This window comes from Homarus americanus, unplaced genomic scaffold (assembly GCF_018991925.1).
Source record: "Homarus americanus isolate GMGI-L3 unplaced genomic scaffold, GMGI_Hamer_2.0 scaffold19117, whole genome shotgun sequence".
NCBI lineage: Eukaryota > Metazoa > Arthropoda > Malacostraca > Decapoda > Nephropidae > Homarus > Homarus americanus.
Genome location: NW_024754704.1, coordinates 2,470,082 through 2,541,285, shown reverse-complemented (window position 1 = coordinate 2,541,285; position 71,204 = coordinate 2,470,082). Strand labels below are relative to the sequence as shown.

The following is a 71,204-nucleotide window of genomic DNA, read 5'->3' as shown; positions in this document are numbered from 1 at the left end:
CAGTCTTTGTATCTTTTCAGTGGAGGTAACATCTTGCTTGAGACTCACTTCAACTAAATGCCTTTTTTTCTGTTTTTGCAAGCAAATTATTGGTCATTTTGAAATTTATTTTACATATTGACAATATATAATGCAGTGCAGTGTTGATTTAAAGAAAATAATCTTGAATTGCACCAAGAGAACTGAAATTTCATGGGTGAAATGGCACCATGGGGTGACTTCTCTTCCACCCCAATGCCTTCTCTTCTCCACCCCCATTCTAATTCCCATCATCATCCAGGAGCCTTCTACATACACACCTCAAAGTAAGTGTACTTTTCTACCTTTTTTGCTGAATTTAGGCAATTTTCGGTGAGCTGGAACCAATTACCCAAAAACCCATTGAAACAATGGTTTCGGTTAAAGAGCAACCTTCTAGAACGGATTGTGCTCGTTAACTGAGGGACCACTGTATACTTTTTCTCTTGGAATTTAAGCCATTATGCTTACCATTTTGGCCCAAAATCTCAATATAGGAACAGTAATCCTGAGCATGCTGAGTCTGAATCTATGGCCCACAAATTGATTGTGGGTATTAGTGGGCGTATTGAAACTCGGAAATTTGCAATGAAATTTTTTCAGAGCTAATTACTAGCTAACTACCGGTATGGGTTTCTGAGGTGATTACACATTACACAAAATTGATTACACATGAATCTTCATTGCTATCATCACTATACTATAACTTTCTTGTGAGCAAATTCTTGGAAAAGGTAATACATACTGTACATACCTGGAACTTCCCTAAGAAGATAAATTACACTTACCAGCCTCATGCATATCCAACAGAGAATTGCTAAGAGCTGATCTCTTTAAAGTAGAATCAGCTTTAAAGAGTTCCATTTTTTTCATTGGCAGTCAGTAATTCCATATCAGCTACACCAGTCACGGTTCTTGGCCATAGAACTGGGTCTTGATGCTCTTAAAGATGCCTTGTCTCTCCAGCTCCCCTTCAATTCTAAGAGTTTCCATCTCATCCATTTCACACACATTTTCCTTCAAATCTTCACAAAATTTGGTATGATCATGTTCACTGCGTGCATTGAAAATTATCAGTACTATATTGTCCACACGGTGTTGAATAAAATTTACATTATTAATTCAGGTGTAGGTTATTTTAGCTTCTCTTATTAAATTTTGGTAGAGAAAGGTAACATTCAACATTGTAATTTCATTTCCTATACCAATCCAAATGATATTTAAACAGACTATTACTGTACAGTACATACGTGGCACTTCCTTGATGGAAACAGCAAGACCGGCAAGAGGGAAGCTCTGCCTAAATGTATATGTTACAGAACTTTTCTTTTTGGAGAAAATCTTGGTTACTTCCGGAAGGTCATTGAAAAGGAAGACTTCTCACTGGTGAACTCCAACCCTCTCTTTCTTTGTCATATCGGGAATCTCATACAATCGACAATAACATACAAGTCGACGATGAGGTAGAGCCAAATTGGGCTTTTTGCCTAGTCTGTTGCACCTGTTAAAGATAAACCATTGTAATTTTATCCTCATCTTCACATTGGACATGCAACTACAGTAATAAACTTTACGAATATAAATTATATAGTTTTACATACACTGCAAAACATATACACTTCAAATAGTACTGTTTGGAGCACTATCAAATACAACATTTGAACAATTACCTTTAGAACTTGAGTAACGTGATCATGACCAGGTCAAAACTCTTGCGCTTTAATACGCTGATACATTCCCTCCAACATCTCACGTTCAATATCATAACTGTCATCAATACCTGTTAGGAACACAAGAGTTTTGTAAAAATAAACAACATAAATGTGTTAAACTCATATGACAAGCATTCCCGTATGCATCAGTAGATACTTGTCATGTTTATGTGCCAAAGCACCCACTCCTGTTAACCATTAACCAATGGTCTTGTAAATAACCGGCAACATTAATAGTACAATAACAATACAAGATGGTAATGAAAGCTGTTGGTTTAGATTTTAGGCAAAATGATTAAGAAACAGTAAAATATCTTCACTGACTTTCAATCACCAAATGAGCAAATATTAAAGAATTATTAGTTTCATGAACCACACATACCCCTCCACATTCATGAGGTAACCCTTGCTTGAGAGGAAGATGCTTCCCCACACATTTTTTTTTTACGGGGATTAGTCCACCTGGGCACAGGTCGCTGACCCACATCAGGGCTTGGGGGCGAAAATGTAATAATAATAATAATAATAATAATAATAATAATAATAATAATAATAATAATAATAATAATAATAATAATAATAAAAATAATTATAATAATGATAATTGTAACAATAATAGTAATAATAAGGAACCATAAAGAAATACAAAAGTGAAAGATCAAAAGTGATAAACAATATATGTATGTTGTGTTGTCATTAGTAAGAGAAACAATTGAGACCCTGCAATTGTGTGTAAATGAGGCAGAAAGTCAGATCATCAACCTGGGACTTGGTCACATATGGCAGCAGGGTCTACCATTAGACAACACATTATGCTTCCAATATCTTCCCAGGCGGTAGTACCTCCCTGTTTGGTAGCTTCCTACTACCTATAAATGATTACAGTTAGCAACTGTTACAGAAATCCAAATTAATTTACAGAATAATGAAGTCCACAGAAATCCAATAATTCATATAAATCAACTTGAACCATGCAAATAATATTGGTATACAGCTCCTACCCGACTTACAACCTACTCGACTTACAACCACCCGCACTTACGACCTGCCTCTGCCGTACCAAAATTTTGTCTAATTACATATTTTCAAGTCCCAACGTCAGTACAGATAAAATTTTTGTTTGTAATTCACTTTAAAATGGCTGGCAAGGTTAAAAGTGTGAGTTTTGTGGTGCTAAGAAAGAGACACCCATTTTAGATTTCCTATGTATTATTTAAGCATTTTCGACTTATGGCCTGGATTTGGGTCCCTAACCCCGTCGTAAGTCGGGGAGGAGCTGTAGTAATATCCCCATTAGCCGGATTCTTTGATCCCCGAAACTCTCCATTACCCAGCATTACAAGAAACTCCAAGAAAAATGTCTATTCTGGGCATTCGAATTAGTTTCTGATCAATTTTCCGGACCCTCTCTTCTCCACAGTCTTCACCTGCCACTAGTGACTTCAAAAGGGGGAGAAAAGTTAATTTTTTGGACAAACTCAGAAATGGTAGGAGTTATGTCGCATGTAGTCATGCATACAGAGTAAATGAATCTACAGTGCACTACATCAAGAAAAGTGAAAAGGAAATTAGACAGGCAATGGTTAATTGTGCACCAGTTACTGTTAAATCTCCCAGCATGGAAAGTGTATTAATAAAGATGGAGAAAGCTAAACATATGGATAGAAGACTTGAATTGCTTCATATTCCTGTAGATAATATAATTATCCATGTGAGAGCTGAAGGAGACAAGGAAGGGAAGCACTCTTTTCTGGCTAGCAAGGAGTGATTTGGTAATTTTAAGAGGAGATTCGCCCTTTATAACTTAAGGGTAATGGACGAATCAGCGTCAGCTGATCATGTGACTGCACAGATGTGTCCCAAGGAATTTGTAAAATTAATTAATGACAATGGATATTTGCCAGAGCAAGTCCTCAATGCAGACGAAACGATTGTGGTACAATAAAATGCCGAGTAGGACAAACATATCCAAGGAGGAGAGACAGGTGTCAGTATTTTAGGTAGAAAAGGACAGTGTCTCACTGTTGTTGTGTGGTAACACAGCTGGCCATATGATAAAGCCTATGGTTATTTACAGGACAAAGGGAATGATAAAATTCATCGCCATACCTGGAAATCTCTCAATCCCGGAACTGCTCTGCCCCAATTAATCCGGTTAATGGGGATATTACTGTACTTATCTAAACAGACTTATATACTGTATTTACTGTACCTATCTACATATCTGAAAAAAGCACTGTTAGTACTAGTGTATATGTACAGAAAAAAATATTAATGCTAAATAGCTTTCATTTGACTTGCCTCTTAAGTTCTTAATAAAATCTAGTTTCATTCTTTCTTCTTGTTTCATAGATGCAGTGTGAAGATCTATATTTAGCATGATGATGGCAAACCCCAACACAAATATAGTTTCAGGATCTCTTAATTTAGCCACGATGTCCCTATTACACTGACAGTAACGTTGAGCAAATACTTGCATAAGACGCTCAACCTTTTGCGCTTCCCCAGGCATGCAGAAATGTGTTTGGGACTTCCTAAGAGCAACATCTACTTGCATACCAGACAGGTCAATGTCATGTGCAAAACACCTGGAAATAAATAAAATTTGAAATTAATGGCCTTCAAGCTGGATGTACATCTGTACATGTTTCTCCTATGATCAATTGATATATGATAACTTACTGTATAATGAAATGAGTAGTACAGTAATGTTTGTAAACAATATAATGTAACTTTCAAATCCTGCATAAATATAATGTACCATATATTATATAACATGTATTGATACAGTACAGTATTGTAATTTTCTACTATTTGTGACAATAAAATAATTGAAGTTGTACTTTTGTTTTAATTTCCATTTTGCATTATATATACTTAATACTGACCTTAGGCTTAGGCTCACCTCACTCCTTCGCATATTAGACCCGCCCCAACGGGTCACCCGCAGTTACCATCAAGAAGTTGAACAGAGAGCATCATCTGCGCATTTGTCATTTGGGACCCCGTCCGAACCCACTGATCTGAAAATGTAAGTACTGTACTAATAATCTTAACTTTCCAATTTTAATCCTGTTGTAATTTAATTTTAAATTTTATATTATCTTCTTATCCTAACATTACCTATCGTATTAATCAATGTTCTCCCGCTATACTGCCAGACTGGGGTCACTAATCCTAAGGGGGAATACTTAAATCTACGTGTAATCTTAATTTCTAAGGGTCGCTGCCACCAGACCCCCTCTGGACAGCATGTAGCTCGTTAGGTAGCGTGCAGAGTGGACTAGGCATTGGGTTAGGCTTTTCATTGACCAGATCGATAAGGGGAAAGAAGGGTGAAACCACAACCTGTCTTAGTCCTTTCAAATGTTCCTTCTACTCACTTCAGTTCATTTTTGGTACAACCTAACCACAGTTCTTCTTGTCGATGGTCTAGGCACATGGGTAGTGTAATTCTGATATCAGGGTCACTTGGGCAGAAATAAAGGTAACTACTGTGGGAGAAATGAATACTCCTAAAATTCTCAAAGAACAAGTTTATTAATATAAAATCAAAGGGGAAAATAGATGTTATTAACATATAACTACCAGGCTCAACTCCTGGGCCTATTGCAGACTCTGTATTCCTTATTTATTTATTTTCTTATTTACTCAACAGCAATTACTCAGATATTACACTCTTACCGTGCACACAATAACTGGTGTCACCTTACATTACATCGCAGGACCAGTTCCTTGTCCTTACTCCCAATACACCAATACTGATACAAACACCGACATGGGTCCACCACCCAACATGGGGTAATTATGAACAAACACATACAACCACACTGTGGACCATAACTCCAAGGCCTGTCCTAGGGTATAGCACTGGCGCCTCTAACAACTACTGTTGTGGTCTGTTACACTCCGACACGAGGTGGGTCTGGGGTCCTCGGCCCACGAGGTAGAGTGGAGCTGATAAATCATGCCAAATCAGCACCATCACTCCTATATTGACCACTGCTGGGTATCCACCTGCTCCGAGCGACCGGTGGGTTTCAATTAAGCCCACCCTCGATCTGGGAAGGAAGGTGAAAGATGATACAGGAGGTTTTTTTTGGGGGGAAGCATGGTGGGTCACAAACAAATCTTCAGTCTCGCCACGTCAGATATTTACGTTATATTACTTCTTACACTAGGTGAATGACAATTCCACTGTTAAGCATGAACACTGATGAAGACTGATATTCACTACAATAGACTGAATCAAACTGAATGGTTATAAACACAGAACATACCTGGGAAGGAAAGTGAAAGATGATACGGGAGGTTTATTCCTCCCGCCTCGCACTGGTTTATATACCCCTGAGTTGCCAGCGATCGCTGCTCAACGCAATGACAGAAATTACGAACAATCTAACTGTTATTCATTCAAGGATGACCCTCAGTTGACAAAGGTCTGGCGAATTTCTAAAGTTGATTTACAGACTAATTCAAGGTTGCATTTGCCAGTAGAGAGTGCAATAAATGTAGTGACAACTGTGTTCGAAGGCGGGACTTACTGGGAGTGATCCTGAGGGTAAAACAGATGGGAAAAACATGTCTCTCCTGAGATTCTACAAGCGCGGTGGATTTGAATGTTATGTAGCGTAATATGAATTAAAATGGGTTTTTAGGAATGACAATGATGTGCGCAGTACACAGCACATATTTTTCGATAAAAACATTCCCACTGCATTTATTCGGCTTTCATCCTAATATCATAAATTAAGTACATACCCGGGTTTATGTAATTTTTATTAGTTAGTTCTATCCTTAATTTACACATGGCGAAGTGAGGCCCAATGGACATGTTTATCAAGCCGAGACATCCGGTTGCTGAACACAAGTACAGTAATTCTGAATCAGATGACGGCGATGTAAATGAAACTGAAGTATTGCCGGCAAAAAGAATGCGTGCTAGCTTTACTCGGAAATATGACTCCTCATACCTCAAGAGGCATTTAAATACAAAACATAAAGAAATGGGTTCAAAGTCGAAAGAGTTCTTTGAAAGAAAGCATGTTGATTTAAAAGACACAATCGGTGAGACGCTAGTGTTAGGCTGTCTTAAAGATGTCTGCATGGAAATGCTGGGCGAGCCGGCGGCAAGGAAAGTGGCTCAGGTGCCACTTTCAAATGACACTATAGTTCGACGAATTCACGATCTAGCTCAAGATAAGGAAGATCAGCTCACAGGACAGATTAAATTAGCAAAGTACTTTTCTTTGCAGCTTCATGAATGTACAGACGTTGCTAATATGGCAATTCTGCTGGTGTATGTGCGCTTTGAACATGAGGGTGATTTGAAGGAAGAGTTTTCTCTGCTTCACTACCAACAAAAACAACTACCGGGTAATAGACAATGCAGCGATGCTCAACCCTAGCCACCTCCTTATCATGGGGGACTTTAACTATGGCGACATCGACTGGAGAAAACGAGTTCACGCCAAATGGCTTAAATAACCCCTCTTTTTGTAGAAACTCTGAGAGATAATTTTCTCTTCCAACATGTTAAAAGACCCGATGCATTACAGAGGGGAGTAAACACCCAAGCCACTGGACCTCATCATAACAAACGAGGAGGGTATGGTGGCTAAACTAGAACATCTAGCCCCAGTTGGCACCAGCCACCATGTAATATTGTCATTCAGATTTAACTGTTACTTAGTTCACAACAAAACCAGGCCAAGGTGTAAATATTACAAGGGAAATTACGATGAGATGAGGGAGGAGAATAGGGGTATCCACTGGCCCGATTCACTAAGGTATAAGAACGCAGACACTACACTGAAAATCATAGCTAGTAAGTGAAACATTTGATCGAGAAATCTATTCCCAAGACCAAACCCAGTGCCTATAGGAATACAAGGAGACCCCTACAAATGAACCATGCAGCGGTTCGACAAATTTAAGAAGAAACCCCAGAAATTCAAGACTTGGGTTAGGTCAAACGATGAGCAGAACAGGAGGATGTATGCAAGAGCCAGGACTCAAGCAAAGTCGGAGTGTAGAATGTAGAAGGGCAGAAAAGGAGTTCCAGAGGCTGGTTGCAATCGAGGTCAAGTCAAACCCAAAGGCATTTTACCGCTATGTAAAGTCGAAATTAAAAACGAAAGTAGGAGTATCAGACCCTAGGTTTGATAATGGTAGTTACGCAGATCCTGACCAGGACAAAGCGAAGATATTGAACAGTTTTTTTTTCCTCGGTGTTCACAAGAGAGGATGCGATTAATCTTCCTGCGTTTGTGGACAGACAGTTCGACACAGCACTAACCCACATTGTGGTCACAGAAGAGGTTATAAGAAATAAATTGTCAAAGCCAAAGGTCCACAAGAGTCCCGGCCCTGGCAAGATGCATCCCAGAGAGTTGTGCAACGAGTTTGCTGAGCCCCTGAAGATCCTGTTCTGTAAATGCCTCGATGAGCAAAAAGCCCCCAGTGACTGGAAAATGGCTTATGTGAACCCTATCTTCAAGACGGGCAATCGTCACACCACAAGTAAATATAGACCAGTGAGTCTGACCAACATAGTATGTAAAGTATTTGAGAGCATTATAAGAGATGCCGCGATGGAACTTCTATTATGAAACAACCTGTTTTATGCTGGGGCGCTCCTGCTTAACACAATTACTCAAGGTACAGTACTGGATATTTGGACCCAAATTCTGGAACGGTGGTAATACAGTATCGACAATACATACCTAGATTTTGCCAAGGCTTCCGACAGTGTACCCCCATGAAAGGCTGGAAATTTAAACTGGAAGGGTACGGGATTCAGGGAAATGTCCTAGTATCGATCGGAGACTTTCTCCATGACCACAAGGAGAGTGTGGTGATTAATGGCACGAAATCATCATCTGTACCCGTCACAAGAGGGGGACCACAGGGCAGTGTATTGGGCCTGCTGTTGTTTGTTTGTTTCGTAAATGACATGCCTGACACTGTACATTCCTCCATACAAATGTTTGCGGATGATGCTAAGTTATTTCGGGAAATTAAGAACCAAGCAGACTGAAGAGCTGCAGAAGGATCTCTGTGAGCTTCAAGAATGGTCAAAGAAATGGCTGCTAAGATTAAATGTCACGAAGTATAAGAGGCTGCACCTGGGACATACCAACGGTAAGGAGGCGTATCATATGTCCCAACGAGATGAATAAACTGCATTAATTGAGACAATGTGAAAAGGACCTAGGTGTGTATGTTGACAATGAACTGGAATTCTCGGGCCATTGTGAGGTGAATCAGGCAACTAAATTATTAGGTCTCATAAGAAGGTTGTTCAGATATCTAGACGGTCAGTCCTCATAACGATCTTCAAGAGTGAAGTGCTTCCCCGTCTGGTGTACTGTCACCCCGTTTGCTCCCCGAGATATGCTAGGGAAAGTCAGTTGATTGAAAATGTCCAAAGGAGGGCCACCAGACTGGTGCCTGCACTACGGCACCTCAGCTACCCTGAGAGATTAAATCTCCTGAAACTGCTTAGCTTATACTACAGACAGGCAAGTGGAGACCTAATTGAGGTGTATAAGCATCTCAAAGGGCACTACTCAGTCGAGTGCACTTACCTGGAGCTGGCTGACACTCACCCCACAAGGGGTCACAGCTCAAGGTTGAAGAAGGGGCAAGCCCAGAAAACTGAGGGGTAACTTTTTCGGAGTGAGAGTTGTGAACTCTTGGAACAATCTGCCAGAGCGTGTTGTGACGGAACCGAGTGTCAGCTCTTTCAAGACCAGACTTGACCAACACTGGAGCAGGTTCAGATAAATTCAGGAGCCGGTGCATGCCCAGTACTTGCCACAGTGCGTAACAGAGACGTGACTGATCGCCCAAGCGGGTAACGAGCCAAACAGTGATGAGAGTAAAAGTAAAAGTTAATATCATCCAAACAACATCTGAAAATGTTATGCAATTCCATGAATTCCTTCTGGTGCTAACCGCATCCTTGTGACATTACCATATTGTGTACTTTTGAAAAAGAGCCCTGGTTTATGAATTTTACTCGCATCTATTCTAATTGCTTTTCAAAATATTCTTTAAACTTGTGTCATGCTTACTAAATATATCTACTTACCTTTCTTGTCCTTTAAGAAGTAAAGAAACCTCAGATCTTTATTGTTGTTTTTATTTGTGCCGCACACAACACACCGGTGAAGCCTGTACCTTCTCGCCATGTTTGTGTCACTCATGTCAGTCATCATGCCTAGCATCCAAGTCAAAACAAACAGCCGACACAACTTTTCCCATTTAATCAGTGCCATCTAGTGACCAGGAGCACGCACTACGGGAATCCACATTAAGTAGCTTTAAGACCAAAGTCTTAAATAGTCTTTGTTTAAGACGCTCTTCCTCCTATATTCTTTTTCCTTGGGTCTGTGGGTTACATATTGCCTAATTTGCTTTAATTTTTTTGTTAATCTTGCTTTGAATTGGTAATATTTTAAGGTTTATTAAGAGTCACACAGTAACTAATATATAAACTTAATTAGTATTATATTTATAATTATATTCATTTATAATATCCTTATTTTAGATTGAACAACACTATAAACGCTGTTCCATGATCCAGTGTTGGTATGCACAGCACTCCCCAGTGAGCATTCACATTTACCCAAGTCTGTTTATACAGTGGAGCAGTTCCTTTTACTTAACTGATTATTTCCAAGATTGCTAATGATAATCAACAGTTCCCCATTCAAAATAAAAATATATTAATAGTTCGTAGTTTGAAAGTTTTTTTTTTAACGGAGAATAGCCCATCCGGGTACAGGTCATCGACCCACAACGGGGCCGGGGGGAGGGGGGGAAATAAGAGTGAAAAGAAATTAAAAATAGAAAAGAAAAAAGATTATATTAATCTACAGTACGCCACGAAGATGTCGAATGCTCTTTTTGCAGCGAGACAGAGTATGGAAACAGAAGAAGGCAGAGCATTCTACAGTTTGGCTGTGTGAGGAAAGAAGGGTGTACTATAACGGGTTATTCTACTGTAGTGTGACCGACATCCACACAGAATCGGTGGGCACCGCGGGCAAGAGGAATGTTACGAGCCCATGACCTTGACGGCGGTACACAGATGCTAAATCCACCGAAAATTGCCTGTTAAATTACCTGTGAGAGAGAGAGTGTGAAGCTACATTGCGGCGAAGAGAAAGGGAAGAGAGATTATCAACTAAAGGAGAGTTAATAAGACAAAATGCCTTTGATTCCACCCTATCTAACTGATGAACAGAAGATATGAGAATAGTACTCCAAGTTAGGACGAATGAATCCCTTATAAACTTGACGAACTGCTCAGAAGTGAAGTAGCTACGGCATCTGTACAGCATTCCCAGGTTTCGGGAGGCAGCTTTAGCAATGTCGTGGATGTGTGGCTTCCGAAGGTATATCTCCCTACACGAGGGTTCGCTCTGCCAATATTCACAGATTCTATTCTTACACCACTTTCTCACTTTACAAAACCCATGGTACCTTAAGATAATGTACTAAGTTTATACCTCATTCACATCTTAATGTGATAGGTACTAAATTACAGTAGTAAGGTCATAATTTACTGTAGTTAAGTATTTTTTTGTTTTTGTGTCTGAACTGATTTCATTTGTTTTAGGAATAAATTGGGGTTTTTCTTGTAGTTAGGTATTGAACTACAATAGTTAAGTATTAATTTACAGTTGCTAACTGCACACCTTACTTCCATGCGTGACAAGAAATAAAATAATTCTAAATGGATATCCCTTAGAATATTTATATGCAAGCAAAGGACAGTAATTATCATAAGTAGGAGTATAGAATAAATGAACAGTACGTATCACATTATATATGAAATTATTCCATAAAATTGACTGAAACAATAATCTATTTGACTTGACAAGAACTGGAGGACCAGTTAAGGCATAAACAAATTATAGAGAACAAAATACAGTACAGAACAGGAATGTGATTTTATAATCTCCATTTAGAGAGGAATAAGCAGTCCAGTACACTTTTGTTCTCTTTTACCATGTCTTTCAGTGTTCTCTTTTGTGTTTCAGTCAAGCAAGTTGGTTTCTCTCTTGAGAAAAAAAACGCTTTACAACCACCACTCACACTTCAGTATTAAAATTTGGCGCCACAGATCAAGCTGATTTGTTTACGTTTATCTTGCCGAGGCCTGCCAACTCTCCCGAGTTGCGGCATTACGTTTACTAAATGGTAACCCAAATGTACACGCTGCTAATGGAGTTTGACGAATCCATTTGCCAGGTTACTAAAACTTAACTCGACATTTGGAATTGCTCTACGGACTTGTTGCCCAGAGTGCTTTGAAAAAGTGGCCGATTGACTGCACGCGGCTTTGTGCAAAACTAGCGCCTGACCCCAGTTACTGTAGATAGTTTAATGACAGAGGTCACGATTTCATCATGACTTAACACTTGGTGTATAATGGGTGTGCGAACAGTGGAACAATGCAGCCTAGAAAATATGAAACTGTATTTACGTTAATGTGATGGACGATGGCAGACGAGATCACCAGAGATGCTTGTTGTGATAGTAAGTGACTATCAACAGGACCACCCTGCACCTAACAAAAAAAAAAGGGGGGGGGGGCTATAGACACCACCGTCCTGCAGCTAATTAAAAATAGCTACATACACAATCGTACCTGCAGCTAACTCAAGAAAAGGCTGTAGACGCGACCGTCCTGCAGCTAACTCAAAAAAGCTATAGACACGACCGTCCTGCAGCTAATTAAAAATGGCTATCTACACGATCGCCCTGCAGCTAACTCAAAAAAGGCTATATACAGGACCGTTTTCTTTTTTTAGTTCGGGCAATCTCGCGAGATTTGGCGTAATTTCGGAACTAAAAACTTTTTTGCACCAAACTTCGTGTCAATGTGACAGGACCTAACATGACATGCCCTGATATGAAATGACAAGAAATGTCCTGATGTCATGACTTAAGCAATAAAATACACAGTTTAGAGAAGGCAACTCCTCTATAGTTGGCATTAGAGAGCATTAACAGACACAGTTATGTTTTACTGTTCCTTTGGTCGAAAAAAAAAGGCTACAGTTGTACAATTTCCACCAAACCACATACTCACACATAAACCTCACAGGCATGATGCTTCTCACCCTTCACCACTACGATGATTACCTACACAGACTTTTTAATTATTATCGTACAAGTGCAGTTCCCCCGACAGGTAAATATACAGTCGCTTGCCGTAGTGGTTCAGCGGTACTCTTCACTTATGGGGTGCAAATAAATATACAACTCTGAAACTAGATAATTGTCAACATCGTAACGTTGGCATCAAAAGGGTGAGACAATTTCCTGCATGGAGAGTAAAAGTGATGGTGGCTTCCTCCCCCCTCAAGGTTGGTTGATGATAAATAATGCTGATCATGTTCCAGGAGATGGTTGTTCCCACGGCAAGGCCATGGTACCACGCCTCTCTTTCTCTCTCTCCACACACGCCCGGTACAACCACACAAATATACACGCCGACACTAACACACCCCAGCACTATACACCACACACACACACACACACGCCCGGCCCTACCACACCCACACACGCCGGCACTACCACACATTCACACGCGCTTGACACTACCACATACACACGCCAGCACTACCATACACACACACACACACACACACACACACAAAAGAGGGCATGCAAGATTATTCTCTCCCCTTCCTACTCCACATATCAAGAAGCGCTCAACACACTGACCCTCTCGGTTCTCTCTGATAATCACACAAACAAACAAACAAACACACACTCACACACACGACGGCACTACCACACACTCACACGACGGCACTACCACACTCACACGCTTGGCACTACCACACGCACACGCCCGTACTACCACAAACGCTTGGCATTACCACACATTCACACACGCCGGCACTACCCCACACACACACACACACGCCGGCGCTAACACACACACTCACACAGACACCAACACACACTCACACGCTTGGCACTACCCCCCACACGCAGGCACTAACACACACACACGCCGGTACCACCACACACACACACACGCCAGCACTACCACACACGCACGCACGCCGGCGCTACCACACCACCGGCACTACCACACACACACTTGGCACTACCCTCCACACAACCCGGCACTCCCCACACACACACACACACACACACACACGCTTAAGTCACGAACACACACACACACGCTTGGCACTACCACACACACACACACACACACTCTGGCGCCACCACACACACACACACACACACACACGCCTGGAAGCGCTACCACACACACACACACGCTTGGCACTACCACACACTCACAAAACACACGCTTGGCACTACCACACACTCCACAAACACACGCTTGGCACTACCACACACTCACAACTCACAAACATACGCTTACAGCTACCACACACACGCTGGCAATACCACACACTCACAAAACACACGCCTGGCACTACCACACACACGTTTGGCAATTACCACACACACACACGCACACGCCTGGCACTACCCCCCCCCCATTAATACACACACGCGATTGGCACAACCAAACACACGTTTAGCACTACCACACTCCCTCGACCCCAGTAAAAGCTGGACCACGTGGTAATAATTCAGCCATTCGTATTTTTTATCGATTCGTTTGAATAAAGCGAACGAAGGTATATTACTCTGTAGCCTTGTTCAGATCTTCACATTTTATCGACTTTGGTCCAATTTTGTTCTTTGTTTTCTTACTAGAAATTAAGCACTTTAGTGTTACAAAATCCTTTAACCCTAACTTAACGTAACCTAAGGCTTAGTTAATTAGTGTACAACACTATCTACCTATTATCAATGTACACACACACAGTCAATGCAATGCTTTGTTAGGACATGTCCTTAAAAACAGGTGTAGTACCAGAATCCTGGAGGATAGCGAATGTAATACCGATTTTCAAGAAGGGGGATAGATCACTATCCTCTAACTACCGTCCAATCAGTCTAACATCAATTGTAGGCAAATTACTGGAAGCAATCATTTCAAACTCTATTCGAAACCACCTGGAGAAGCACAAATTGATCAATGATTCCCAGCATGGCTTCACAAGCGGGCGTTCATGTCTAACTAATCTATTAACAATCTTTTCATCAGTTTTCGAATCGGTGGACGTGGGGCACAATGATGATGTGGTATATCTCGACTTTAGCAAAGCCTTCGACAGAGTCCCCCACGAAAGACTAATAAGAAAGGTAGAAGCACATGGCATTAAGGGTAATATTCTAAAATGGATTAGGGCGTGGTTACAGGACAGGAAACAGCGAGTGAGCATTAACGGCACTAAATCCCATTGGAGCAACGTCACTAGTGGAGTTCCCCAAGGCTCAGTACTTGGACCATTATTATTTATTATATACATAAACGACATAGATATCGGCAAAGACAGCAACATAAGTAAATTTGCTGATGACACTAAAATAGGACGTGTAATTAAATCTGACGAGGACTCCGCAAAACTACAGGAAGATCTAAACAAATTTTTCGAATGTTCTGAAAAATGGCAGATGAAATTCACTGCGGACAAATGTAAAGTACTCAGTTTAGGAGACGTAAACAGGAAAACCAGTTACCAGATGAACAACGATGCCATGGAGAAATCCGACTGCGGGAGAGATTTAGGAGTAATGATAAGTAGGAATCTTAAGTTAAGTAAACAATGTGTTCTTGCTCGTAACAAGGCTAATAAAGTACTTGGGTTCATACAAAGGAGTGGCGGTTACAAGACTAGCGGGGTCATCTTACGATTAAATCTTGCGCTTGTGAGACCTCACCTGGATTACGCAGTGCAGTTCTGGTCACAGTATTACAGAATGGATATAAAATCCTTGGAAAGAATCCAGAGAAGAATGACAAGACTAATCCCAGGCATTAGGAACCTTGAGTACAGAGACAGGTTAAAGCATCTTAATTTGAACTCCCTCGAGAGACGTAGAGCGACATGATAGAGGTGTATAAATGGAAGTCAGGGCTAAACAAAGGGGACATTACAAAGGTACTCAAACTATCCAACCAGGAGCGAACTCGTAACAATGATTTTAAATTAGACAAATTTAGATTTAGGCGCGAAATTGGTAAACACTGGTTTGGAAACAGAGTAGTGGTTGAGTGGAACAAGTTACCAAACATCATCATTAACTCGAATACACTGGATAGCTTCAAACATAGGTTGGATGCTTATATGAGCAATAGGGGTTGGGTGTAAATGGGACTGCCCAGTATGGGCCAATAGGCCCGCTGCAGTTTCCTCCATTCTTATGTTCATTTGAGGGATAATAAGCATTGCATTGACTGGGATAATGCCTCCTCATTATTTCCTTGTAATTCAATTGACAGTAGGAACATTATAGAATTGTCTCATTAAACATACCGAATCCGTCAACATGAATTTGAGTAATGGTGTATACAAACTGGATAATTTCGTAATTAAGAAGATTTGTAACCAGGTGAGAAGGTTGGGTCAACTTACCCTCTGACCTGACTACCGACTGCTGCGGTGTTTTTTGAAGATTAGTATGGTCATTACCTAATACCTGACCATTGTGGACTTGATCTCACCCTCCTCTGTATATACATACCTTGTTATGTACTTCCCCTTAGTCTGTACTCACCCCTGAAGATGTGTTATTTTCCCTCAGTGCCATTTTCTGTAAGTTATATTACGTTGGGTTGGGTTCTTGTTTTTTGTTTGTATTTATTATAGAACTTCTCATTTGGGAGAAAATAAACTGGCATCAATAACGGTACGTGAACACAAGAGGTCACTCAGGAAATGACCTATTTCACCCTCTGTCATTATAACACTTAAGCCCTATCATTACTAAGACTTATATTATCTCATTTCGCGTGAATTGTCGGTGACGGCGCTGGTCTGAAAATTCAAAACAAACGGAGGGTGAAGTGACATGGCCAGTCACTGTTTGAGATTACAAGATACATCTTTTAAAATAAAAGCCATTGTGTATAACTGACCGAGTTTAAACATAACGCCACTGAAAAAATGAGCGTTGTAACGATTAATTATTTTGTGGGGTACGTTATGTTTGGGTTCACACTCAGGATGGATGGAGAAAGGAAACTCACAATGTGCTCTCTGTATACATGTTATATTAGATGTACAATGCAGCTTGGTGCTGGGAAGTGGCAGCGTGGTTACAAGCGTGATGCAGAGAGAGCTGGTTGGTGAGGATGCTCAGAGGAGGACAGCTTGTGGGTCGCCATGATCGCCGGCGGGAGCGAGGACCGCCAAGCAGCGGCGGAGGAGGAGGTGTAGCTTGCTGCGGCTGTAGCTAGAAGAGAGAGGTCACCACGAGGTCAGGTCTTAAATAGCGGGGGTACGCGTGGCTTAGTAGTTGACCTCCGTGATGTATGGCGGCGCTGGTTGACCCAGACCACGAGGCATACACTGGGGAATTCCCGGGGTTGACTACTGAGCAACAAACAGCGTTTGTAGGGGAGAAATCCACTACAATTTAACTTTACTCTAAATTTATTTACAAAATGTATTGCTGAACGTGACATTTCACTCGTCACTTTTAAGACAAGCTCAACACTGCAGTGAAAAAATTCTTAGCAAGTTTTGTCCACTGTGATAATGTCTGGTGGGGTTTTATATAATGGGATTTTATAGGCGGCTGATACGATCGGTCACAATGTTTACATGATGACGTCAAGCAACACTAGCTCCCAGCAGCCAACCACAACACACCTGGAGTGGTAACTTTTTTCTCGAATTTTTCGGCTTTCACAGTCTTTCTAATCGCAGCTTAAATTATGTAATGTAACCTGGTTCGTGTTCATTGCTAGCAATATGATTAAATGGTAATAATACTATTATAATATTTACTTAAGGCTGTGTTTACAGTAAAGCAGTACGGACCTTAATGTAAATAAGCCACGAATGGACTTCCTGTTTACTTTTACAGGTATGCCTGAATTACTGTCGTTAACGTTATGTACTGATTGTATACATGCTGAACCAATTTGAACTTGTATGAACAATTTTACAGGCTGTCAAAATATTCACTTAAGTCTGTGTTAACAGCAAACGGGGGTAAACAGAGACTTTGTTGTGCTATTCTTGGTGATAAGACTTGGTGTTTACCATTATTTGCACACTCACACAGTCTATGAATATGATGAATAATGAAATCTTGCATGACTCCTTAACTGAATGTCTATACACTTTTTCTATCTAGTGTCACTTAAGGTGATTATAACAGTAAGAACCACCCTGGCGGTGATGACAGTGAATAACTACAGAACGGAAATGTACCTTACCCTTTATGTCCCATGTGGTCTAGTGGCTAGGATACCTGGCTTTCACCCAGGAGGCCCGGGTTCGATTCCCGGCATGGGAAAAATATTTTGTTAAGACTGTTGTTGACTACTAGATTTAGAATCACGATCCAAATAAATGTAGCGATACATGTGACTACCGCAAGCCTGGTAATCTACACTGATGATAATGAGTCAAATGAGCCCCTGTTATTATAGGCCCCAACAAAGCGCAGTCTTTAAGATCAGCGCCCAATATTCAATGGATACTAGTATTAGCATTCATGATCAGCACCCAATCTTTATGGGGCTCTAGTTCCTATAGTCCCAAACCAAGCCTACTTTTCCCGATTGGCAATCAATCTAATCTTGCTTCATGACTCGCACTTTAGATCATCATGGGACCCTAGTTACAATATGCCCCTATTCCAACTGAATCTCAATTTAAAGGATTTAAGTCTTAATGGCCACCAATTCTAATGGGCTCTAATCCTAATGGTTTGGTTAGGTTGGGGTCTATTAGTACTAGGGATCATTTACCGCACTAATCACGCAAGGTCAAGCAAGTATCAGAAGTTTTACTTTTTAATAACGACACTGCAGGCAAATGGGCGAATGTTCGTCAGACGTACAGCTTCTAAAGGTGTATCACTGAGGAGACGAGGAGAGTGGGAGAGAGAAACTTTTTTTGTAATTATTGTTTCTTTCCTTCTCTCCTCTTTCTGCTTTTGTTTTTAATTCCTCATCTTCTCTTTACTTGTCTCTTTCCAAATCATTCCCTTTTGTTTTAATTCTCTTTGTTTCGCTCTTTCTTACTTGGGAATCACCACCTCGGTTTATTCTAGTTGTTGGTGTTATTACTAAGCTCTTTAAGCGCTAACAACGTTTAAAAAAAATAGATAAAACTCTTTTCCTAATATCCTAAAGAGAATAAATTATCTATAAATAAGCGAGCATATTATTGGTTGATAGAGCAATCTGCAGCCAATTACAACTCTCCTTACATAATTTGCTGAGTGGTTACCAAAATGGCCACCCAAACCGAAAGTTGAGGAGTTACATCGGTCTCATGTTTTATTATTATTATTATTATTATTACCCCTCTCGCTACCCTTAGGAGAAAATCTTATAAATTATTAAAGGTGATTCATTAGTACGGACTCACGGGCGAGACAAGGGAGGGAGGTTGGTAGAGTGGAGGGCATGTCGTGCTAAACCAATTTAGGTAGTCTGAAACGGCATGGGCGGTAAAGGAAACAGAGGTGTTATTTTTATCTCGACCATGACATACTTAACCTAACGAACAGATTTAACCCAGCTAATCTCAGTATCTAACCCAACCTAATCCAAATTAACCAATTCTAACTAACTTAAGTACCTAACATGACTTAACCAACCTAATATAACTTTACTTAAGCGAACTAACCAAAGTACTTAACCTAATCCAACCTACCTGACTTTAACTGACTTAGCCTAACCAAATAACCCAACTACTTAACTTAACCCAACCTAACTAACCGAATTCACTAACCTAACTTAAATAACCTACGTGAGTCAGGGAGGAGATGAGTCAAGGAGGAATGAGTCAGGGAGGAATGAGTCAGGGAGGAATGAGTCAGGGAAGAATGAGTCAGTAGGGGATGAGTCATATTTCCGAGTCAGGGGAAGGAGGTGAGTACAGGGAAGGGTGAATCAAGACGAGTGAGTCAGAGCGTGGCAAGTCAAGACAAGGTCACGACTCGACCTTGACGGCTGGAAATGGGGGGGGTGTGTGCTATGTTGGTGAGTGAGTGAATAAGGAAGGGAAGGAGAGAGGGAGGGGGAGACGTGAAAGAAAGAGATGAAAGGAGGTAAACAAAATTGTAAATAAAGAAACTGAGAGGGGGGGGGAGGAGAGGAGGAAGGGAAACACACACACACACACACACACACACACACACACACACACACACACACACACTTATCATTATCACACCCATTGCTACATCACCCCCGCACCCCGTGTTATAGATTGAAAGCAAAATAGATAGGAATTTCCTCTTTTCTGATATCATATTTTTTATAACGACAATCACACACACACACCTGGGAATTGCTTTTGGTCACGATTACCAGGAAATCACCAGAGGCCAGAGAACCGAGGTGACATTCTCTTGTAATAATAACTTGTATTATGATGCATACAGAGGGGGGTGGAGGAGGGAGAGGAATGAGGGGGAAGGAAGTAGGTGGGGGTGAGTGAAGAGATGAATACAGAAAAAGGGGGGTTGGGGGAGATGATTGTCTCTCTCTTCTTTTTTCCTTTGTTCTGTTTCTCCTCCAGACACAAAATAGTCTCTCCGTCGCTATATAAAGCTAGCCAGAACTAACTCACATATACCTCAACAAAAACACATCCCATCTATATTAATTCGGCCATTAGTAGGTCAGGACAGGCTTCTTAAATATACGCCCCCCCACTTACTTTCCATGTTGTAAACGTTTAAAGATACGTTTATTTCAACCACCTTAACTCATGTTGTAAACGTTTAAAGATACGTTTATTTCAACCCCCTTAACTCATGTTGTAAACGTTTAAAGATACGTTTATTTCACCCCTTAACTCATGTTGTAAACGTTTAAAGATACGTTTATTTCACCTTAACTCATATTTGTAAACGTTTAAAGATACGTTTATTTCAACCACCTTAACTCATGTTGTAAACGTTTAAAGATACGTTTATTTCAACCCCCTTAACTCATGTTGTAAACGTTTAAAGATACGTTTATTTCACCCCCCTTAACTCATGTTGTAAACGTTTAAAGATACGTTTATTTCACCCCCCTTAACTCGTGTTGTAAACGTCTCTACCTGGCACAAAGACGAATTCTCCAAGGTTGTTTCATCCTCCTTCTCCCTCCCTCCCTCCCTCCCCCGTGAGACCGCATCGAACCGCCCAAATGACTTGCTGGGTTGAGATTACAAGACTAAAGCCTATAAGCCCGTATAGTTAAGAGATATACAGGTCATTATAAGCTCCGTCTCAAATAGGGATTCGTGAAGGTCCGTACAATATATATTTTTCATCTCACAGGTAGTTACGTCACAGGCAGTTACGTGAAAAGGCAACTAATTACCTTACTTATAAACAATATTGTACATAGGATTATCAAAAGGTACGCGTAGGTTACTGATGTCACTCCCACCGTAACTGTTATTGTTTAAAAATCAACTGTAACTCGTTTATCTGAACCACGAAAAAATCGACAACCAAACGACGGAATGTTTTATAATATGTCCTTGTTACCTGTCGAGTCGTCTTAATCCTTTTTCACCTGTCTGTTTATTTACTCATTTATCAGTTTGTCTCCTGTCAATCCATCTCATTATTTTCATTCACATGTTCACCTGTCTATCTATCAACGTGTCCGTATCTCCTTCCCTCTATTCTCTTATGCAACTGTCCACAAAATGAACAAAACAACCTCATTACACCTGAGGCAGTAGTTAATATCGAAAAGCCTTGGGTCCTCAGGTTTGACCTTGCGCGAGGAAGGATTTAGGGTCCGGAATTCTCAAGAGTTTCTTACTAATGAATTTATTCCCTTAACTGGAAGTGTTCGGACGCATCAACAGTACTTACCACCCCCACCCACCTGTTATGACACAAGGATGGCTGGGTTAAACATGACGTCGCAATTGTACCAACATAATATCGTGACTATAAGTGTTTTATTTAGCGCAAGTCTTGGCCAGATATTTCACTTAAAAGTCTAGGAGTAACTTGAAGGAGTACTGTAGGAGAACGATGTGCATTGATGCTAGGGTACGGTGTGTGTGTGTGTGTGGGGAAGGAGCTATGTTTATGTGTGAGGGGATGCTAGGTGTTTGTGTGTGGGGGAAGCTTGTGTGTGTGTGTGGGTGGGGGAAGCTTGTGTGGGTGGGGAAGCTTGTGGGGGGGGGGGTGAAAGCTTGTACGTGTAAGGGAAGCTTGTGTGTGTGGGATAAGCTTTTGTGTGTGTGTGTGTTTCATTAAGTTATATCAACCTTTATGTTAATCTCATTGTACTGTTTCCTGGACATACTAATCCTGTACTGTACCTGGTGTGGGATAACCTACCACCCACCTTAATATGTCTGTGTTATTGTAAGTGAGAATTCTATGTCTTCCTCAACCATAATATCGAGCTGCAGGTATTAGTTTGTCTGTACTAATATCAACATTTGTCTGAGGTCTGGAGAAAAACCCTGTCTGTTAGTGTCCGTTTGGAATGTGTCTAATTACGCCCATCTTTCCTTAACTATTCCTACCTATTATAGTTTTTTTTTATTACCAATGAAAAAAAAATGGATGTCTGACAAAATCCCATCAAAACATAACCCTACATAGTATCAGACAAACAGAAAAACACTGAAGTCAGGGTAATTGTTTTGTCTGTGTTGGAATTTTATCATGTGGAAAATTATATGGTAGTATTTTCCTGCACCTACATAAAATACCTGCTGTCACTCAAGAATTCGCTTAACCTTGGAAGGACACTAAAAATAAATAACCATAATACTTCAAGAAGATTCTACATTATTCGTAAATAATTTAGAATGGATATCTTTATAATCATTAATATTTGGCGTTGGCTGCTTCATCTATAAGCCTAGCATAAGTAAACTATTCAAAAACATTTGTTCTACCACCTCTTCGTAAGTCTTTGTTTTCGTGGGCGGATTCGAGGACAAAGTTTTGGATTGGCCCGTCAACGTTCCCTACTCACAAAAACACATCAGTACCGGAAGCCTGGCAACACGTTAGAGCAATCATCTTCGCTATGTAAGGTTTTTTTTTTCTTAAATAGTCAGATAAAACAAGAGGCTACATAAGGATTTTTTTTAGTCATACTGTAACTATAGCTACAGTACGAATTGTGGTCATCCATACTAGGCTTCTCTTTCACCTAACATTTAAATCACTAAATTAGTTAACTAGTTTTCTAGGTTAAGAAATTAGGTGTCAGTAATAAACATGAAAATAAACATCAAACATAATTCCTTACGCCAATCAACTAGCTGTTAAACCAAACATTTCGTTGTCTCCAGCGACTAGTACATTAAATAAAAAAAATTAGGCAGACACATTGATCATTCTTGTAACTGTCCGATGAACCAGGCAACTTAGTCTGTTGCGTCATGCTGTCAATCTGAAAACCATGAACACTGAACTTAACGTAAAAAAAAAAAAAAAGCCGAGTTTCTGAAGGTCGCTCCACAATCGTTAGTCAAGTCTCGAAAAGTTTGAAGTTACATAAACGTACCAATCCCACTTTCACCTCCGCATGCCTCAGTATGATTATTCAGAAGCTTGTCCATGCATTTATTTACATATTAAAGTGGTTACATCCTCGGCGAGAATGTGTTTGGTTCCCGAGACACGCCGAGCACACCGTTACACCTGTGTTTAATTCTGAATATCTTTGTTTTGATTTCCTAGTAATCATGGTCGCTATTGTTCCATAATTATTGAACTCTTTACATCGACTTCAGTATTTGTATTGTTATAATGAAACATCTAAGCTGTCATTATCCAGCACTGTTACACTTGTAAACACTCCCGGTACTGGCCAGCATTGTCAAGGAAAGGGACCATTGTTTTTACAGCCGAGCCTAACCTAAGCAACACCTGTTTAGCATAAAAAAAAACAGAATTGGGCGGAAAAAATAGCCAGTCAGTTCTAACAGTGAACAGAAATCTCAATAGATAAAGTTTAAGTCCTAATTCACTGTTACACCAGATTAGATTTGCTTATGATAAGTTCGATTGGATCAGATTAGATTGGGTTAGGTTTGGTGAAATTGAAAGTTAGGTTTTAGGTTAAATTCGATGAGTTTTTGTTAGGTTAATTGTTTTGCTAATATAGGATATGGGTGTCAGGTTAGATTCGAATTGATAATCTTTGGTTTGATTAGGCTGATTAAAACTGGTTAAATTAGCTTAGATATGACACAATTTAGCGCTACATCCGTGATAGTGGTGCAGCTGCAGAGGCGTCACGCTTGGGTAGACTTTACACCCTGGGGTAGGATGTTAGGATGGCGCCATGCCCGCCCAGCATGTTGCCAGAGGCCCATAGCAAGGATGCTCTGCCGGGCGTGGTCATCCAGAAGAAAGTGCGGGGCCACGCCGCTTCTCCACGCCGTGGCCTTAGCGGCGGCTACGATTGTGACTGACTTCAACGCGGAAGTAGAATATTAAGAAAGATAAGATACTTAATTAAAACGAACAAGTTATGACGTAAATGACAACAAGGAACAGGTGCAAAGTTTACATTTGCCTCACTAATGAGGCTGCGGTGTATATGGCAAGATTTTAAATAGACTAAGCTATCCCTGTAACCTTTCTCTGACTTCCACAAACTACTGTAACAACACCAAAATGTAATCTTTTGGTGTAAATCCTGAACCAAAAATCCTGCAAGAAATTTGACGATAAACTTCCCAGTAATAAAGTACAGCACACACTGGCAGAAAACCTTTGTTGTAAATGTCACACACCCCCGCATCTTTGGTATAAAAAATGATGGTATTTTTACCTGGGAAGAGGATTCAGATGAGCAACTGAAAAAGTGTAAGAAGACAGAGGAGAGCAACTGGTGAGCGAGGGCGGGGCGGCCTCACTGGAGGTACTACGACCTTGTGGGCCATCACCACTTACATACACACCTTTACTCAGGCACAAGCAAATATTCGCACGTCGTTAGTGCTCTACCAGAGATAAGTACGTCAGAAAATGTTTTGTTAATATTTAAATGTTGATCCTGCAGCAACTCCGCTAGTAAACAACACAAACAGGGCAGGTAAAGCTTCATGGCAACATCAAATTAAAGATGATCTGGTCTCCTTGACTGGCAACCATCCACACCCAACACACGGCTCAGGCCACTCCCCGACCTTTTAACTCGACATTCTCCGTTACACCTGTCATAAATTTAGAAGATTATACAAGATTTCAAGGTAAGAAGTGTCAATGATGATCACGATGTAGAAGAACACGAGTGTTCAGGCCTTGAGGGCTTCTTGGAGATGACCTAAAAGGTGAAGTGTAAACTGGGTGCGGTCATGTTGTGTCGACCTTCCCCAATCTTCCCTGGACAAGGATACAGGTCGCCACGCCCCTACCTTGCCGTCCTACACAGACCGTCCCTCACTAAATTTGCATCAGCTTTCTCATCCTTCACTGTTTGCAGTCCCCTGGCGTCTGTTACATAATAAAGTTTTCTCTGCCAAGTCGGCCGACCTCCACGCAAGACACTGACAGACCCATTAATTACCTTTATAGTCTGAATCTTTTGAAATAACTTCGCCAAATTGCGTTGCTCTTATTTTGCTTAAGTACAAAAATACAATTAAAACAATCATGGATGTTCAGAGGCAAATTACTGTATTAATTTTATAAGAGGACATTACTACAGGCCTGGTGGTCCGTGCTTAAGAAAAGTCTCCTCAATGCCACCTTTTGTGCGTCAACTGTATAAAGATGATTCTTTTCTGTCTTATCTACGATTAGTTTCATTATTCATTACTAAGACAGACGAGGGCAGGTGGCTAGATCAGGCTAGGTGATATTGACCCACATTTCCTCAGACTACATAATTTTCATGGCCAGGGCAACACATGTCCCTGGGTGTACTATAGGATGGTGCAGGTCAGTCAGTCCGTCGGTGTCTACGCTTGGCTTGGTGAAGACATATTTGGCGATTGTGTCACCAGAAATCGTAACTTTTGCCTCATTGTAGACGAAGATAATTGTGATGTAACAACAATCTGTATACAACTTTAATTTTGAATAAGTAAAAACATAAGATTTTCTTTTTTAAGTTCGTTCAACACTATAGCACGCAAATATCTTGAACACATTATCAATATAACCAGTATATTATACACACATTATACTGTGGTTTATATAATAACACAGAACATTACATTAATCTATATGCAACAAGGTTAACATTACTGTGCATGAAGGTAGTGGTGAATTGTTTGCAGGAAATAATAATAACTTAACCACATGACGTTCAGGTTGCGGTATGTACTGGTGTCTCCCACAAGGAAACTCACACCCCGCAGCATTTCCGCATCCGAGAACAAGAATGTAAACTTAACAGCGGATTTCATGGAGTAAGATCACCCAAATAAGCCGAGTTGAGACACACGCTATTATGAAGATTTACTGTATATTAATTCGTTACTCTAGTACTACTATATTATTATTTACATAAACCCTCACTCTGATTTTTAAGTTACAATATGAATAATAAAACATTCGGTGCAGTAGTTTCTATGGAAAATAGCACATATTGTCTTCAAAACGCACACTAAAATTAAGTTTGAAATTTGCCTTAAAAATAGAGAACGCAGTTAATCAAGGCTCCTTACCACACCTGCAGTGTTCAGTGATATTACCTTCTAAATGAAATATGAAATGAATAAAAAAAGAGAGAACTTGAATTATGATAGATCACAAAAACGTGAATCATGAAAGATTAATTTTTCCTAAAACCAACAACAATGATACGGTCTTTCGCATTTCGTGCTGGTGAACGGACACTCTTCACTGTCTCTAAGTCAGCCCTTTTTCCCTTGGATTCTGGGCAACTTGGACACGACTTTGCACTAAGATAACTTGAGGCATCCTTCAACAACTGAGGTCTGCGTTGGGTGAGGTTACGTTGGGTGAGGTTAGATTAGGTTAGTACAAACACTATTCTTTTTATATAATCAACAACATTGTGGGTTAGAGTTGGAATTACTTCTCTGATGATGTCACGCGTAGTTAAAATTAAAGTATCATAGTTTGACCAACAACGATGCCATTTCACTTAAAAGTGATGATTCTCACAGACAGACGAAGACAGATTTAAACGACGTACGGTAATAAGATAAATGGAGAATGAACATCTCAAGTCTCCCGTGAACGACCTAGTTTTTTTTTCTTCCTCTCATCACTAAAATAATTCAAGGTGACAGTTTGAGAAAAAGGCCCTGAAATTTATCCAGTAACAACACGATCCCAAGTCCTGCAACGGACGAGAATGACTCTGCGATATGACTTGACGCATACAATCTACAATTTACTTGCCGAGGAAAAAAAACGAAACGAATAACAATTTATTATTCACGGGAACAGAAACACACACAAAATCATGAAAGATTACTAGACAATCACTGTTGGTGGTGATTTAAAAGCCCGCCAAAATATGTCAAAAAGAGGTATAACGACACAGGGTAAATAACGAGGCTGCGGAACATATTTCGAGTGGATCAGCGAGTCAATCCTGTAAGTTAGTTTGACTAAACTACTTTTTTTAACTTATGAACGAGACGAGGATTAAACCCTTTGAGGATTATAGCTTAAACCATCGTCCTTAAAGTTAAATAACACAAACCATCGTCCTTAAAGTTATAAAAGACAAACCATCGTCCTTAAAATTATAAAAGACAAACCATCGTCCTTAAAGTTATATAACACAAACCATCGTCCTTAAAGTTATAAAACACAAACCATCGTCCTTAAAGTTATAAAACACAAACCATCGTCCTTAAAGTTATATAACACAAACCATCGTCCTTAAAGTTATATAACACAAACCATCGTCCTTAAAGTTATAAAACACAAACCATCGTCCTTAAAGCTATATAACACAAACCATCGTCCTTAAAGTTATAAAACACAAACCATCGTCCTTAAAGTTATATAACACAAACCATCGTCCTTAAAATTATAAAACACAAACCATCGTCCTTAAAGTTATATAACACAAACCATCGTCCTTAAAATTATAAAACACAAACCATCGTCCTTAAAGTTATATAACACAAACCATCGTCCTTAAAGTTATATAACACAAACCATCGTCCTTAAAGCTATAAAACACAAACCATCGTCCTTAAAGTTATATAACACAAACCATCGTCCTTAAAGTAATAACACAAACCATCGTCCTTAAAGTAAACACAAACCATCGTCCTTAAAGTATATATAACAAACCATCGTCCTTAAAGTTATAAAACACAAACCATCGTCCTTAAAGTTATAAAACACAAACCATCATCACAAACCATCGTCCTTAAAGTTATATAAACACAAACCATCGTCCTTAAAGCTATAAAACACAAACCATCGTCCTTAAAGCTATAAAACACAAACCATCGTCCTAAACTATAAAACACAAACCATCGTCCTTAAAGCTATAAAACACAAACCATCGTCCTTAAAGCTATACACCAAACCATCGTCCTTAAAGTTATAAAACACAAACCATCGTCCTAAAGCTATAAAACACAAACCATCGTCCTTAAAGCTAACACAAACCATCGTCCTTAAAGTTATATAACACAAACCATCGTCCTTACAGTTATATAACACAAACCATCGTCCTTACAGTTAAATAACACAAACCATCGTCCTTAAAGTTATAAAACACAAACCATCGTCCTTAAAGTTATATAACACAAACCATCGTCCTTACAGTTAAATAACACAAACCATCGTCCTTAAAGTTATAAAACACAAACCATCGTCCTTAAAGTTATATAACACAAACCATCGTCCTTAAAGTTATAAAACACAAACCATCGTCCTTAAAATTATAAAACACAAACCATCGTCCTTAAAGCTATAAAACACAAACCATCGTCCTTAAAGCTATAAAACACAAACCATCGTCCTAAAGCTATAAAACACAAACCATCGTCCTTAAAGCTATAAAACACAAACCATCGTCCTTAAAGCTATAAAACACAAACCATTGTTCCCAAACCTGATGACAGGAGAATGTTTACCCGAGTCACGTGTCATAACAATGGAAACCTGAGTCGTACGATCTCCCTCTTCTAAATAGAGACTTGAGAACGAATCAACAGACTTACAGCCAGTTTGTGAGTTCATATTCGACACAATGATGTTTCTGGAGCCTGTGTGTGTGTGTGTGTGTGTGTGTGTGTTCTATAATCAGCGGCATGACAGTTCTTAATCCTTAAACATGTGCAGAAGTTCGCTTGAATTTTTGTGTATGTTTAAGGGTCAGTTCAGGGGGTTCAAACCGGGTAAGATGCTGTTGTTTTTATAGGGGGAGAGTGAGACACAGACACAATATAAACTTCTTCAGCAACACTCACTCACTCACGAGCTCTCAAAACGGTATAGTGTCAGCTCCGAGCCCATGAACTGTGTTGTGTCTTGAGCCGCTATACAAAGCTGACGGCCGAAGTGACGTTAAAATTGCGCCGAGCTTTACACCTGTTGATCCAAAATCAACTACAAATATCACAAACACACACATCAAATATATATGCATCACAAACATGACTAGAATACCGAAGGCGATCAGAGACTCAAACTCAGCCATAACCACAAAAACTATCACCAACTTACTCCACAACCAGCACAATATACCATCGTTGGGTGAGGACACACGTCAATATTATCAGTGATTCACAGCTTAATTCCTCAGCTCACGGAGTTTCGCTGACTTCCGTGAGCGCAGGACCACCTCCTGTATAAGTGGCGAGAGGTGTGCGCCTGACGGGGGCGTTCCCTACTTAGGCGTCCTCTCGCGTCCTGTACAGTAGGTGAGGCCGCGAACGGGCGTGGTCGGTAGCCAGGGTCGCGCACTGCCCTCGATATATAAGACACTCCGGAGGGAAATCCAGACACACTTCTTCCTCCCAGCGTCACAAGATCACCCGCAGGATGGGGTACAAAGTTGTGAGTGTTGCTCTGACAGCGCCAGTTTCTCTTCTTTAATTATAATAAGTGTTAAAGGACGAGTTGTATATTCTCCAAGTGTGATATGCACATTAGCTTGAAACACAAAATACAATTCGCTAGTTTATGAAAAAATGAAGAACGAAAATTTTTCCAGAGTGGAATGTTTACATCAACTCGAAAAACATTTATATTCTAAATCATGCCAGAACGAATTATATTTTATATGTGTGATATTTGCAATAGCATACAATAAATTAATAAAAATATCAGAGAAGTGGATGACAAAAGTTGTGAATATGTAGAGTTACCGCTTAGAAGTCGTTGGAATACAGTATGTATGCATGTCAATAACGGATTTACATCAATGTTTACAGCTGCTGTTGCTGTGCCTGCTGGCATATGCGTGGGCCGAGGACATGACGGAGGCGCCGCTGGAGGACCTGGAAACCGCAGCCGACACCACTGACACCGAGAACTCCACCGTCGTTCCGATCCTGAGACACATCAACGAAGTCAACGAAGACGGCTCCTACACCTTCGGGTTTGAGGCAGCAGATGGCACCTTCAAGATCGAAACGAGGGACAACCTGGGCAACGTAAAGGGCAAGTACGGGTACACTGATGACTTCGGGGACCTGAAGGTGGTCGAGTACACAGCTGGGAACGCCACAGGCTTCGAGGTAAAATCGGATCTCCTGCCTAAAGTTGTTCTCCCTCCTCCAATAAATGCTCAGCAGCTGCCGGGTCTTCCCCCACGTCCCCGCAGGCCACAATTTAATCCCCAGCGAATTCCCCAGTCCCAACAGTTTGCTCCTCAACCCCATTTCACCCAGCCCCAGCGTCCTCAGTTCCAGCCCCAACCTGGTCAGTTTGCTCCCCAGCCCCAATCTGGTCAGTTTGCTCCCCAGCCTCAACCTGGTCGGTTTGCTCCCCAGCCCCAACCTGGTCGGTTTGCTCCCCAGCCCCAACCTGGTCGGTTTGCTCCCCAGCCTCAACCTGGTCGGTTTGCTCCCCAGCCTCAACCTGGTCGGTTTGCTCCCCAGCCTCAACCCCAGCCTCAGATCAACTTCCATTCTCAACCTCAATCACAGTTCGCTCCCCAGTCAGAAGCTCGACCCCAGTTTGCTCGCCGGCTTCAACCCCAACCTCTTCCCCGACCCCAACCTGTTAACCAGCCCCGACCCCAATTCGACGCTCAACCCCAGATTCCTCTCAACACACAGCGAAAATTCACTCCCCCAAGGTTCCGCCCGCAGCCCCAGGCTCCCCAAGTCACCGAGCGACCCATCAACGTGGCTCTGGACGGCTTCTCTGAGGATAACAACCAAGACGGGTTCGTTGACGGGTCACCTGAAGAGGCGCAGAAAGGAAACCCTGTCGCACCTCCCGCTGCTCTGCCCGCCGGGACTTTCACACTTCCCCAAAACCCCCAGCCCCGCCCACAGTTCGCTCCACAGAAGCCACGACCGCAGCTCTTCCCTCAGCAGCCACAGTTCGCTCCACAGCAGCCACAGTTCGCTCCACAGCAGCCACAGTTCGCTCCTCCACAGCAACAGTTCTTCCCTCAGCAGGTTCCTCAAGGTTTCAATAGGTTTTCTCCTCAGCAGCCACAGTTCGCTCCACAGCAGCTGACTCGGCAGCAGATCCAGCAGCAGCAGTTCCTCGCCAGTCATCAGGGCTTGAATCCTCAACAGTCTGCACGGCCACAGTTTTTCGGCGGGCAGCAGGGCGTTCCCCAGTTCTTCCCCCAGCAACAGCTAACTCCCCAACAGCTACAAGACGCACGATTTGATGCCCAGCAGTTCGTGCCACAGCAATTCCAGGGTCAGCGCTTTGGGTCACCACAACAGTTTAGTCAGTCCATCACACAGCAGTCTGTGGCCTTACCAACACCAGTGCCAAAGCCTGCAGCTCCTCAGCCCACACCTAACTCAGCCAAGGCATAAAAGATGCTAACTAACCTTGTGATGCTCACCCGCTATTTATTTCTTCTTATTTTGCGTCTGTTACGTGAAGCTTAAATTCCCATGCTATCAAAATTATTTCCACGGCATTTTATCTTGTATTTCTGTATATAGGTTTCTGAAACGAAAAATGAATGTAAATAAAATAAAAATGCGGACTGCTTTTTTGATAACTTCAATTTTATTTTAAGAAATCCAATTCCTTTGGGGGTTACTGTGCGTGTGAAGAAAGCGAGGCGCTCTGTGGTTACTTCCGTGACGCAGAAGCTGATGGTACGGTCTGTCACCTACATAGATATTTATTCAACAAGATAGCCATATAAACTTACATTGAATCGGTGTACACAAACAAAGGTAAACAGTAACTCGATTTGACCAAGGATAGCCAAACAAGGTCACCTCACTGCCAGCATCCGTTAATGAGTAGTGTTGCACAGAGGTATTTTACTGTCTAACGCCAGAACGCCAGCCGATTTGATTCAGTTGAGAGAAACCCCAGTCACTCAATGGGTTAACTCCACAAACATACTGTAATCTCCTTCATTTAAATCATACGTAAAACAAATAATCAGATTAAATACGTATAAAATAAGAGGTTCACAATATCAATAAACAATCCTCACTGACATTATTTTTTACACAATCTTGTACAAAGTTAACTGTACGTAAACACGACTCAAGATGAATGTACACATCATCACATCATCTTGTACACAAAGTAAAGACGCTGCTAATTCTCTCAAAAGCATTTCCTAATTATCACAAACCTTACATTATAAATTAGTTCTCTACACACACACACAGTCATGACCCAAATTTCAGACTCACGTTACGTTATTTATTTACCGTAACTGGATATGGAAGAATGTATCATCTCCCTGTGGTAGTCTTGGCTTATTTGTTGTAATCATCACTTCTGTGTGAAGGTTCAAGGTGCCTAACCGTACTCGTATTAGATACATTGATAATTATTCAGTAATATCGTCATACAACTTCAGACTGATTCCATACCTGATAAGTGACAAAAATTTAAAAAAAATATACACACAAACAATGGAGATGAACAATGTACTGTACAAAGGATGGTAAAAATTAGGTCCGTAAACACAGTATTATGGATCTCAGGCACAAGGAAAATTTCTAGGACAACTCTGTCAATGCTAGATTACCGGAGAACTAAATGTGTGATGGTGAAAGACGAAAACAGTTGGAGATATAATGAAATAATACCCAGCCTGCAAATAACTGATCATACCTTACACCTGGGGAAGGCACAGTGGCGAACTATATTCACAGGCGTCAAGCACATCCTTACTGAGAGATGTAGTTCGCTTAGTTTTTAATTCTTGATGACTAGTATATTTACCAATCTAGAATACGTGCTTAAAGACCCACAGTTGTTAGGTGCAGTGCTATATTAATCATACACATCAACAACTCAAGGTCTTTCCCAGCTAACACTTGGTTCTGTCTCAACCTTTGTCTGTAAATCACTCAGGAGTTCTCAATTTACTCCACGAAGAAAAAATACTGATACTTTATTATTATTAGACAAGGTGACTGTAGTGTTGTCATCCTTAATACATATTTGTGCTTCTGCAACTAAGTCGTTCAGACACAAAACAAAGCCAATTCGCACTACAAAACAACAACTACCGTACAATAAAAGGAATATATTGTTCTTACCCCTGAGGTAATTCCAGAGGTGTACGTTGACTGTCGGGAGCTCACCTCTGGTCGTATAAACTTGATGACTGTAAACGTTCTAGTCTCCCCTGGAAAGAAAAAACGCCCAATAGTTTTCTATGTTCTAATGTTAATAGCTAATACTGCCCCTGAACAACTAGAAATTTACCAGATACTTGCCTATAGTAATTCCTAACACGTGAAGTAATATTTCCCTGAACTTATTCTTCTCATAATTCCTAATACGTGAATTAATTTCAGCATTTACTTTGGTGATTCCTGTTAAAAGACCAGATGAAAACGATGAAATTTACTGTACAAAAGAATGAGAATTCTGTACTATCTAAACTGGTACAGTACCCTGTTGATTTGACTTAGAATCATCGAGTAATGCCTCGTGAAATAGAGAATCACTGGCCGTCGTTCCTCTACTAAGCTTTATGCCAGTTGTCGATCTCTAGTTGACAACAAGCGCAAAAATGTAATGAGTTGCACGAGTGACACAGCAACGTGAAGTTCACAAGGACTTAACTGGTTACCTGTTGCTGCCTACACATCGCCAACAGGCACAGTACAACCCCTCATTCCTAGAGGTCTGTCACCCCTTCAGCACGTTTTTCTCCTCTCCGTCCCACACCTCCCTCACCCTTCCCACACGTCTCCCATCCTTCCCAAAACGTCCGTTTCCCTCTCCCATGCGCCTCTCACATCTCCAACATATCTCCCATACATCTTCCACCCCTCCTACACATCTTTACCCCTCCCACACACATCCCCTTACCTCAGCAACTAAAACTAACCATTCGTATCGCCTCTCGCAGCCATGCCACCATGCCAGAGACAAGTCCCCACCAGCCACGTGTCAGCGTCGAGACCAAACAGGGAGGTGTTACGGTGCGGCGGGGGTGAGGGAGAGGAGTATGGCTTTGCACGTGCCCCCTAACAGCTGGTGTTCTCACGCGCCAGGAAAACGTGTTGTGCCCTCACATGTGCTCTCCTTCCCTCTCTCTATCACTCACTATCATCTCTTCCTCCCTGTCTTTCTTTCTTTCTTCTTCCTTCTCCCTCACTCACCACCATATATCTCTCACTCTTCACCATAACTTACAACACTTTAAAACCACGACTTACAGCTTTCCCTTGTCCCTCACTCCTTTAGCCAGTGTCCACAATGTCCTTTTTATTCATTGTTATCTTCTCTTTCTTATCAGAGCCAAACAAAAAAACAATAGGACACGGACATACAGGAGGAGCTGGAGAGGAAAAATTTCTTCCTGGCGAGAGAGAGAGAGAGAGAGAGAGAGAGAGAGAGACGGCCGATATAAACAGGTGTTCCACGAATCGTCTGCCAAACTTCAAGAGGTTATTATTTGTCTTGGGTCAAATATTCTAAATCAACATGGTTCCAGCGTACAGCATAGACAGTATACTGAATATCAACTGCCACCTCCCCCCGTGACTAACCCAGTGTCGCTACCACCTGGACATACTACCTGACCTTTACTTACCAGCTACCTACCTGGCACTATCACTATACCACCACAGTGCCAACAATACGGCCTTGGGGTACTCTCAGTGTTATGACGTGTAACTTAGGTCGATACCCCTGAAGGACGTGTGTGTGCGCGCATCAAGGTTGACTTCTTCCTCCACTTGGTGACATGAGGATGTGTGTGTGTGTGTTTGACAGGTGAGATATAAACATATCACTACCCCCACTGCATGTACAGTACAAGGTGATGTACCTGCAGCCTTGACGTGCATGGAATGTATTTACTGTAGTGTTTTAACAGTGTGCCAAGGCTCGAATTTAAAGCTGGCTACAAGATACTTTTCGCAGAATTCGAGCTGATGTCTAAAAAAACAAAATCAGAGAAATATAAAGTTACTTGTATCATTATTGTTACTTACATGCATCTTAAAGGTATTATTATACAACGTGATTGTGGACACACGCAGGAGAAATATTCATAGGATGAATTCATGGAGGCCATTGTTGATACGAGGCACTTTGGTAGTAACTATTCGTGTGCTGTTAGCATGTTGAAATTTTTATACCTGTATTTGTATTCTTGTCTTAACCTGAGCTGTTGTTTCTCACTAAAATACTGAAAATTATCTAGTCAGCGACAAGTTGACTCTCGAAAAACCCATACCGTATATATTTAGTTTAACCCTGGGGTCTACTAATTTGGGGACCCATATTGACCTATTCTGAGGTCAAGTTTGACTCTTCACGAGGATGAGAAGGTCCTACACGGCTCAAGTTCGGAATAAAACCCAAGTCTTCCTTATGTTGGTGAACTTAGTGCAGATCTATGATGCCGTGTGGGAGAAACTACTACACACACACACACACACATTTAGAACGTCCTTGTCAACACCCCGCTATTACATTCACTGTGGGGAGGGAGGAAGAGGGAGGGAGGAGGAAGGGGGGGAGGGGGAGGAAAGAAAGGCTGCCCAGCAACGGGTCACGTTTTGAATTCCGTTATCTTCTCGTCACTACGCTCTCCCGTCACACCACGCTCCCCCGCCACACCACGCTCCCCCGCCACACCACGCTCCCCCGCCACACCACGCTCCCCCGCCACACCACGCTCCCCGCCACACCAACACCAAGCTCCCTGTCACACCAAGCTCCCCGTCACACCAAGCTCCCCGCCACACCAAGCTCCCCGTCACACCACGCTCTTCTGACACTACATTGCCGTCACCACACTCATGTTACCACAACCTCCCGTCACCAGTACCATCCTACTATCCCATCATCCTCATTTCCCACCAACCCGTCTCATTCACAACCCCCCTCCCCCTATGTTCTACCCTCCCAAGATCCCACTTATCCGCGTCTTGCCGTCACTATCCACCCCGCAGAGAACCGGCTGTGGGTGTATCCTTGAGACAGAACTCATAAGCTCCCCTGAAACAAGATAGCGTAAATCACAACTACTGTAGGTGTTATCTTTCAGATTACGCCTCGCGTCATGGGGATTTTCAGACCCACCAGGTGGTGTACAGTTTGTTGCTCTTGTTGTTGTTGTTCACTTGTATCAGTATTATTCTGGCTAAATAAATTTTTAATATCAATTTTGATAACTTCTTCGATAACGGGTCATTATTAGAGGATTCAAAATGGATACAATGCTCTTTTTTTAATGTGTGTGTGTGTGTGTGCGAACACTTGCTTTTCTTGTAATCAATACTGACAGAAATATATGTATAATGATAGTTTTCATGGAGTGTTTATAATAATAATAATAATAATAATAATAATAATAATAATAATAATGTTGATAATAATTATGTGTGTGCTGCATTCTCTATTCAAAACCACAACCAAAACAAGTTCAAGGAATTAGCCATATACTGTATTGCAAATGCCCAAGTATACACACTTATTCCTAACACTGCAATAATGGCCGGTATTTCTGACATGTGTGCTGCGGCCTGATTCCCTTACCGAACCACAAACAACAATAAAGCCAATAGGGAGGAACTAGTTCACACGTCGACCCAGAGGTGAAACTGGGAAGTATCACAGACAAGGGTGTAAATAGGAAGAGTGTTAAGGGGTCATTATTATCACGGGTTCAAAATTGGCAGAGCAGTGATCTTGACGCACATAGATAACACCAATGAACGTTTTTTACACATACATACACAGGTACCCAAAAACAAAATTGGTAAAACGTTGATCTTCACACATAGATAACACCATGAACGTTACTTACACATACAGGTTCTATATAAACACTAGTGCCAATTTTGGACCCCCTGGCGTGTCTCCCTCGGAAGTGGTGAGTGACGGATGCCTGATTGGGTTGGAGCCTCGCCCACTGGGTTAGACTGGTCAAACACAGCCCTTCCCCTAGGTCTTAATAGGCTCCAGTTCTCACGAGTCCCAGTTTCCACAGACGTGAATCTAAATAAACTCCAGGATTGAGGCCCAGTCCTAATAAACACCAATCTTAACGAAACCTTACCTAATGGCCCAATCCTAATGGTTAGATTCCAATAGTTTTTGATTAATAGGACTGAAACCCAGAAAGACCTGCTACCAAGACACTATGATACCGAGCACCTGTTTCCTGGTAATGGGCGGAAGGGTGTGTAGTGTAGTACACATTCAGAAGCAGAAAGTTTACTGGTACTCAGAAGCAGAAGAACATTATACTGTAGACATTCAGGTATATCAGAACCAGTGAAGTTTATTCAGAGCTGTCAGTACAACCAGAGTGACATATCTCGTCATCTTTAACACTTAATAATGTATGTACCAAAGACGTGCGTTTAGAGATCTTAGATGTAGAAGCGAGGTAAGGCGATATAGCATCAACATTGGGTATACAGCCTGTTTTATCGATAGTGTTTTACTAAAAGTTCCATAGACATCTACCAGTAATAAAATATAGTTCAATAAGAATTTAACTGCTGTACGAGAAGTGGTGGTTTGTATTTCAGGGTTCCCACATAAATCACAATTCCATTTTCCATGCCCAGCTCTGCTCTGCGTGACTATATGGGTGTGTGACGGCAGGAAGCGTAATTCTAAAAAGTCTACAGAAATTTTCTTAATGGGATTATGATTGTGCAGCGTAAATACAGTTATGTAAATTCCTAGAGTAAATATTGTTGGAAGTGGAACAGATGGCAACAAATTAATTAGGAAAACTCACCAAATTCAGTCACCCAAAAAGATAATGCTGTCCTTGGTCCTCCCTGATACACATAGCGTACAGTTGTTGGGACTTGTTCATAAAGTGATAATAATCATGGTCGGGGGCACGGGCACCCAATGAACCCCCTGGATCCGGCCACTGGGATATACCTACGGTGTAATGCTGAAACGGCACATAAATTAACTTACAATACGATCGCTGAGTACACCAGGCTCGTCATGATTGGATTCCCGGCGACATATCTTCCTGTATGCCACTACATGAAATTACCATAAAGGAAAAAAAATATAATATATGTATGACTATGTACATGAAACAATCCGCTTTGAGGAGGAGGCATGTCTGGGATTAAAGGTGACAAAATTAAAAGTTCTATATCTCATAATTTTTGTTGTTGTTGGACTAGTGAGTGAATTTACTACAAACTGAACGACCTTTGTTGGTGAAGCGCACTAGTATCATTATAACGACAACAAAGACATGATGCTGGTGTATGTGTGTCAACAGTGAACCCCTTGAAATAATCCAGTAAAATCCTCTCAAACACATAAAAAAAAAACACTTAAACATCTTACATGAGAGGGGTTCAGTATATCAGTGATGACCAGAGCTGAAGCCTAGTCCAATGGCTACAGCTTCTCAGTACATTAACACCAGTTGACAAAATGTTGGACTGGATGCAAAGTATAAACAACAACTAATTGGTCAAACGAAACTTTACCAATGAAATAAATAAATATAAAAATCATCGGTTTATATGATCTTGAAACAATAAATGTGCTAAAATATTATATAATTACTATAGAGTACTGTGTATAAACCTTCCAGGAGATAATGTATCTGAATTCTACATCGGCTAAAATTTTAATAGCTCATTATTCCCAGAGCCATAAAAAAATTCACCCACACGAAGATGCAGTGGTAGTCTGAGCCGAGGTAAACACGGCAAACTTCCCGCTAGGTAATACGGCACCAATACTTCCTACACTGACCTAAATGATTGCAAAAACAAACAAGTAAGTCAAGGCGACCTACAACTGACACACGAGGTACACTTCTGGTACAACCGAGATACTCTTGACGACATTGAAAAAGTATACTTGCGAGCCTACCTCCTCGCTGACTTGTGACATATTGAAATGTATCACTGAGCTTCAATAAAGGTCTTTCAACAATTAATAATTACAATAATCATGAATATAAAAATCATGAGAAATAGATATTACCTATTCGTAAGCCATAAGCAACGCAGTACAATATAGCTAAGTTATTAATACAGATTGAGTGAAGTAAATAAGATAATGTCTTAACTAGAATATAAAATAAAGAAATATATAAAAAAACAGAACAATCGACGCATATAAAATAAATCATGAATATTTAAGCCACCAGTCCAGATCATGAAATGAGTACAACCCATACAATGAATTTTTATAGTTGTCTGCTATACGTTATTAAAAATATTAGTAATATATACAGTATATAAACAACTACTGTACTCAAAATAATGTATCGTTTTTACTTCCACTATGATAACTCTTGTTAAATGTCAAGCAATACATATTAAAATGTTGACGACTTCATAAGCAAGTTCACGTTATCTGCCGGAATATCAAAGGTTAGAAAGTTGATTATTACTCCAGCTAAAGGAAAAAAAAAGGAGTAATAGCGACAAAACCGACACTCTTAAGGATAGTTTAGATAGTCGCCATATTTGTGTTCCATGACGGATAAGGTTGAAATACTAAATAACTAACAGCGGAAGTTTGTCGTAAGATTGGAGGTGTTAATGTTTCGATATTGTAATTCCAGAGATATTGTAATTCCAATGACATTAATGTACTGATATCGTAACGTCATCCTCTGCCCACATTCACAGCGAACTTTTACCGACCACATAACTAACCGACCCGACAGACTGAGTGACAGCTAATAATACGTCCAAGAATCAAAATGTATAAGAAGAAAGTACTAAAATACCTTACATAAACGTGTGTGAAATTACACGTACTGACGCGTTAAAAAATTACATCCACACTGAATGCCAACCTAAATATCTGACATTATTTTACTGTAAAGAACTCCAGTGGACAAAAAAGTTACTTGAAAATGAAAGTATATCTTGGGTATCTTAATTTGTTTGGTTGATTATGTTCTTTGACTGGTTGTTCGTAATAAAGTATTTTTTTTTACTTTTATCAATATTATCATAATTATTATTATCATGGTCATTTTTATAATTAGCTTATTATTACAAATCAGTGACACGTGTAATGTACTAAAGTTAACGTCTCCAACTACAGTAGACAAATGCAACGTGTCCCTCAGTCTGGCTGCCTCACCCCCCCTCCCACCGCCACCTCTGTTTTAGTTGGCTCGTGTAAAAAGGAATAATGGGGGTTGGCAGGGGAGCTGGACCCATCCCCTCACTACGTGTCTGCCACGTGCATCTCGGCTCCATCCTGCCTACTGTCTGCCACCGTGGTTGTTCACCTCTTTACCCGTCAGTGTTGTATCTATTTGGGGGAACAATTCTGTGCTACTGTGGTGGGTTTAAGTGGGCGTATTGCTGCCGTGGGTTTGTGCCAGGGATCATGGACGAGTTCAATTTTACTATTTTTCAGATATGTACCCACGATACCGATGTAAACACCTACTGACGAACACAACCAAGAGAGCATGCACACAGTCAAGACTAATCTGGTTCCGTCATCCTTTTAATGTTTCTGTTACTTATGGAAAGATTATATCACATATTTTATCAGAGTTTCCTGGTTGACTGAGATTAGCCTTCTCCGGCAGCCCCGCCAACTCACGCCTCAGTCAGTGCCCTTGCCTCCCCCACACCAGGTCCACCATACACCCTGGCTTTTACACAAAACCAAACATTTGTCAATAACGCAACTTTTTTTTTCCAACTTTACGTACCATACATCTTACTACTTCTTATGCCTGGGGTAGTCTCTTTGGGTATAAATATTTTAATACAGTTTTCGATGCTTTCATAGTTCAGAGCAGCTGGCTTCGTAAAATCATCATAAACGAAGGACACTCATATAAATAGACATTAGGTGAAGCCAAAAATTATATGCACAATGTAAATAGGTTAAAAATCCTAGAAACGGGCATAAATCAATCTTTTTTTCTAACTTGATAGTCCTCTGCGCTTGACTTCCCGAGGGCCACCTGGCTGCATTGTTGCGTGGAGACCCTTGCCACCCTCACACTATGCATCATTTTCGTGTTTCGATTAATATTCGTCGTCTAACGCTGTCATCACTAGCTCATCACTCCACACCCCCCCCGCCAACCCGCGCTTTTCCGAGTTTTCCTTATTGGAACAACTGCTAATCCTCTACTATGGCCGCGACTCTGGTAATGATATAAAGTAAATAAATCTAAAAACAAACCATGAAATATGTACCAATTGGACATACATGACAATATATTAAAGGTGACAAAGTGAAAACAGCGCGATAATTCATTTGTATAACAATTAACATAACATTAGGTATATATCAAATCAATATAAACATGTCAAGACCAGATTAAGTTTTGTGAGATTTATAACAAAGGTTTTAGTTAATTTGTGATTATAATATTTTACTTATTTTCAATACGATCATTTTTATACATATCAATTCAACCTTTATTTATGTTTGTATTTATTGAAGGAAATGTGCCCGGCTCGTTATGTTCACAGCAACTATATGAAGCCATATTTGGAGAGGAAAGCCAAACAGGACAAAGTTGACAAAGACAATTTTTAGTGCGAAGACAAGGATAAAAAAAGGCAATACATAATAAGAAACATAATAAGAATAAAATATGACGTAATTAGTGAATGTAGACAAGGACAAGAAAGGTAAACAAAACATAGAGGAAGAGGAAGTGAAAGAAATTTAAAGGAATAATTTTTTCTGTAACTTTATTCCCGATCGAGAAATAAATAAAAACTAATAAAAAACGCCGCAGGCTGTGTCATACATGATATAGGGAGACCAAAGAATGTAGTTTTGAGGTCAGAAGACAAGTAGATTATTTAAAAAACACATATCTTTTTACTGTTATTATTCCATTTTGTAGTAACTCTGTCTACCTAAATTAAAATTATACTCCGGGATATCACTCTTGGAATTCCCTGCCACAGAGAGTTTCCCCAGTTCATGTATTTCCCCTCCCCACAACAGTTCAAAACATCCTGCGTCAATCTAACACGTGACAACAGCACTTCACGTTTGTTTTCCATGTTTATTTAATCCTGTTGCCTCGACGTATCTTTTTAATCACTAAAATATTAAAATGTTAATTGGTCATTTTAAAGCACATTATTTTTGTGAGATGATTCCACAACGTTTTCATCGGAGGATTAATTTCTTAGAAACAATATTTCATGGTAGTAAAAACAAGAAGTGTGTAAAATACAAGTAAAAAAATTGGTTTCTTAATTTTATCCACAACCCATTATCATAAAACTCTAAAATAAAGTTTTTTTTTTCACTTTAGATCAAATCTTCGGTAAAATAAGCTGGGGTTCCTTGCAGCCTCAGTTCGGCCTCACATAGGTTCTAACAATAAGCTGGGGTTCCTTGCAGCCTCAGTTCAGCCTCACATTAGTTCTAACAATAAGCTGGGGTTCCTTGCAGCCTCAGTTCGGCCTCACATAGGTTCCAACAATAAGCTGGGGTTCCTTGCAGCCTCAGTTCGGCCTCACATAGGTTCAAACAATAAGCTGGGGTTCCTTGCAGCCTCAGTTCGGCCTCACATAGGTTCAAACAATAAGCTGGGGTTCCTTGCAGCCTCAGTTCGGCCTCACATAGGTTCTAACAATAAGCTGGGGTTCCTTGCAGCCTCAGTTCGGCCTCACATAGGTTCCAACAATAAGCTGGGGTTCCTTGCAGCCTCAGTTCGGCCTCACATAGGTTCAAACAATAAGCTGGGGTTCCTTGCAGCCTCAGTTCGGCCTCACATAGGTTCTAACAATAAGCTGGGGTTCCTTGCAGCCTCAGTTCGGCCTCACATAGGTTCCAACAATAAGCTGGGGTTCCTTGCAGCCTCAGTTCGGCCTCACATTAGTTCTAACTCAATACATGTCCTGGTTCAAAAGAGGCTCAACACAGGTTCTGACTCAGTGCTGGTAATGACAACATCGATTTTGGCTCAAGGCTGGGTGGTAGTCGCCTTGAAGGTTAATGCACACATTTAGTGGTTAGATAAAAGAGAGAAAGCTGGTGATCTACTGAGTGGTCGTAAAGCGTTTTCAAGGACCCATTGTGTGTGTGTGTGTGTGTGTGTGTGTGTGTGTGTGTGTGTGTGTGTGTGTGTGTGTGTTGTGTGTGTGTGTGTGTGTGTGTGTGTGTGTGCGCAAGAGTTATAGAAAAGAGGGAGAGACACAAGACAAAAAGAGATGGATAGAGAGAGATACAAAGGATGGGGAAATAAAAATCAGACAGAGAGAGAGAGAGAGAGAGAGAGAGAGAGAGAGAGAGAGAGAGAGAGAGAGAGAGAGAGAGAGAGAGAGAGAGAGAGAGAGAGAGTATTGTGAATGTCGTGATTCACTCTTCAGAAAGACTGAAATACACTATTGGAAAAAAAATAAATAGCTGATCTATAAAAAATATCTCCTGATCCTCAAAGAAACATCAACTGATCCATATACAACATTAGCTGATCCATAAATATCAGCGGATCCGTGAGCAACAACAGCTGATCTTCAAACAGAAAGGTTCCACACCTACTACCCCTCCTAACTCATAAACCCACACCAACTGCTCCTCCTAACTCACAAACCCACACCAACTGCTCCTCCTAACTCACAAACCCACACCTGCTGCTCCTCCTAACTCATAAACCCACACCTACTGCTCCTCCTAGCTCACATCCACACCTACGGCCCCTCCTAACTCACAAACCCACACCTAATGCTCCTCCTAGCTCACAGATCCACACCTGCCGCTCTTCCTAGCTCACAGATCCACACCTGCTGCTCCTCCTAGCTCACAGATCCACACCTACTGCTCTTCCTAGCTCACAGATCCACACCTGCTGCTCCTCCTAGCTCACAGATCCACACCTGCTGCTCCTCCTAGCTCACAGATCCACACCTACTTGCCCTCACAATATTCCAAACGCGAATCACAGGCTTAAGCTGTGGATCAAGCATTACTCTCTCTCTCTTTCTCTCTCGTCGTTATGTAATCTGTCAAATAACCCGGAGACCCTGACCTACATTCGAGTGGGGGGATGAACGAGAGGTAGAAGATATATAAACCCCCAACTACTAAGACAGTTTAAACAGAGTTCGAAAATTGTCAACCCGAGACGAACCAGCTTCACTAGACTCATCTGTTGCAATGAATGGATCGAATGACTATAGGATTCGTTAACTTATCTTTCTGTCTACCGAAATAATTTAAATATCTATTATAACTAGAGGTGATCAAACCGAGGAACAGAAGCTGGTGCTTTGTGTCGGATCCTCCCCTCTGCTTCAAGGAATATTGTCTTATAATCGTTCTATAGGTTTACTTAGCTAACTATGATGTCTTGTGTTTGTACCGCTCTAGCATCTTGACCAAGTGATCTGAGTTTATGTGTTCCATCTCATTCTGAATTTTGAAAGTCTTACGAGGTTCTGCCCTGTCATGTCGTGTTGGTGTTGAGCGGCCATGTAGTTTAGGTAGGAAACGTAAGTAATTCGTGAAGAAGACGACTGCCATATGTCCTACGTGATCATGACTACATATGAAAGGTCGCCTGGTCCTATACAGACTAGTTGCACAGGACCTGCGTGACCATGGTAACGTTTCATAGGTCGCATAGTACCAAAGACACGTACCTCAAGTCCTACGTGACCACGAACACGTATCATGGGTGTTTGGACCTAAAGACACGTATGATGCCTAGCCTGTGGCCAAATAAAGAGGCGTGGGGTGTAGCCTATGGGTGTGCGGCTGACGGAAGTGGGAACGAAGCCAAGAGTTTAAAATACTCTGACCGACCAGGTTGATATTCTCCAATGTTATGGTGGTAGTGGGTGGTAATGCACTTAATGGTATGCCAGGGAGGAAGGGAGAAAGAGGGAGCTGGGAGTAGGGGGGACGAGGAAGAGGGAGGGGCTAGGTATATCCCACTATTTACATCACTTGGTATGGTATGTTCGCCTTGGGTGTAACGTACCGGACCAATGTTGTGCTTTACTTGTGAGGTGTGTGTGTGGGTGGGTGGGTGGGTGAGGTAGGTGGATGGCTGGATGGATGGGTTTGTGGGTGGAGAGGTGGGCATGGCTAAGGTAGGTGGGCAGGTGAGTAAGGCATGTGGATACGACTAAGGTGGGTGGGCATGTGAATAGAGTAGGTGGACAGGTGAGTAGGGTAGGTGGACAGGTGAGTAGGGTAGGTGGGCACGACTAAGGTGGGTGGGCAGGTGAGTAGGGCAGGTGGGCATGGCTAGGGTGGGTTTGCGGAATGTGACTTTATATTTAACCAGATAAACTAACCTCAGTGTTGCATTTGGCTCTCTCCCTCCCTCTCTTCTCCCAGTTCTCTCTTTGGTACCCTTTTCCCTATCTCACCCCTTTTCTCTCTGTCGGCATTCTCCTTCTCTCTATGACTCCCTTTTTACACTCAATCGCTCTCTCTCTCTCTCTCACCTCCTTATCTCTAATGCTTCCCTTCGTCTTAGGCCTACATGGGATATAAGGGGGTGACTAATATACTACTGTACATTGCCTCTACTTTGTGTGAGGCAAGTGTGAAGAAAAAATCTGAATGAAGTGAGTGCACTAGCTACAATAAGGAATGTTAGCCGTGTATTGGTGCACTCCAGCCTTGGTTATGGCGGCTTCGAGTTGCCTTCTCATATTGTTGTAGCTCGATAATAACACGAGATGATTTAATGATAAGAGTACATGATGTAGTCTCGTTCAAGATTCTTCGAACACTGCTGGAGACAGCTGGCAACTCAAGGCCGTTTGTTTACTATAGTACGTAGTAAAAATTATGCATAAATAAATGTAAAAGCCCAACCAATAATTAAGCAACGGAGAGCTAAGTAACCAATCACCGATCACTTTTACATTCATTCATCCAGCAGTGTTCGAAGAATCTTGAACGAGACTGTACATCTGTATATGGGACACTGAGGTGATAACGTCTGGTCAATACACGGTCCCGTCTACTCCTCCTATAGGCAGTAGACCAATCTCATACACTGAGCTTGAACTTTTGGAATAAGTCCAGCCCGATTCACTCTTCTTGCCATCTCCTATTAACTGAGTTAACTTCAAGAGTGACACAGCAGAGGCTCCCAAGTTCCCTCTCCGTCCCTCAGAGTTCTACTACAGACTTTGGCAATGTTATAGATGAGATAAAGACGACTAGCAGCAGACACACAAAGAAACCTTCAAGCAAACAAACTGTAGTATATAACGAAACACCTTCTCTTGGTCAACCTGACGAGGAACTACTTACATCAACACTGCATTACTTGGTGGGCGCCAACCAGCCACGAACACTAAAACATTATCACGGAAACAGGAGCATTGTACGCGAAGGTGGTTATTGGACATACCAATCTAAGCTAAAACCTAACATAATTTAATGTTATGGTCAGGTTCCCCGCAGGACCCGCACCCTCGAAGTCAAATAAAATAACCATATCTCTTGAGAATACAGAATTAAATTATCGAACTCGCCCGAGAGGACCAATTACGGCAGCTTAACTGTTAGGTAATGACAACTGAAGTTTTAACTGCCGCCCGTAACCGCACCCTATAGTGATGATTACAGACTAGGAAGGAAGCCATGCCAAGACTGAAAGGCAAACTGCGCAAGACTGTCAAACCAGTTAGCTCATATTTTTAACGTTGATCACCAGAATAGACATTGAAGAAGACGCAGTTACAGTGTTTGCTCTATGATATTAATGTGATAATATGAAAATAAAATTTTGAATGGGTAGGTTAAGTTTTCTTTCACGTCCACATAAAATAGGTAGAATTGCATGTTAATAGACATACAATATCTCGGTCTATCAAAATTACCAATGGCGATCAACTGCAAAGGCAAAAATTACGACTCAACACTATTAACCGGACTGATGTTGAAAGATATTTTTCATTCATTAATAAAGAATAGACAAGCTATACTAACAAGAGATCGTTATTTACAAATACTCTGTATAAATAACAAATAAGTACAACCTCGACATTCTTACTAAACAGAATCGAAAAATGGAAACGATCAGCTCATGAAAATTGAAAACCAATCAATAAAATTATTTGCCTTCCTGTTAATGAACTGGCTGACGGGTCATGTAGAGTGAGCCCTGGGGTGAACTGTGAATAAGTACAGCGATTTGTAATATTTCAGAGAATGTTTATCCCTGAAAAGGTATTTTGTTGACAATACTTACCCACGAAAAAAGGATAGGCTTACTCTACTGTATGACAACAACGTTCATCCACAAGAGTAGTTTCTAGACAAAGTTTGGCCATAATACAGTACTGTCGCCAAGTAGACCTATAAATTTGGCCAATAATGTTAGTACGAAGTTAACTGCACTAAACTTATGCTAAGACCTTACAGCATGTCAGACCGTATATACTAGAGGATTCTGGTTGCCACTGACAGAAGCCAAGGCCGCAGAAAACGTCATAACATTTCCTTTTCGTAAATGCTAGAGTCTTGCCAACAACCTACCTCTAGCTAAATTTGTCGTCTCTTGTCACAACTGTATGTGGGTGTTTGTTGAGGGGTGTGTGTGTGTACACAAGGTGGTGTAAGGCGTCTAGTGTGGCAGCATTATATTAGTGTTAAGGTACAATCACTGCTTGCTCCCTCTCGCTTTCAGTTACCGCCGCTGGCTAGCCCTCGTGTTGAACAGGGAAGCAACTTGCAAAAGTCTTCGCCTGCCAGTACACAGCCTCTTCACCATCAAGACTCCTGCAGTGCCTCCTCGTGGCAACACACGGTAACTGGGTGCCTCGTGGGCCAAGGCTAGACCAACAGGGGATCTCGGAGTAGCAGTGAGCCCCGGAGGGACGGCGCATAGGCCCACCGGCATGTGAGCATGTCCTGGCGCCTTCCAACCACTGCCCGGCTGCCTTGCGGATTAACCTTGGTAGGTTACCGGGGGGAAAACCCCGAACGAAAAATCTGAGGTGGAGCCCCGCATCAGGCAGACATGCTTACAGAGCTCCAACAAGACCCCAACGGCCGTATAGGTGGAAGAGGTGACCAACATGGGAACTCAACGACTACACCGGCGGATGAAGGCAATACATGATGGACAGGCTAGTAAGGCGAAGCCCAATAAACTGGGCTATCGGCAGTCCATTGCAACTATCACTCTCCCCAGTCGTTGCACAAATAGCTTCCTGAAATAACTGTCTTTGTGGCAAAAGAGCTGGCTCGGTATAACATCGACATAGCAGCCATTAGTGAGCCCCGGCTCCCAGACGAGGGTCGACTCACAGAACGAGGGTCTGGCTATACATTCTTTTGGAAGAGTAAGCCTGATGCGGAAAGAAACCGCATTTGTGGAGCTGGCTTTGCCATCCACCAATGCATCCTACACAAGCTAACTGAAATGCCTGTTGGGATCAACGAGCGCTTCATGACGCTCCGAGTCCCACTGAATCACTCGCGTTATGAGTTCTTCATCAGTGCATACGCCCCAACACTGGATGCTAACCTCTATCCCCAGAGAAGATAAGGTTGTGCTTCTTGTTCTTCAATGCCAGAGTTCGTAGAGATGCTGACATTTGGCAGGGAATCATAGGGAGAAATGGACTAGGCAAGTGTAATCCAAACGGCCTACTCCTCCTCAGCAAGTGTGCTACACACAACCTTACTATCACCAATACCTTGTTTAGGCAGGCCGACAAGTTCAAGGGTTCGTGGCAACACCCACGATCCAAACACTGGCATCTCATTGACTACATTATTGTCAGAGAAAGAGATCGCCTAGATGTCCTCATCACCCGAACCATGCATGGCTCAGACCACTGTGACACTGATCATCAGCTCGTCAGGGCCAAACCCTCACTTCACATCGCCCCAAAATGGCAAAAGCAATGAGCCTCCAAAAGAGGTTTTAACACTAAGCGTCTGGAGGATCCAGCGGTAGTTACATGCCTTCAAAGAGCATCTCGAATATGGGCTGATAAACAACCCGACAAGAAACAACCCAAATCCCAGTGCCAAATGGTGTATTCTCGACAGTCATGACAAAAACCTGCAGGGACCCTCGGCCAGATGGAAAGAATACAGCAGAACTGGTTCGATGAAAATGACCCAGAAATCAATGTACTCGTCATTGATAATCGTGCTGCTTTAAGCGACAAGCAGAACAACCCTCAGTCTCGAACCAAAGCTGATACCTTCTGCAAGAAGAAAGGGGCGGCCCAACGATAAGTTTGCAATCTAAAGAACGACTGGTTTAAAAATAAAGCGTGAGAAACGCAAAAACTTGCAGATCAACGCAAGATGCGCGAATTTTTCAACTCCACTAAAACATTTTATGGGCCAGTCACTCATGGCGCAGTACCCCTCCGCTCATCCGACAGTAACTTCCTAATTAAAGACGAAGAAGGCATCCTTCAGCGCTGGAAAGAGCACTACCATTCGCTGCTCAATCGAAACACTAATGTGGATGTCCTAACTACACAGCAGGTCCCTCAGCATCCAGAGCTGACCCACCTCAGCTATCCTCCATCAATGGATGAGGTAGCTACTGCCATCAAACAGATGAAAAATAACAAAGCCTCAGGGCCTGATGGAATTCCAGCCGAGGTGTATAAAGCAAGAGGACCTCTGCTTACCAGCCGTCCCCACTCTCTCCTGGAGAATATATGGGAAATGAAGGAAATCCCCCAAGCTCTTAAAGACGCCTCCATCGCCAATATTTATAAGAACAAGGGAGACCGGGCAGACTGTGGCAACTACTGCGGGATCTCGCTGCTGTCCGTAGTTGGCAAGATTATCACCCGAGTCCTCCTGAACAGACTTCTTCCCGAGGAGGAAAACTTCCTCCCAGAATCTCTATGTGGCTTTAGACCATCACGTGGCGCCACTGACATGATCTTTGCTGTCCGCCAGATATAGGAAAAGTGCAGAGAACAGCGTGGTGACCTGTACATGGCTTTCATCGACCTAACCAAGGCCTTCGACTCGGTCAACAGGGAAGCCCTCTGGCGGACCCTCAGCCGTTTGGCTGCCCCACCAAAATTCATTGCCACTGTGAGGCAACTCCACGATGGCATGAACGGCAGTGTCCTACACAATGGCACCCAGTCTGAGTTCTTCCCCATTCAAACAGGGGTAAAACAAGGATGTGTACTGGCACCAACTCTCTCTTCCATTTTCTTGGCTGCCTTCCTTACTCGTGCCAGTGCCAATTTAACCAGCGGGATGGACATCCAGTGCCAATTTAACCAGCGGGATGGACATCCAGTACCGGATGAAGGCAGGAACAAAGGTGTTCGCAGTATGCAGACGACCTCACTATTGTCTCTCACACTGAATGCAATCTAGAGGACATCCTGTTCACCAACACAAATGCTTATGCACACTTCGGCCTTGAGGTGAATGTACATAAGAACTCAGATTCTCTTTCAGCCTGCCCCTGGTTCAGCCGCACCTCCACCATCCACCCAGCTTAACGGTACTACTCTCTCTAATATTACCCACTTTCGGTATCCCGGCTCCCACCTGTCCACCACCGCGGACATCATGAAGAGATTCAACATCGGATCAGATGTGCATCTCGAGCCTTTGGCAGACTCCGTACCCGAGTCTTCAGCTGTAGGGAACTGAAAATATATACAAAGTTGCACGTATATCGAGCAGTGGTCCTCCCCACCCTGTTATATGGCACATACAGGAGGCACCTCAAGGCACTTGAATACTTTCACCAACGTTGACTACGTTCCATCCTCCGAGTTCGCTGGGAAGATAGAGAACAAATGCCAGTATTCTCGCTGACACCAACTGTAGGAGCATCGAGGCTACCATTATCCATGAACAACTACGTTGGACTGGCATGGACGACAGTAGACTGTCAAAGCAGCTACTTTACAGTCGCCTAACGAATAGTAAACGTAACGCTGGCGGGCAACTGAAAAGATATAATGATAGTCTTGAGACAAACCTGAAAAGCGCCAAATCGACCCCTTCACCTGGAAGACGATTACTCCACACCGTAACGCTTGGAGGAGCACCACACGAGAAGGTGTCAATACTTTCGAGTTAACCCGACTGCATACCGAGGCAGAGAAGCGCCAACGCCGGAAAGAAGCTACCGCCGCCCCTCCCGCACTGGATGTAGTCCTCCACACGTGCAACATCTGTGGACGACACTGTCGGTCCCGTATCGGCCTCTGTAGTCACCTCAGAGCTCACCAACGAAAGTGACACCCTTAATAACTCATATCATTGTATCATAGCTGGATGATCGTCATTCTCGATTCCGAATGACAGAAAAGTAGTAGTAGTTTGTGTGTGTGTGTATTATATATGCTCGTTATGTACAAATGACAAACGTGTGTAATGAGTTCGTGGCAACAACAATTAACGCAACACAGCAATGGAGACAATTGTAAAGTTCATTAGTTGTTGCAAGCATTCAGTGATTTCTCGTGTGCAGTTTTCTCAAATAATGAATATATTAACGTCATATACAAATCGTCATTTTCAGACTCTTGACGAGACAACGTTAACGCATAAGTCACCAGTTGAACTGAATAATGGTATGTTGACAATGACACAGCACTGCAAGCTCACAACACTGGAGATATCTGCTTGTCTCAGCGCCCTCTTACACACAAGCGTCCGTTGGAGGATACGAAAGGTTTTGATTAACGTCAGTATAGTTTCATATATCAGTGTATACATTAACGAGAGAGAGAGAGAGAGAGAGAGAGAGAGAGAGAGAGAGAGAGAGAGAGGAAAAATAAGAGTGAACGAGTTACCTGCCAACACACTACCACCCTCAACATTTTCCTTATTACCACTCCGATCTCAAACACACCACTCCATGAACGCAGATCTCGTAAAAAATAATAATAATAAATATCCGAGAAGAAAAAAATGGGGTGAGCGCAAGGTCAGATCCAGGTATCAACCAAGGAGTCACCGGCCAGCATCATAATGTCATGGAGTAAGATGAAGAGCTATGTATTCCTGAAGCCATCGTCCAATAGAACATTTTTTTCCAACGAAGTCGAAAAACCCTTTTACTGTAGATTGTGCAAGTAATAGTATTTAGATAACTTAGTCTAAAGAACAAATTAAAAACAGCTGAAGAGTGTGAAAGAGATACACAAATATGCTTAAAAAGGAAAATATAAGAAGATACGTATATAAAATCATTTGGAATTTAAAGCACCTGAGAATTGCACACAAGCAAACGGGTGGAGGGAGAGCTGAGGCAGTTATATCCGCTTCAAACCAGTATCTTCACGGTCAATGACGCTTCTAGCCACCTAAGACTTAACTCTTGTGGAGTCGTCAGATTCTGCGCCATATGACTGGTAATGATGCTGATTGTGGTTAAGGATGCAGAGTTGTATATATCATAATAATTAATGTTGGATTAGTGTACTTACTAAGTTAATATACGCGCTTAAAGACGAGCTGTTGAAGCAAAGTAAATATAGTAATGCAATATAACGTCAACGATAATTTGCGGTAAACCAATTATTTAACTTATTTTTCTGTTGATTGGAGTAATTACTACCCTTAGTATAAGCGCTTAAGCACCTTATTGGCTGAGGAGCTGTAATACATAAAAACAAGTAGTAACTTACAACACCTGAAAGATGATCAGATGCAGATGGTGAGGACCGACAGAGAAAATTGCTTGGCCATGACTGCCTTCTCTGCGCAGTAGCCACACAGTAAGCAAAACCAGATGGCGTATGCTTAACATGCCTTCCCTCCCCCTTCTCACGAAACATGATGCCTTTCGTCCACAGTTACATTCTTTCTACTGAGGTTAATTTATCAACTGATGATTTGATTATTGAGATCTTCACTATGAAAACAGTCAATTAACAATGTTAGTGGTCAGGTCATGTTGAACATAAGAACGGAGGAAACTGCAGCTGGCCTATTGGCCCATACTGGGCAGTCCCGTTTACACCCAACCCCTATTGCTCATATAATCATCCAACCTATGTTTGAAGCTATTCACCATATTCGAGTTAATGATGATATTTGGTAACTTGTTCCATTCATCCACTACTCTGTTTCCAAACCAGTGTTTACCTATTTCACGCCTAAATCTAAATTTGTCTAATTTAAAACCATTGTTACGAGTTCGCTCCTGGTTGGATAGTTTGAGTACCTTTGTAATGTCCCCTTTATTTAGCCCTGCCTTCCACTTATACACCTCTATTAGGTCGCCCCTCGCTCTACGTCTCTCAAGGGAGTGCAAATTAAGATGCTTTAACCTGTCTCTATACTCAAGGCTCCTAATGCCCGGGATTAGTCTTGTCATTCTCCTCTGAATTCTTTCCAATGATTCTATATCCATTCTGTAATACGGTGACCAGAACTGAACTGCATAAGCCAGGTGTGGTCTCACAAGCGCAACATACAGTTTTAGGATGACCTCGCTTGTCTTGTAACTAACACTCCTTTGTATGAACCTTCGGCATATCGATAATGTTGTTGATAATTTATATGTGTTATTCAGGCTAAATAAAATATTTGTTTAAAATTACTGCCGTTGTTAATGTTTTCAATTATACCTGACAGAACGAGACTGCTGTTCATCCTTACGGCCTTCAATGAAGTTTTTGTGTTCGGTCAGTATTTTGGGAGTCAAGAAATATTGTTTTTGAAACACACACACATTATATATATATATATATATATATATATATATATATATATATATATATATATATATATATATATATATATATATATATATATCTTGATAAAATCACACGGGAAAAGGGAAACAACGGAGCACCTTAGCTTCCGTCTTTATTAAAGACATCTTCAGAGGCAACTGGATTACATGAAATATATATTTATATATATATATATATATATATATATATATATATATATATATATATATATATATATATATATATATATGTGTGTGTGTGTGTACGTAAAGGAGACTTAAAGTATCTAAGATGGTCCACACACAGATAACCACAGTCGATCTAGCTGTAAATGGATACCTGACTTTCCAGTTGGGAAAGCGAAGACGATCTAGTGTAGCGCCATCCAAATTACGCCTATGTACGGTATACCAAAGCTTAATTTCAGTGTGTTGAGGCCGTATTTCCCCTAACAAGTCTTCGTGCTTATGGGACCTAAGTTCATGGCATAAAACTAAGTCATGCCATAATTGAACCCTTGAGTTTTGGTACATGTTTATGTTCAGAAGGTCCAGGTAGGCATGGCACTACTTCTTAGGCCCAAAGACACACTTAAATATACACATACAGGTCCGAGAAACAGTATTGTGCCAATTTTGAACCCCTGATATGACCTCTTCCACAAACATGTTTCACTGCCAGGCGATGAAGGTCAAACGTCATATAAGGAACTTTCTACATTACTGTGCATCTACGTTCTAAGTGAAACAAATTTGGGGACAAAATTCACTTTGCAACTTGTTGCAGTATATGGCATTTACTTTAGGCTCATTGAGTGAGTTAAATATCTAAGATCAATTTATTCGGATAGTCTTTGTATCTTGAGTGTTTTATAATGGTGTTATTCTGATATAATTCACAATTGAAATCAGAGTTCACCAATTATATATGTGACTCACAAATAGATATATGTTTACAAATAACAAACGCGGAGGGAAATTTGACAAGTGTCATTGTCAAATCTATTCACAGAAGGCTAATGTCGAAGAAAATTTGGCTGCAACTGTACATACCACTTTCACCCACATGTGAAGTGGTACAGCGTGAGCATTTTAAATAATTTGCTGTTTATTTCTGTTAGTTGGGTACATAACCACTGGAACTTCGTGAAAAATCACATAATTTTCGATATTGTAAATAATTGATACAACGGAAACAAATACAATAAAGATACGTCACTATAAAAACCAGATATCCATATTTTAATTTGTAACTGTTGATGCTAAGTGTCTTTACTAACCTACGGTACATCAAGACATTGGGTATTAAACCGCAGTGATACATTATATTACACGCCAAACCTAAACAATATATCCGGCAATGTGATACGCTTCTCCTAAATAGTTTTAAGGGCATACAGACCTTGGTTATTGAAACAGAAATACTGTAAGTTTAAAGATCAACATCAGGACCTTAACGGTTATCAGGTGAAAACATTATTGATAAAACCATGATAGACGTAACATAAGATAGAAATCAACATCAATAATTGCAAATTGTAATGTTTTGTTGCGTAATATTTCCCAAAAGGACGATAGTTGATTTTTACTTGTGCCGGTGGCTGCATTGTGGTAAGTCGAGAGTGAGAGTAGACTGCAGCTAAAGCGAGAGGACGAGAGTCAGTGATCACGTGACTGAGAGGTCATCACACCTGGCATACCTGTGTCATCCCCCCACTACCCCGCACCACCATCCCTTTATCTAAGACTATCTCAGCTGTTTCCTCCCGTGTATTTCTCATAGATATTTGTATATATTTTCACTGAACTTGGCGCTCACGCGTATATGTTAATGTTTCAATAAACCGTTAATTATTATTATTATTATTATTATTATTATTATTATTATTATTATTATTATTATTATTATTATTATTATGTGAATATTTGCGAGTGCGTGCATGCACTGTACATTTATGTGAATGTTATTGAGTATTCTTGTGCATGTAATAAAAAGTAAAATAAAATAATAATGATAACAATAATAACACTGTAATAATAATAATAAAGACCTATAAAGAAATATAAAAAAATTGTGAGAAACAAAACATGCATGTTGTGTTGTCAAGTAAGAGAAACAATCGAGGCCCTGCAATTGTGTGTAAATGAGGCAAAAAGACAGATCAGCAACCTGGGTTTGGTCACAATTTTCGTGATGCCATGTGGCAGCAGGGTCTACCATTAGACAACACATTATGCTTCCAATATCTTCCCAGACGGTAGTACTTCCCTGTTTGATAGCTGCCTCCTACCTACTACACACAAACATTATATATATATATATATATATATATATATATATATATATATATATATATATATATATATATATATATATATATATATATGAGCTTGTTTATACACCCTCCCCCACATATCAAGGACACCTTAGCCTACACCCTGAGGCAAGATATTATTAGGGCGAGTTCAGTAAAGATAGGAGTGAGACATTTCAATACGGGATATCAAGACTAATACTGTTCAGTCTAAGTGAATAATAATAATAATAATTATTATTATTATTATTGGCCAGCAGAAATAAGAAATCAATGAAAACAAGGAATCGTGATACAATAGAGAAAATAGAACGTGTCAACCCTTAAAACCTCTAGCCTATGTGTTTGACATTATACTCTTCTACTTAATCATAGTAACCCCCGCCTCCCCTCACAACATAACTCCTGTGGCAGGGAGACGAACTCTTGGTGCGTTTAGGTTAGTTGCTGAAGGTCGCCAAGAGCCCGAGGCGTGACGAAACCTGCGTGGACAGGCACGTATACTCCCTAACTTTTCGACACTGGTGGTGGCTGATGACGTGTGACCGGAGGCTGCGAGTTAGACTGACGCCATTGAGATATAACTAGTGGTGGCGGTGTGTATGATTGTTTATCACAGATGGCGTTTGTAGGTGACGACATGTGACGAAATGTGTTTGCTCGACAGCGTAATGGCTTGTTTGATGGACGGTGTGGTTTTGACGACACGTGTCTGTTGTATGTTATGGTTAAGCATGTATTGACAGTATAGCGGTTCAACTTGATTATTTTTATACCTGTACATGGTGTTAAAGCGGTCCACTATAACTAAATATCAGGTTCTTAAACTTAAGGACGAATCTTTTTTTATCAGATTGTATAACAGGATAGTGCGATGGTCGAGTGTTCGTCAGTATATCGTCTGTATGGCAGTTGATTGGCTGTTGCGTGTGTTGACAGTGTAACGTCCTGTAAAGGAGGGTGATTGTGACTTAATACCGTGGTGCAGATTTTGGTTGTGATTATGTGCTTGTTTGTCCACATGTGCATGCGTTAAGTATATGTGTTCTAGCTTAAATAATATGTGATAATACGGCTATAACAACTGTAAGTACATGTATTGTCATGAAGGTTAACAACTATCAACCCATGATCTATATTATGGATTATGCACTGTAATTGTAATAAATTTTCTAGATAAAAAACCACACAAATTACGCCTCCATAATAATAATTACGTTTAGTTTGTGTTTATTATAAGTTTGGAAGTTGATAAATATTAAAATGATTTCGTTTTACAATACAAGATGTTACTTGTTTATCATTATTATTATTTATTATTATTATTATTATTATTGGAAATTACAATATATACAAGAACAGTGATTGAATAGCACAACACAGTATAATCAACAATAACATATACTATACAGTGGGGTTCATGGCATTATAACCTCGCTTACTGGACACAATAACTCGGTTCACATAAGTAGAAGAAAAGAAGAAGTACAGCAACGTGGATGACTTTGTAGCAGTGAACGACTGACAGACGGGCAGGCAGATAAAAAAATGAGGCAAGAAATTAGACAAGTGGGTCATTTAAATTCAGACAGAAAGAGCTAATAATTACAGTGATTATAGATAATGAAGCAGAAGGGTTAATGCAGACAATATTATTTTTTTTTGAAAATCTAAAAGGTTGCTATCTAGTGCAGAAGCTGACTAGATCATAAGAACATAAGAATGGAGGAAACTGCAGCGGGCCTATTGGCCCATACTGGGCAGTCCCGTTTACACCCAACCCCTATTGCTCATATGAGCATCCAACCTGTGTTTGAAGCAATTCAGCGTATTCGAGTTAATGATGATATTTGGTAACTTGTTCCATTCATCCACTACTCTGTTTCCAAACCAGTGTTTACCTATTTCACGCCTAAATCTAAATTTGTCTAATTTAAAACCATTGTTACGAGTTCGCTCCTGGTTGGATAGTTTGAGTACCTTTGTAATGTCCCCTTTATTTAGCCCTGACTTCCACTTATACACCTCTATCAGGTCGCCCCTCACTCTACGTCTCTCGAGGGAGTGCAAATTAAGATGCTTTAACCTGTCTCTATACTCAAGGTTCCTAATGCCCGGGATTAGATGAATCGTTGAGTTACCTATAAGCTATAACAGGAAAAAGTCAGACAACATCTTCACAGCAGAACGTGGCGAAAACATTTATAAACACAACCACTGACAGGCAAGTTACCTTGAGACAGATGGTAGACACACATTCGTACCCCCTTACACTGAGAGAGAAACATCCGTCAACTCACAAGTGGACGCCACAAATTCTTCTACGGCATGCTTGCTATATTTATTCTCAAGGTACATGTATGACTGTATCTTTACGAATGTGTCATGCTTACATACGCTTATATGTAAAGAGTATGGGCAAATTCGTTTGTGTTATGCAATTGATTGCAAGGCAAAATAGTTAAATTTCACAAAGTTTTCTCTCTGCGACTTGGCGTTCACCAGTGACGTACGAGCTTGCGTCATACCTTAACTCCGTGAAGCCAGGAAGTTATCGTTGACGTAAGTGAACAAAAACTTGAAGCGTCATAAAATAAAATTATGCGTACATAGGTGACCCACCCTGACATTTATGGAACAAATTACTTGAGGTGCCAAATACGCTACTCAAAACTGTAGCAAAAGTCACTATTCAGTTAAATAGTTACTATTGCCCCGTATCTTGATAATTACATACAGTTGTATTTAGATGAATAATTTTATTTATTTAGAAATGCTTCGATAATCAATTGTGTTTATACTATTTGGTGTCTTATTAACTGCTTATATTGTTATTGTTTCAGTGTCAAGTTAGTGTACGAGGCGTGGTATAAAATGTCTTAGCATGTAATTTTTGTGCAAAAGTTATATTACAGAGACGCAGCACGGCTGTAATCAAGCGAATAGATTGCAAGTTATATTCAACAAGTTGTATTACAGCGAAACTTTAAACAAGCACATTCTGACATTTCGGGGCGTAGGGTTGATTACAGCTTACGTAATGAAGCTGACTCGTCCACACTCGTTTAACAACAGATGAAGTTGGGCTCTTTCATATGCGGAATTCACTTAGACTTCTGTTCTCAATTTTAGATGTGTAGTACAAATGTAATATTGCTTCCGCCGAAAGGTACACACTAGGAACTATATTTTGTTCAGACATTTAATGTATTTATCATGACACGTAGGAAATTAATCCGCCTATCCTCTTGACGATTAAGCCCCCCCCCCCCTCCGGCAATAACAGAAAAAAGTACCGAAATATGGTGAATTACTATAAACAGAGAAATGTATCTCTTAACTTTTAACGATAGTTGTCAAACACATAACCTGATTTAGTGTACATGCTTAAAGACCACCGTTTTAAAAGCACATACATACATACATTAAAACAACAACAGGCTGAACGTGACTTAAGTAAGCGTGCTTACTCGTCCTTCGGGCGTTTTTAAATTGAAGGTGTAGAAACAGGCGACGTGACACCTTGACGGACTAATGAAGTGCGAAGAGCTCAGATAAATACGTGAGTAAAAATATAGAAGGAAGATTTGGGTCAGCACTTATTGCGGCCTTGGCGTTGCCAGGGTGAGGACGGTACGTGCGCCTCGTCACAACACAAGACCCACCTAATACCCAAACCGGTCTGGTCTACGTTGTTGTCATTATTACGTATAGCTCATCAAGTATGTGGGACAACACTCCACTTAACCTGAGAGGTTATTACGACTTATACAGTTGTGAGTGTCAGTTCTAGAACTCAAAGATGACGTGACACTGATTTTTATCCCCATGGACAATTAGACACTTAAAACGACGTCTTTACACAAACCCACAAGTTCCCAAAACAGTATCGCAGTATAAACCTAACTTTGAAACCATGGATTTTCTAAAGATTTTCTGTGGATTAGCTTTTGAAGGAAAACATAATACAGGTAAAGGATGAATTAAGAAAAAGAGGTTCATCCCTTAACCTCCCGTGGATCCCCTGAGCTTTTGACCACGTAAATATGAAAAGAAACTATATTTAAAATTAACTGAAATTATGAGAAGTAACAAATAAAAAAAAGTGACAATGAATAATTATACACAAAATATATATTGATTGTGGGAATTAATGTATGGGTTCGAGAGATGAACTGGAGGTTAAAACTTGGGGTATTTGGCCTAAAGGTAAAAAATTGGAAGTATGGATTCAGAAGTTAATGCTGGAGGTTAAAGGGAAGAACTGGAGAACCGGATTTCAATTAAGAACTAGAGGTGAGGTGAAACTAGAGGTGATGGTTTTAGGTAAGAAGTGGAGGTCAGGGTGGAGATAGAAACTGGAGGTAATGGCTTTAGGTAAGAAGTGGAGGTCAGGGTGGAGGTGGAAACTGGAGGTAATAGTTTTAGGTAAGAAGTGGAGGTCAGGGTGGAGATAGAAACTGGAGGTAATGGCTTTAGGCAAGAAGTGGAGGTCAGGGTGGAGGTGGAAACTGGAGGTAATAGTTTTAGGTAAGAAGTGGAGGTCAGGGTGGAGTGGAAACTGGAGGTAATAGTTTTAGGTAAGAAGTGGAGGTCAGGGTGGAGGTGGAAACTGGAGGTAATAGTTTTAGGTAAGAAGTGGAGGTCAGGGTGGAGATAGAAACTGGAGGTAATGGCTTTAGGCAAGAAGTGGAGGTCAGGGTGGAGGTGGAAACTGGAGGTAATAGTTTTAGGTAAGAAGTGGAGGTCAGGGTGGAAGTGGAAACTGGAGGTAATAGTTTTAGGTAAGAAGTGGAGGTCAGGGTGGAGGTGGAAACTGGAGGTAATAATCTCAGGTAAGACGTGGTTGGGGACTGGAAGTCAGGGCTGGTGTGGTGTCCTGTACCGTAAGAGCTCACAAATCCTTGGACATAACTGCCTCGCCGCACATTCCTTACTTAACCACACTAAGCCAACACTGTCTAGGTTACGGATTATCAATGACTTGTAAGACATAATTATTCCCCTTTACTTTGATAATAAGGGAATTTTAGTACGATAATACGCGACGCAATGTATGTTTTTCCATCTCTAGAGCTGCGGTTGTGAGAGACTTTTGAAGAGTTCTCACATATCCAGTGCAGAGGAAAATGACCAATGAAATTTTAATATTCATACCATATTTATATGTATGCTTATCCCGTATAAATCCTGTCATATTTGTCTATATTAATTCAACAGGAAGTGTCAGCAGTAGTTTCCAGTGAGAATAACGCGTCAGCTGATCTACAATAAACAAATGACGTCACAGTTATGATTGCAGGGCTGCCAGTGTGCGTTGTGGAGTTTCATTTCCGCAGTGAATGTAATGCATAGACAAAATCCCACCATCCAAGTCTCTTAAGTCTCTAATATTAGAGTAGGTTGGGATACGTGGGATTTATAATGTCAAAGTGCTGTGCAGTGTGTGTGTGTGTGTGTGTGAGTAAAAAATTAGTTAATAACAATATTACCATGTTTTTTGCTCTTTATGAAAGTAGACACGAACCAACCAACCAACCCTAACCTAGCCAAAACTTCCTCATGCTCTCGATCGATTCTACTGTAGGTAACTTCATGACGTCTGAAAAACAAATCGCATCATATTATTTAAAAAGCATGAAAGTCTTTCTGACTTGAGGCGAGAGAGAGAGAGAGGGAGAGTGTGTGTGTGTGTGTGTGTGTGTGTGTGTGTGTGTGTGTGTGTCCAGCACACTAAATGGCTTAACAATAAAGCGATACAAGAGCAAGAGAAGATACTTATTAATAGGATTTATCAAGCTAATCAATAGCCACATCAGTCTCCGCAATCAAAAAATTGCTGCGTAATCTAACAGCCTGGTAAAAAATATATGAACCAACTTAGCATACGTGCCACGTAAGACTTTATTTATTGAAGTACAGAAATAATCCAAAGACACAACGTAGGAGTAAGCTGACAAAAGAATGAAAGTGATATATTGATAGGTAACAAATAAAACTGAGTATTTTGACGTTATCCCTGTACGGTGTTCCCAAACATTACAGGTGGTGTCAAGGACGAGGCCAAATTTATCTCCCAAGCAACATAGCCACGACTTCCTTTTCCTCAGTACAAGGAATTCCGTCCAACCATTGAAATGTATTCTCTTAATTTTTATTCGTCAATGAGTAGAGTATTTACAATCTAAAACTACGTGCTGAAAGACCTTAGTTGTTGATTCAGCGCACAGTAATACACATATGAACAACATCCCTTTCACACACACACGCGCGCGCACACAGGTAATGCCATCTATAAGATTACTATTCCGTGGTGGAGTCGCTATTTTTAGAGATAATGCCGGTGATTTTATTGTAAGGTTGCTGTTTCTTCCATTAAGGCCACTAGAGTAACCCTGAAACGACAGATTTTATGGAGTGACAGACAACAAAGGAAATGAAGAGAGAAGATAAGAGGGAGAAAGGGACAGAGATTATGTGAGAGTTAGAAAACCGGAGAGAGAGATTGAGAGAGAGCAAGCATAGGAGACTGGTGATATTATTGTAAGACCATATTTCAACTTAAGACCGTTAATTTATCGTTAGTTTCCTTCCAAGCCTCAACCTCACCGTAACACCATTAACTTCATCCTAAGACAAATAATTTACCTCCAAAATCATCAACTTCGCTGTAAGATCATTATTTCACCTAAAACCAAACACTACGTGTGTAGGGTGAAGGCTCGTCTGCAGATGTGTATGTGTGCATTTGTGTATACTTGTATGTAATGTTGTAACCGCATGTTTACATACTTGTTCACATGTCGTTCGAAAATGTACACATGTACAGTATATACCTTTGTGCGTTTAGTGCATACACCAGCCTGTGTGTGCATGAGTATCTGCACGTAGTGCATACCGATATATGTATGAATAAAATGCAGATTGGTGCATCTATCTGTGCACTGTATATATTTATATGTTTTTGTAGCCAAAGAAGACCTTGTTACCAAGCGCGTTTGTCTAGCCGAATGTGTGTGTACCGGTCCTATTTTATATTCACCAGAGTATTATTCTAAAAAGATGGTCACAACTCGCGCTACAATGTTAGACATGCTGAACCAAAAACTAGTGAGAATATCGATACACTGGTAATAAAATAGCTTTCTGGAGACACAAGCGGCACCAAAAACATGGAAAATATCGGCCAAACCTACTTCTATAAATTCTAAACAATAGGTTGTTTCAACCCATTATGTAAGTCACGAAATTCTAGTGAACCCGGTAAGTATAATTGTTACTATTATCACAAAAGCATGCACGCTGCAAGTTATTAAACTGTGCATGAGAGAATTTAACATCATTATATGTACGATATAATTGTATTATGTATGCTACCATCACCTGTGCATTTATAAACAATTCACTATTGTTTACGGTATGCAAGGTCTGTCCTGACGGGCGCTCGTCAAAATATTCTATTTACAAGTCCGATGCATTTTGGCATGGAGGATAGGGAAAACCGTTACTATGAGATTTCAATGTTTTATCCCCTGGGACACACGTCTGCTCTCTCTCTCTCGTGTTGACGTTTCTGACACTAGCCTCGTGCACGATGAAAAAGCAGAAGCGGAATCTTGCGACGTAAACTTAATATCGTCGTGGACTCACGTCATTCATTTCAAGCAATCGATACGACGCAGGCGCACTGGACGGGCGCCGACAGTCTTCTGAGGAAAATCCCCATTAACGTTTGCTGCCGTACCCTGAAACCTCGGCGCCAGGTCCGAACAGTGCCAACCATAGGAGCTACGGCCAAGGAAGGTGAATTCCTGTTGTACGGTTTAGTGCCAAGGGCGACAAACATAAACATTCTTGCGGCGGCGCGCGCACGTGTTGCTCCTGAGACACGCGGCGTTGAGATGCCACTTCTTCTTTCTAACTTTTTAATATACGCAATTACAATACAGATTTATTTGCTAATATATGTCTACAATAAACGTATTATTAATCTCTATTCAGAGAGTATAGATATGATGTATCAGTTAAGAAACATAGAGAAACAATGTATTAACTGGCACTTGGCGCTATTGCATCAGCTAGCAGGTAAATATCCTCTCAACCCACACGCCGGGTCAGAGCTTCGTGAAACCTGGACGTGGAGGGATATTCCCACATGGTCCTTGTAACTACTGCCTCAGTGGTAATATCTATGGAAAACGGGGGCTTTGTCCGTAACCATAGCGCCAAGACAATTCGTCTGACAACAATCAACACATTTGAAGAGACGCCGTAATAGAAGATATTCGTGAAACCGGCGTTGTATTATCTCGCTGCTGCTGCTGCTCTTACGTCAGAATCGGGTGTAGCACCGCCTACTAGCCCCGCCAAGCACTGTGTTGCGTCAGCATCACCGCTCACGATACAAGCACTCAAGAGTTACACAAGAAAGGGCCGTTGGTCAAGTCGAGGAATCTGTACAACTCTGAAAGATGCTGTCAATCCTTAGACCCAACACCTACAAGGCGCCACTCGCCTCACTCACCAGTGGTAAGTAACCACGTATTATGATTACCCAAGTTTTCGCTTTGACAGGCGAGTGCAAGGCCGTTAACAGTTCGTACATATTAACCGTACACTCGTGTTGCTTTAAAATAGCACGATTTGATGGACTCCTAATATGTTGAAAGATTGATTTTGACAATTCTTTTGATTTAACTTTTCAAGCCAACTTGTAATTATGATGTCAGGTGAGAAATTGCGCGGATTTGCTATTAGCTCAATTAGTTATTGAGACGCGAGTTTTGTGAATACATGACTTTCCGGTGTAATGCTTTGTTCTGGAAATAATTTTGCGCCATGTTCGAAGTGATGGCAAGATCCAATAATTTTCACTTTACAAATACCTGGCGAGGATCACACATTTGTTGGACACATAATAAATGACATTGATGAATTTATCCGATTCTGACGAGAGGGATCCGTAACATGCATGTTAGAGAACAAGGTGTGTAATGCAACACTAGAAGCGAACTTAGTTACGTTCCTCTACTTCTCATGATAATTTTTATTTTAAAATAGCTGAATAAGAAGATATGGGTGTGCGACACCACTCACGCTGTCAGATGCTGCCACTGTACCGCCTCCTGCTTCCACTTTCCTTCAACTTAATGGAATATTCTACAAGTTAAAGAGAGGCAGGAACCAGGACACAATTGCACCTGCGATACTCTATAAATGCCGCCGTGTATTGTCTCAATATTTTAACGGTATTGCCATTAGAACAAGCTGAAAGGTTGAAACTTTCAAATCAAATGTACAACGACTTGATTGATTACTTTTATAAGGCAAATATTCCATGATCTCTGCGAGGTGTAAAACTCTTTCTCTAAGAAAATTGTACAATTGCCCTTCGTCATATACATACATCCTTCGAAAAAAACAGTGAAGAACTCCTTTAAAGGGTCATCACGGGTTTAAAGTTGACATAATATTTTTGAAACAACAAATGAGTTCATAATTTGTATTTGAACATATAAATCAATGACAAGCAAATTTAACGTTTAGGAAAATTCACTTGAATTTTTGGCCTATATAAATAGTTTAGTTGTTCTAGTAGGCCTGACTATTAGATCCATGCACACTATAAGTTTCAAAATTACTATTATGTCCACTGAACGTCACAAAGCCCCATACCTAAATATTGAAAAGTGAGAGTTAGGTGCAGTAACATACAAGCGATTAGTTTAACCTTGACCGGTGTTATATTGACGTAAACTTGCGCAATAGTGTGAAAGTTACTCTTAAGTTTTGGGGACAGATTTTAAATTTTACCTTCATTTTTATGTTACTTTGGATGATTTTCAAATATTCACCTTCCCCAAAATTGGTGACAGGTCGGCAGGAAACGGAGGGGCTGAAATACAATATGCACTTTTATTAATTTTTTCGTAAACGAAAACTCAGTACGTATACACTGTTTCTAAATGAAAAAAAAGTTTTGCAATAACTTTGAAAACTTAGTTCAAGTAGCAATTTAACCAAGTTTTTAACCGTTGCATACAATTCGATGATTTTTGCATATAAAGTTCGCATGAAATTAGTGCAATACTTACTTAGGCATTCAGTAGTGAAAAATGGTCCAGAGAAATTTATTGTAATGTAGTCTCGTTCAAGATTCTTCGAACAATGCTGGAGACAGCTGGCAACTTAAGGCTGTTTGTTTACTATAGCACGCAATAAAAATTATGAATGAATATAAAATTTTATCGGTGATTGGCTACTTTTTTTTTACGGGGATTAGCCCACTCGGGCACAGGTCACTGACCCACATCAGGGCCTGGGGGGCGAAAATATAATAATGTTAATTATAATAATGATGATGATAATAATAATAATGATGATAATAATAATAATAATAATAATAATATTATTATTATTATTATTATTATTATGATTATGATTATTACAATAATTAAAAAAATAATAACAAAATACCTGTACTAAAATAAAAATAATATACTAAAAATAATAACCAAAAATAAATACAAAAACGAGAAAAATAAATCAAGAATGAGAAACTATATACATTATGTATGTTGTGTTGTCAAAGTAACAAACAATTGAGACCCAGCAATTGTGTGTAAATGAGGCAGAAAGTCAGATCAGCAACCTAGGACTTGGTCACAATTTTCGTGATGCCATATGGCAGCAGGGTCTAATATTAGACAGCACATTATGCTTCCAATATCTTCCCAGGCGGTAGAACCTCCCTGTTTGATAGTTATCTACTACCTACTATGATGTAACTTTCAAGTTTAACATTTTGCATGTTTCTCGCCAGATTTCTACGACTTCAGAGTTTTGGAGGATGAGACGGCAGCTATGCTGTTAGCTAAACACATATGGCGCTTACTGAAGAAAGCCCGCCACCGCCTCTACCAGGTCAGTGCCTCCCTCCCTTTCGCCCCCAATGAGCCCACTCCCCCCGTCCTCCTCGGTTGAGGGATTTTTTTTTGGGGGATATTTTATATATTTTTGTCATGGTCCTTGGGGGAGAATATTTTGTACACATTTTCGTGATCATAGTACATATGTGGTGGGAAGAGACAATGGCTGTGTCACTGCAAATGAACAGGCTATCGAAAGAAATTATGGGTTCATAGGAAAACCCCAAGAAATTTATTTGTTTTATAATGCTAGTTAAGGTCGTAGGAATCCCCTAAAGATACGTAGCTAAAGCCAAATTGTCCAGCCTCACATAACGTACCAAACATGACAAAAATGCTTCATAATTTCCTATGTAAATTATAGTATATTGCAACTTGCCCCTTAAGTTTTTCTTTACTGTAAGTCCCGCCAGAATATAATGTGGAATATATACAGACTAATCGCTCCCCTTAGCTAATGAGTAAAAAGTAATTATGCCTGCTAATGTGTGTAATTAAAACTAGAAAACTTGACAATATGATCACTCAACTACCTCTCGTTATTGCTGTCACTCACATTCTCCCATCACGTTCGAGCCTCTACCACTAGTTAATGTGGCCTGTGTCACATCTCTGCTTCCTACTGTCTCCTACCCCCAGGTTACTTTAATACTCTCCGCCTTCTCCCCCAGGTTGACTATACCAAACCTCGCCACCAACAGGTTAGCTATCAACCAATCCGTCTCCAAATCAATGTGCACCCCTCCTCGCCTGTCCCACCAAGTCAACTGTCTGCCCCCACCCCCCTCCTCCACCAAGTCAACTGTCTGCCCCCACCCCCCTCCTCCACCAAGTCAACTGTCTGCCCCCACCCCCTCCTCCACCAAGTCAATACCTGCCTCTCCCTGCGTCCTCCACTAGATCAATGTCTACCCTGCGATACTTCACTACGCCTAACCTTTCAGTGCTTCCTCCACAACGTAAAGGTTCACTTCACCATACCTCGGCCATTGTCTACCCTCGATGCCTCACTCACCAGATAAATTACCACCCCATGCCTCCTCCACGAAATTAGTGTCCATTCCTTTCTCTGCCTGCCTTTACGTCAGAACAGTACAGTACCATGAACCAAGGCTGTGAATTTTTCGTCCATTTGCGCGGCAGACGAGCTAATATTTTTAGGTAAAATACCAATCGGCGTACCAGGACTAGTGACCTACTGTACTGTATGCCATGTACTGGTAATTTACCTCTACATTAAACCGACAGCCTACCTCTAGTTAGTCGGTCAACATTTATTTAACTTTTCCCCAAAAAAATCCGGGCAAGCAAATAACCTTAATTTTTTGTTTTAAAAATCACTTGTCTGGGACAAGTAAGTGCTCCATATAGTTTACACTGCCTGCCTCAACCCCGCCTTCAAGGTATTAACAACACCTCACCACTTGCCAAGCGAGTTCACAAGACAGCCGCGAATACAAACACAAATTCCCTGAGAAATCCGTCTGGAAAAGTTTTCGCGTTATAATTTTCCATTCGACAGAATCCTACTGGCTTATGTTCCTGTAAATTGGAATTAGTTTAGGGGTGATCAAGTGGGAATTCGATCCACAACCTCTGGTCTAATTATACCATTGGTGAATGAAACCAAATATCAAGAACCAAACGAACCCCTAAAGGAAAGGCAAATCTAGTGGTGCCCGTTATAAACATTACCTTCTGAAGGTAATGTAATAATACTCTAGATATATCAATATAAACTACATACACACTTTATGAACATTCGGAATACTTGCCTGTTTACTCCTGAAACGGACAGCACTTCTTGTAACTGCGTACAGTCCTCGAACGACACATCACAGTCGACACTCCCAAGTTCAAAACACAACTGACTGACTTTTAGTTTTCCTCCCGTTTGGCTTGTGCCATTTTCCGTAGTCAAATCAAGATCCATACTCAATAATAAGGATATTTATATAAAATGAAATATCTTACCACGTAAAAAGTATATCTTTTTTTTATAGATGTTGATACTCTTAAAGACATCTGATGTTTGTTTACAGTACGAGCTTCTGGGTTTGACGTGGAAAGATTGGCGGTATATGCGTTGACAGGGCGCGGTCCGAAAAATGAAAATCCTATGAAAATTTTCTGCCAAAAAAAATAACGCAAGTGCTAGTTTGAACGCTGCCTTAAATACACTTCTCACGTCGTATTTATTTGGTTTGCTTTAGCCTTCACGGTTCAGCAACAAGCGATGCTAGCATTGGGGCGGCAGGAAAGCACTCCGCTAAGCCTAAGAAAGTCGATTACACCCAATACTAGACCTCAAAGCAGCCTTTCCGACTCAGAGCCTGTTCATTTTTAACGAAGGCTGCTATACACCGAAAATGGAACGAGTAAAATAGTATTTTCACGAAACCACAGTGATATGAATGAAATGCGCAAACCAAAAGGATGTCTCGCGCTCAAAGCGACTGAAAGATCATCAGAAACTTGTAAGCCTGACTTCAGCTAACTTAGCCTTATATTGTTTTCGTCATAAAATTTTTTAATTCTTAAAATTTTGCAGCTTTTCGTTCATCTGTGAATGGATCCTTGTTTAGAGCACTACGCCCGTGTAATGTATAGAGCTTCAACTTACTAGACTAAAGGCTGTCGGTTGATTTAGCCATATTTTTTTACTATGATAGGGATTGCGGATGTATTTGAACGTTTTTTTTTCCACACAACAAAGTCTTTGAGCTTCATTATCATCTTAACTATGATGAAGTTTTACCCTACATCTGACCATACTGTACCACCAATCTGGACACCAGTCTTCATCAGTTATACAACTGAAATATTTATTTTCTTGCTTCAGATGCCTGGGTGTGAGGGTGGCGCCGGAGGTGTGTCTGTGTTGGTGCCCGCAGACTTCCTCAACAGACTGTCCCGGGATGTGGTCAGGATGACGGAAGGAGAGAGGCATGGTGTTAGGTGAGTCTCGAGGAGAATAACTTTAATCAAGATCTCCTTAATACTAAGATATTCATTCGGTTGCCAAGCGTATAAAATAAATGTTTTTGTTGTAGTATGCCTAAAGTGGACCACTTTAGAGGTAGGGGTCTGGGGTATTCCTCAGCCTAGTGATATAAGTGTCATGCCAATTTGGGAAGGGGCAATATTTTGTTCTCAAATGCGATGTAGTGGCGGTAAATATATATAGAGTACGAGTATAGTGTATGAAAGTTTACACGCAACTGCCAGGCCAACTCTCGGTGAGTAATTATTTATAAGGAAGAATAAAATGACGAAAACCCATCGAAGGAGTCATCATCGTGAACAAATGAATTGCTGGGACTCTTTATATGGATCATAGAAGTCTACATGCAATTGACATTTTAATTAAAAATTGTAAGATTCATGGGCTGATTGTGTTATAGGTTAGGCTTGTTCCACCTGTCTTTTTGTTTACGGGAATTACAGTGGTGATTGACAAAATAGGTCTGAATTATGATTTTTTTTTATTTATTTAATTTCACCAAAAAATAATGAAAATTGTGTACCGATAATACGTTAGTGCATTTAGCATTCAATGAAGGAAGTTGGACGTCTTTTCTAAACATGAAAGTTATTTGAGATGAATACACAAAAAAATTGCAGTTGAAATCACATCATAATGGGTTATTGTATAAGTGTGGCAAAACAACTCGCAGGAGTGAAGATAACATTCCACCGAAAGAGGAGAGAATGTCTTCTTGGGTTACTGTACCAGCATAAGGAAATGTGATTGTTGGCGCGTGTAGGTTGAACTGCAGTCTGCAATACCAGTAGAGAGGCTTTTGTTGTATGGCCCTCGTGAACAAGTCTGGTCGTAATTGTAGAATCCTCGGATGTGGTGATGGTTTGGGAAAATTTTGCGTTACAAATGGTAAATTGTTAGACACTGTGTATTTGACGCTACGTATATGCACTTCTTAATATTGAAGTAGAATGACCT

The 71,204-nt window shown here is 40.8% G+C and overlaps 3 protein-coding genes, 1 long non-coding RNA gene and 1 other non-coding gene across 7 annotated transcripts in view; 3 read left to right on the top strand and 2 right to left on the bottom strand.

The window, feature by feature from the left end:
- Positions 1–424: 424 nt before the first annotated feature.
- Positions 425–2,216, bottom strand: LOC121856013. 2 transcript variants are annotated; one of them, XR_006086872.1, is made up of 4 exons: positions 2,113–2,216; positions 1,689–1,798; positions 1,269–1,519; positions 425–1,072 (listed from the first exon to the last, which is right to left on the bottom strand). It is a non-coding gene; the product is annotated as an uncharacterized LOC121856013 (long non-coding RNA). The 2 variants fall into 2 exon arrangements; XR_006086871.1 differs by having other exon boundaries at positions 425–1,519.
- A 754-nt stretch (positions 2,217–2,970) lies between these two features.
- LOC121856014 (IQ motif and SEC7 domain-containing protein 1-like) lies at positions 2,971–4,952 on the bottom strand. 2 transcript variants are annotated; one of them, XM_042351249.1, is made up of 2 exons: positions 4,619–4,952; positions 2,971–4,318 (listed from the first exon to the last, which is right to left on the bottom strand). In XM_042351249.1, the coding sequence occupies exons 1-2, from the start codon at positions 4,648–4,650 to the stop codon at positions 3,976–3,978; spliced, it is 375 nt and encodes a 124-aa protein (XP_042207183.1). In that variant the 5' UTR covers positions 4,651–4,952; the 3' UTR covers positions 2,971–3,975. The 2 variants fall into 2 exon arrangements, 1 of the variants encoding a protein (XP_042207183.1); XR_006086873.1 differs by having other exon boundaries at positions 3,990–4,318; positions 4,636–4,952.
- Positions 4,953–18,080: 13,128 nt separating this feature from the next.
- On the top strand, positions 18,081–18,152 carry Trnae-uuc. Its single transcript has one exon. It is a non-coding gene; the product is annotated as a tRNA-Glu (tRNA).
- An 11,453-nt stretch (positions 18,153–29,605) lies between these two features.
- Positions 29,606–31,944, top strand: LOC121855936 (proline-rich protein 2-like). Its single transcript, XM_042351154.1, has 2 exons — positions 29,606–29,804; positions 30,182–31,944. The coding sequence occupies exons 1-2, from the start codon at positions 29,790–29,792 to the stop codon at positions 31,751–31,753; spliced, it is 1,587 nt and encodes a 528-aa protein (XP_042207088.1). The 5' UTR covers positions 29,606–29,789; the 3' UTR covers positions 31,754–31,944.
- Positions 31,945–64,416: 32,472 nt separating this feature from the next.
- Positions 64,417–71,204, top strand: part of LOC121855937 (protein charybde-like) — a 9,041-nt gene continuing 2,253 nt past the window's right edge. Inside the window, exons 1-3 of the mRNA XM_042351155.1 lie at positions 64,417–64,844; positions 67,138–67,238; positions 70,086–70,201. Coding sequence (XP_042207089.1) covers positions 64,787–64,844; positions 67,138–67,238; positions 70,086–70,201 — 275 coding nt within the window. The 5' untranslated portion in view covers positions 64,417–64,786. The remainder of the gene's footprint in view (positions 64,845–67,137; positions 67,239–70,085; positions 70,202–71,204) is intronic.

Bases quoted from the DNA above. Each gene is read 5' to 3' on its own strand.
- LOC121856014 (XM_042351249.1), bottom strand. From the start codon at position 4,650: ATGCGAAGGAGTGAGGTGAGCCTAAGCCTAAG. The intron at 4,319-4,618 runs GTCAGTATTAAG...ATTTATTTCCAG, and splicing joins GAGGTGAGCCTAAGCCTAAG to GTGTTTTGCACATGACATTG.